We start from the raw sequence: 72,089 nt of genomic DNA on the forward strand, positions 1-72,089 counted from the left end.
GGTTGAGTTAGATTATGCACTAGAGAAAATTTAGGTTCCAGACAAAATAAATCTTTCTCCCTTTGGTCTCAAAGAGTAGGTGTGGTTCTAAAATATGGACAATGTGTTCTTACCCCTTCGTTCTGATCGGCTTTGTGCTTAACTCTAAATACCAGGTTATTCACATATAAGACAGCCTCTCAAAATCCAAAAAGTACCACTCTGGACTAAATGTGACTGTGATAAGAGCTTACAATCTAGGCCCCTGTTTTCTTATAAGCATTTTCTAAAGTAGACCACACAATAATTGCTCTTTTGTTTCTGGCTTATTTTGCTTCAACAAATGTCCCACAAGTTCATTCATTCACAATGTCACATGCCTCATAACTTCGTTCCTTTTGGTAGCAGCATAATATTTGGTTATACGAATACACCATTGTTCTCCAATCTACTTCTCAGTGAGGGTATCCTTCAGTCACGGGCATTCATTAGGCATCATGGATAATGCCCAAAGTCTATAGTCCATCAGCACTCTCAATTTTAGGTAATTTAATTGTTCTCAAGAAAAAGATAACCAATAACAGAGGGGCCAAGATGGCAGCTTAGTAAGGTGCGCACGTCTTAGTTCCTCTTCCAGAACAACTACTAAATAACAAGAAACAGTGCAGAACAGCTCCTGGAGCCATGATAGAGACCGGACACACAGGGTACACCAGTCTGGACTGGCTGGACCCGCTGCAAGACTCTGCTGTGGTGAGCTCCCCAAGCAGCGCGCGCTTCCCCGGGCCGTGGCGGCTGGCGGCCAGCGCCCCTCCCTCCCTCCTTCCCGGACTGGCTGGGAGTCTCGGATAAGCGAATTCCCCAAGCCACGGAGGCCGGCGACCGGCGCCCCTCCCCAACAGGCTGCTATTCAGAGGGAAAGGAAAGAGTCTCCAACAGTAGCAGGGGCTGAGTCCAACCAAACACCAATAGTGGCATTAATGGACAAATTCTGACTGCTAGAAGTAGGCCCCCAGCTCAGGCGAAACTGATCAAGGTGGAAGTCGCCTATTGGGCTAACTGAAAAAGAGGAAAGGGGGCAAAATAGAGCCTTCTGCAGCTGTTTCTACAGAGGATTGGTTGCCTCTGGGCTCAGCTCCAGGATTACACAAGTTACACCTGCCCCAAACGCAGAAACAGGCTGCTTTCAGGGCTCTCTACCACCTGACCCTTCCCCAGGGGAGGGGTGAAACACAACTCAGGTGGAATTCCTCTCTCAAGGAATTCAGATCCCAGGACTTCACAGTTTGAAGCCATTAAAACCAGCCTACAACCTTTCCTCTGTCTCCACCAAGCACATAGCAGGGAGAGCTTTCCAAAGGTAAAGGAGCCACAACATCTTTTGCTGGTAGGACCTGCAGACAGACAAGTGCCACATACTGGGCAGGATAAGAAAAACACAGCCCAGAGACTTCACAGGAAAGTCTTTCAACCTGCTGGGTCTCACACTCAGGGAAATCTGATTAAATGTCCAGACGCCAGCAAAAAATAACAAATCACACCAGGAAAATTGAAGATATGGCCCAGTCAAAGGAAAAAACCAATAGTTCAAATGAGATACAGGAGCTGAGACAACTAATTCTGAATATATGAACAGAAATGGAAAACCTCTTCAAAAACCAAATCAATAAATTGAGGGAGGACATGAAGAAGGCAAGGGATGAACAAAAGGAAAAAATGGAAAGTTTGAAAAAAAAATTACAGAACTTATGGAAATGAAAGATACAGGAACAGAGATAAAAAAAAAAAACAATGGAAACCTACAATGGTAGATTTCAAGAGACAGAGGTTAGAATTAGTGAACTGGAGGATGGAACATCTGAAATCCAAAAGAAAAAGAAACTATAGGGAAAAGAATGGAAAAATTTGAGCAGGGGCTCAGGGAATTGAATGATAATATGAAGCGCACAAATATACGTGTTGTGGATGTCCCAGAAGGAGAAGAGAAGGGAAAAGGAGGAGAAAAACTAATGGAAGAAATTATCACTGAAAATTTCCCAACTCTTATGAAAGACCTAAAATTACAGATCCAAGAAGTGCAGTGTACCCCAAAGAGAATAGATCCAAATAGGCGTTCTCCAAGACACTTACTAGTTAGAATGTCAGAGGTCAAAGAGAAAGAGAGGATCTTGAAAGCAGCAAGAGAAAAACAATCCATCACATACAAGGGAAACCCAATAAGACTATGTGTAGATTTCTCAGCAGAAACCATGGAGGCAAGAAGACAGTGGGATGATATATTTAAATTACTAAAAGAGAAAAACTGCCAACCAAGAATTCTATATCCAGCAAAATTGTTCTTCAAAAATGAGGGAGATCTCTCTCCGCCGGACCGCCGCGCGGCGCACGCGCCCCGCAGCAGCCGAGCCGCCCGACCTCCCTACCCCCTCTCTCTCTCCGCCGGACCGCCGCGCAGCGCACGCGCCCCGCAGCAGCCGAGCCGCCCGACCTCCCTACCCCCTCTCTCTCTCCGCCGGACCGCCGCGCGGCGCACGCGCCCCGCAGCAGCCGAGCCGCCCGACCTCCCTACCCCCTCTCTCTCTCCGCCGGACCGCCGCGCGGCGCACGCGCCCCGCAGCAGCCGAGCCGCCCGACCTCCCTACCCCCTCTCTCTCTCCGCCGGACCGCCGCGCGGCGCACGCGCCCCGCAGCAGCCGAGCCGCCCGACCTCCCTACCCCCTCTCTCTCTCCGCCGGACCGCCGCGCGGCGCACGCGCCCCGCAGCAGCCGAGCCGCCCGACCTCCCTACCCCCTCTCTCTCTCCGCCGGACCGCCGCGCGGCGCACGCGCCCCGCAGCAGCCGAGCCGCCCGACCTCCCTACCCCCTCTCTCTCTCCGCCGGACCGCCGCGCGGCGCACGCGCCCCGCAGCAGCCGAGCCGCCCGACCTCCCTACCCCCTCTCTCTCTCCGCCGGACCGCCGCGCGGCGCACGCGCCCCGCAGCAGCCGAGCCGCCCGACCTCCCTACCCCCTCTCTCTCTCCGCCGGACCGCCGCGCGGCGCACGCGCCCCGCAGCAGCCGAGCCGCCCGACCTCCCTACCCCCTCTCTCTCTCCGCCGGACCGCCGCGCGGCGCACGCGCCCCGCAGCAGCCGAGCCGCCCGACCTCCCTACCCCCCCTCCTCCCCCTCCTGCTCCGGCTGCTCTCCAACCAACACGGTGCCCTCTTCCCCCGCCTTCACCGTGCTCCTCCGCCACCAGCCTCGACAGCCTTGCCGCCCTCACCTTTCCTCCTCCAGAACAACTACTGGGGGAGTGGAGATAATACAGAGCAGCTCCCGGAGCCACGAGGGAAATCAAAGGGACAGCGTACCCCATCCTGGAACGGCTGACTATCTGGGAGAACCAGCTCCGGTGAGATCACCAAGGGGCACGGGCTTTCCTGGGTGGGACAGCAAGCGACCGGAGTCCCTCCCTTCCACCTTCCCAGGCCAGCTGGTAGAATTGGACAGGCGGTCCCCTTAGGCCGCGGCGGCTGGTGCCCCCACCACACGAGGCCCCCCGGAACAACTGAGATAGTTGGGTCGGAAATCCCCAGACTGCGGAGAACAGTGACCGGGGGATCCCTTCCAAACACGTGACTCCCCCGTCGGCTGGGAGCAGTGCACTCTCCCGGGCTGCGACAGCTGGCGCCCTCCCGCCACGCTTGGTGCCCCGGGCCGACTAGCTAGTTTGGCCGGACGCTCTCCTGTGCTGCGACAGCCGGCGACCCTCCCCGCGTTTGGAACCCCGGGCCGGCTGGCATTCTTCCGGGACGCTTCGGTTGCCGGGCCTCCCCTACGGCGAGAGTTTTCCAGAGTTGAGGGACCCACAGCAACTTTCGCTGGTGGAACCCACAGACAGGCGTGTGCCACGTGTGCCACCTACTGGGCAGGATAGGAAGAACAGAACCCAGAGACTGCGCAGAAAAATTTTTCAACCTGTGGGGTCGAACACCCGGGGAAATCTGACTAAATGCCCAGACGCCAGCAGAAGATAACGGATCACGCTCAGAAAATTGAACATATGGCCCAGTCAAACGAAGAAACCAATAGTTCAAATGAGATACAGGAGCTGAAACAACTAATGCTGAATATACGAACAGAAATGGAAAACCTCTTCAAAAACGAAATCGATAAATTGAGGGAGGACATGAAGAAGACATGGGCTGAACATAAAGAAGAAATAGAAAAACTGAAAAAACAAATCACAGAACTTATGGAAGTGAAAGATAAAGTAGAAAAGATGGAAAAAACAATGGATACCTACAATAACAGATTTAAAGAAACAGAAGATAGAATTAGTGATTTGGAGGATGAAACATCTGAACTCCAAAAAGAAACAGAAACTATCCGGAAAAGAATGGAAAAATTTGAACAAGGTATCAGGGAACTCAAGGACAATGTGAACCGTACAAATATACGTGTAGTGGGTATCCCAGAAGGAGAAGAGAAGGGAAAAGGAGGAGAAAAACTAATGGAAGAAATTATCACTGAAAATTTCCCAACTCTTATGAAAGACCTAAAATTACAGATCCAAGAAGTGCAGCGCACCCCAAAGAGATTAGACACAAATAGGCGTTCCCCAAGACACTTACTAGTTAGAATGTCAGAGGTCAAAGAGAAAGAGAGGATCTTGAAGGCAGCGAGAGAAAAACAATCCGTCACATACAAGGGAAACCCAATAAGACTATGTGTAGATTTCTCAGCAGAAACCATGGAAGCTAGAAGACAGTGGGATGATATATTTAAAATACTAAAAGAGAAAAACTGCCAGCCAAGACTCCTATATCCAGCAAAATTGTCCTTCAAAAATGAGGGAGAATTTAAAACATTCTCAGACAAAAAGTCACTAAGAGAATTTGTGACCAAGAGACCAGCTTTGCAAGAAATACTAAAGGAAGCACTAGAGTCAGATACAAAAAGACAGAAGAGAGAGACATGGAGAAAAGTGTAGAAAGAAGGAAAGACAGATATGATATATATAATACAAAAGGCAAAATGGTAGAGGAAAATATTATCCAAACAGTAATAACTCTAAATGTCAATGGACTGAATTCCCCAATTAAAAGACATAGACTGGCAGAATGGATTAAAAAACAGGATCCTTCTATATGCTGTCTACAGGAAACACATCTTAGACCCAAAGATAAATATAGGTTGAAAGTGAAAGGTTGGGAAAAGATATTTCATGCAAACAACAACCAGAAAAGAGCAGGAGTGGCTATACTAATATCCAACAAATTAGACTTCAAATGTAAAACAGTTAAAAGAGACAAAGAAGGACACTATATACTAATAAAAGGAACAATTAAACAAGAAGACATAACAATCATAAATATTTACGCACCGAACCAGAATGCCCCAAAATACGTGAGGAATACACTACAAACACTGAAAAGGGAAATAGACACATATACCATAATAGTTGGAGACTTCAATTCACCACTCTCATCAATGGACAGAACATCTACACAGAGGATCAATAAAGAAATAGAGAACCTGAATATTACTATAAATGAACTTGACTTAATAGACATTTATAGGACATTACATCCACAACAGCAGGATACACCTTTTTTTCAAGTGCTCATGGATCATTCTCAAAGATAGACCATATGCTGGGTCACAAAGCAAGTCTTAACAAATTTAAAAAGATTGAAATCATACACAACACTTTCTCGGATCATAAAGGAATGAAGTTGGAAATCAATAATAGGCGGAGTGCCAGAAAATTCATAAATACATGGAGGCTCAACAACACACTCTTAAACAACAAGTGGGTCAAAGAAGAAATTGCAAGAGAAATTAGTAAATACCTAGAGGCAAATGAAAATGAAGACACAACATATCAAAACTTATGGGATGCAGCAAAGGCAGTGCTAAGAGGGAAATTTATTGCCCTAAATGCCTTTATCAGAAAAGAAGAAAAGGCAAAAATGCAGGAATTAACTGTCCACTTGGAAGAACTGGAGAAAGAACAGCAAACTAATCCCAAAGCAAGCAAAAGGAAAGAAATAACAAAGATTAGAGCAGAAATAAATGAAATTGAAAACATGAAAACAATAGAGAAAATCAATAAGACCAGAAGTTGGTTCTATGAGAAAATCAACAAGATTGATGGGCCCTTAGCAAGATTGACAAAAAGAAGAAGAGAGAGGATGCAAATAAATAAGATTAGAAATGAAAGAGGAGACATAACTACTGACCTCACAGAAATAAAGGAGGTAATAACAGGATACTATGAACAACTTTACGCTAATAAATACAACAATTTAGAAGAAATGGACAGGTTCCTGGAAAGACATGAACAACCAACTTTGACTCAAGAAGAAATAGACGACCTCAACAAACCAATCACAAGTAAAGAGATTGAATTAGTTATTCAAAACCTCCCTAAAAAGAAAAGTCCAGGACCAGACGGCTTCACATGTGAATTCTATCAAACATTCCAGAAAGAATTAGTACCTACTCTCCTCAAACTCTTCAACATAATCGAAGTGGAGGGAAAACTACCTAATTCATTCTATGAAGCCAACATCACCCTCATACCAAAACCAGGCAAAGATATTACAAAAAAAGAAAACTACAGACCAATCTCTCTAATGAATACAGATGCAAAAATCCTCAATAAAATTCTAGCAAATCGTATCCAGCAACACATTAAAAGAATTATACATCATGACCAAGTAGGATTCATCCCAGGTATGCAAGGATGGTTCAACATAAGAAAATCAATTAATGTAATACACCATATCAACAAATCAAAGCAGAAAAATCACATGATCATCTCAATTGATGCAGAGAAGGCATTTGACAAGATTCAACATCCTTTCCTGCTGAAAACACTTCAAAAGATAGGAATACAAGGGAACTTCCTTAAAATGATAGAGGGAATATATGAAAAACCCACAGCTAATATCATCCTCAATGGGGAAAAATTGAAAACTTTCCCCCTAAGATCAGGAACAAGACAAGGATGCCCACTATCACCACTATTATTCAACATTGTGTTGGAAGTTCTAGCCAGAGCAATTAGGCAAGAAAAAGAAATACAAGGCATCAAAATTGGAAAGGAAGAAGTAAAACTATCACTGTTTGCAGACGATATGATACTATATGTAGAAAACCCAGAAAAATCCACAACAAAATTACTAGAGCTAATAAATGAGTACAGCAAAGTAGCAGGCTACAAGATCAACATTCAAAAATCTGTAGCTTTTCTATACACTAGTAATGAACAAGCTGAGGTAGAAATCAAGAAACGAATCCCATTTACAATCGCAACTAAAAGAATAAAATACCTAGGAATAAATTTAACCAAAGAGACAAAAAACCTATATAAAGAAAACTACAAAAAACTGTTAAAAGAAATCACAGAAGACCTAAATAGATGGAAGGGCGTACCGTGTTCATGGATTGGAAGACTAAATATAGTTAAGATGTCAATCCTACCTAAATTGATTTACAGATTCAATGCAATACCAATCAAAATCCCAACAACATATTTTTCAGAAATAGAAAAACCAATAAGCAAATTTATCTGGAAGGGCAGGGTACCCCGAATTGCTAAAAACATCTTGAGGAAAAAAAACGAAGCTGGAGGTCTCGCGATGCCTGACTTTAAGGCATATTATGAAGCCACAGTGGTCAAAACAGCATGGTATTGGCATAAAGATAGATATATCGACCAATGGAATCGAATAGAGTGCTCAGATATAGACCCTCTCATCTATGGACATTTGATCTTTGATAAGGCAGTCAAGCCAACTCACCTGGGACAGAACAGTCTCTTCAATAAATGGTGCCTAGAGAACTGGATATCCATAAGCAAAAGAATGAAAGAAGACCCATCTCTCACACCCTATACAAAAGTTAACTCAAAATGGATCAAAGATCTAAACATTAGGTCTAAGACCATAAAACAGTTAGAGGAAAATGTTGGGAGATATCTTATGGATCTTACAACTGGAGGTGGTTTTATGGACCTTAAACCTAAAGCAAGAACACTGAAGAAGGAAATAAATAAATGGGAGCTTCTCGAAATTAAACACTTTTGTGCATCAGAGAACTTCATCAAGAAAGTAGAAAGACAGCCTACACAATGGGAGACAATATTTGGAAATGACATATCAGATAAGGGTCTAGTATCCAGAATTTATAAAGAGATTATTCAACTCAACAACAAAAAGACAGCCAACCCAATTACAAAATGGGAAAAAGACTTGAACAGACACCTCTCAGAAGAGGAAATACGGATGGCCAAGAGGCACATGAAGAGATGCTCAATGTCCCTGGCCATTAGAGAAATGCAAATCAAAACCACAATGAGATATCATCTCACACCCACCAGAATGGCCATTATCAACAAAACAGAAAATGACAAGTGCTGGAGAGGATGCGGAGAAAGAGGCACACTTATTCACTGTTGGTGGGAATGTCAAAGGGTGCAACCACTGTGGAAGGCAGTTTGGCGGTTCCTCAAAAAGCTGAATATAGAATTGCCATACGACCCAGCAATACCATTGCTAGGTATCTACTCAAAGGACTTAAGGGCAAAGACACAAACGGACATTTGCACACCAATGTTTATAGCAGCGTTATTTACAATTGCAAAGAGATGGAAACAGCCAAAATCTCCATCAACAGAAGAGTGGCTAAACAAACTGTGGTATATACATACGATGGAATATTATGCAGCTTTAAGACAAGATAAACTTGTGAACCATGTAATAACATGGATGGACCTAGAGAATATTATGCTGAGTGAATCCAGCCAAAAACTAAAGGACAAATACTGTATGGTCCCACTGTTGTGAACGGACATTCGAGAACAAACTTGAAATATGTCATTGGTAACAGAGTTCAGCAGGAGTTAGAAACAGGGTAAGACAATGGGTAATTGAAGCTGAAGGGATACAGATTGTGCAACAGGACTAGATACAAAAACTCAAAAATGGACAGCACAATAATACCTAATTGTAAAGTAATCATGTTAAAATACTGAATGAAGCTGCATCTGAGCTATAGGGTTTTTTTTTGTTTTTGTTTGCTTGTTGGTTTGTTTGTTGTTGTTGTTTTTTACTATTACTACTACTTTTATTTCTTTTCTTTATATTGACATTTTATATCTTTTTCTGTTGTGTTGCTAGTTCCTCTAAACTGATGCAAATGTACTAAGAAACAATGATCATGCATCTATGTGATGATGTTAAGAATTACTGAGTGCATATGTAGAATGGTATGATTTCTAAATGTTGTGTTAATTTCTTTTTTTTCTTTCCGTTAATAAAAAAAAAAAAAAAAAAAAAAATGAGGGAGAAATTAAAACATTTTCAGACATAAAGTCACTGAGAGAATTTGTGACAAAGAGACCAGCTCTGCAAGAAATACTAAAGGGAGCATTAGAGTCAGATACAAAAAGACAGAAGAGAGAGGTGTGGAGAAGAGTGTAGAAAGAAGGAAAATTAGATATGATATATATAATACAAAAGGCAAAATGGTAGAGGAAAGTATTACCCAAACAGTAATAACACTAAATGTTAATGGACTGAATTCCCCAATCAAAAGACATAGACTGGCAGAATGGATTGAAAAACAGGATCCTTCTATATGCTGTCTACAGGAAACACATCTTAGACCCAAAGATAAACATAGGTTGAAAGTGAAAGGTTGGGAAAAGATATTTCATGCAAATAACAACCAGAAAAGAGCAGGAGTAGCTATACTAATATCCAACAAATTAGACTTCAAATGTAAAACAGTTAAAAGAGACAAAGAAGGATACTATCTACTAATAAAAGGAACAATCAAACAAGAAGACATAACAATCATAAATATTTACGCACTGAATCAGAATGCCCCAAAATACATGAGGAATACACTACAAATACTGAAAAGGGAAATAGACACATCTACCATAATAGTTGGAGACTTCAATTCATCACTCTCATCAATGGACAGAACATCTAGACAGAGGATCAATAAAGAAACAGAGAATTTGAATATTACAATAAATGATCTAGACTTAACAGACATTTATAGGACATTACACCCCACAACAGCAGGATACACCTTTTTCTCAACTGCTCATAGATCATTCTCAAAGATAGACCATATGCTGGGTCACAATGCAAGTCTCAACAAATTTAAAAAGACTGAAATCATACACAACACTTTCTCAGATCCATGAAGTTGGAAATCAATAATAGGCGGAGTGCCAGAAAATTCACAAATATGTGGAGGCTCAACAACACACTCTTAAACAACCAGTGGGTCAAGGAAGAAATTGCAAGAGAAATTAGTAAATATCTCGAGGCGAATGAAAATGAAAACACAACATATCAAAACTTATGGGACGCAGCAAAGGCAGTGCTAAGAGGGAAATTTATTGCCCTAAATGCCTATATCAAAAAAGAAGAGTTCCTGGAAGATGGCGGCTTAGTAAGACACGCGGATCTTAGTTTCTTCTCCAGGACACCTACTAGGGGAGTAGAAACGATACAGAAAGTGCCCAAAGCCACAACAGAGATAAAAAAGACAGCATACCCCATCCTGGAACGGCTGGCTGGCTGAGAGAAGCAGCTCGGGTGAGATCACCGAGGCGCGCGGGCCTTACCGGGCGGGGTGGCAAGCGGCCGGAGATACTCCCTTCCCCCTTCCCGGGCCAACTGGGAGAATTGGAGAGGCGGTCCCCTGAAACAAAGACGGCTGGCGCCCACACCACGCGCAGCCCCCGGACCAACTGAGAGAATTGGATCGGAAACCCCCAGGCCGCGGAGAACGGTGACGGGTGGGGGAGGCCCCTTCCAAACCCGTGACTCCCGGGGAACGTGCACTCTCTCGGGCGGGCCGCTGCCGCTGGCGCCCTCCCGCCACGCTTGTTGCCCAGGGCCGACTAGGAAATTCGGACGGGCTCTTTCCCTGGCTGCGGCGACCAGCAACCCTCCCTGCGTTCGGACCCCCGGCCGGCTCAAGCCGCTTCGGCTAGCGAACCCCCAGGATGGCGAGAGTTTTCTAAAGTTTAAGGTCCCACAGCACCTTTTACTGGTGGGACCCGCAGACAAACGTGTGCCATGAGCGCCACCTACTGGGCAGGATAAGAAAAACAGAACCCAGAGATTTCACAGAAAAATATTACAACCTTGCTGGGTCCAACACCAAGAGAAATCTGAATAAATGCCCAGACGCCAGCAGCAGAAGATAACTGTCCATGCTCAAAAGATTGAGAATATGGCTCAGTCAAAGGAACAAACCAATAGATCAAATGAGACACAAGAGCTGAGACAACTAATGCTGAATATACGAACAGAAATGGAAAACCTCTTCAAAAATGAAATCGATAAATTGAGGGAGGACATGAAGAGGACATGGGCTGAACATAAAGAAGAAATAGAAAAACTGAAAAAACAAATCGCAGAACTTATGGAAGTGAAGGATAGAGTAGCAAACATAGAAAAAATAATGGATAGCTACAATGATAGATTTAAAGAGACAGAAGATAGAATTAGTGATTTGGAGGATGGAACATCTGAATTCCAAAAAGAAACAGAAACTATCGGGAAAAGAATGGAAAAATTTGAACAGGGTATCAGGGAACTCAAGGACAATATGAACCGCACAAATATACGTGTTGTGGGTGTCCCAGAAGGAGAAGAGAAGGGAAAAGGAGGAGAAAAACTAATGGAAGAAAATATCACTGAAAATTTCCCAACTCTTATGAAAGACCTAAAATTACAGATCCAAGAAGTGCAGCACACCCCAAAGAGAGTAGACCCAAATAGGTGTTCTCCAAGACACTTACTAGTTAGAATGTCAGAGGTCAAAGAGAAAGAGAGGATCTTGAAAGCAGCAAGAGAAAAACAATCCATTACATACAAGGGAAACCCAATAAGACTTTGTGTAGATTTCTCAGCAGAAACCATGGAAGCTAGAAGACAGTGGGATGATATATTTAAAATACTAAAAGAGAAAAACTGCCAACCAAGACTCCTATATCCAGCAAAATTATCCTTCAAAAATGAGGGAGAAATTAAAACATTCTCAGACAAAAAGTCACTGAAAGAATTTGTGACCAAGAGACCAGCTCTGCAAGAAATACTAAAGGGAGCACTAGCGTCAGATACAAAAAGACAGAAGAGAGAGATATGGAAAAGAGTGTAGAAAGAAGGAAAATCAGATATGATATATATAATACAAAAGGCAAAATGTTAGAGGAAAATATTATCCAAACAGTAATAACACTAAATGTCAATGGACTGAATTCCCCAATCAAAAGACATAGATTGGCAGAATGGATTAAAAAACAGGATCCTTCTATATGCTGTCTACAGGAAACACATCTTAGACCCAAAGATAAACATAGGTTGAAAGTGAAAGGTTGGGAAAAGATATTTCATGCAAATAACAACCAGAAAAGAGCAGGAGTGGCTATACTAATATCCAACAAATTAGACTTCAAATGTAAAACAGTTAAAAGAGACAAAGAAGGACACTATATACTAATAAAAGGAACAATTAAACAAGAAGACATAACAATCATAAATATTTACGCACCGAATCAGAATGCCCCAAAATACGTGAGGAATATACTGCAAACACTGAAAAGGGAAATAGACTCATATACCATAATAGTTGGAGACTTCAACTCACCACTCTCATCAAGGGACAGAACATCTAGACAGAGGATCAACAAAGAAATAGAGAATCTGAATATTACTATAAATGAACTAGACTTAATAGACATTTATAGGACATTACATCCCACAACAGCAGGATACACCTTTTTCTCAAGTGCTCATGGATCATTCTCAAAGATAGACCATATGCTGGGTCACAAAGCAAGTCTTAACAAATTTAAAAAGATTGAAATCTTACACAACACTTTCTCAGACCATAAAGGAATGATGTTGGAAATCAATAATAGGCAGAGTGCCAGAAAATTCACAAATACGTGGAGGCTCAACAACACACTCCTAAACAACGACTGGGTCAAAGAAGAAATTGCAAGAGAAATTAGCAAATACCTCGAGGCGAATGAAAATGAAAACACAACATATCAAAACTTATGGGACGCAGCAAAGGCAGTGCTAAGAGGGAAATTTATTGCTCTAAATGCCTATATCAGAAAAGAAGAAAAGGCAAAAATTCAGGAATTAACTATCCATTTGGAAGAACTGGAGAAAGAACAGCAAGCTAACCCCAAAGCAAGCAAAAGGAAAGAAATAACAAAGATTAGAGCAGAAATAAATGAAATTGAAAACATGAAAACAATAGAGAAAATCAATAAGACCAGAAGTTGGTTCTATGAGAAAATCAACAAGATTGATGGGCCCTTAGCAAGATTGACAAAAAGAAGAAGAGAGAGGATGCAAATAAATAAGATCAGAAATGGAAGAGGAGACATAACTACTGACCTCACAGAAATAAAGGAGGTAATAACAGGATACTATGAACAACTTTACGCTAATAAATACAACAATTTAGAGGAAATGGACGGGTTCCTGGAAAGACATGAACAACCAACTTTGACTCAAGAAGACATAGATGACCTCAACAAACCAATCACAAGTAAAGAAATTGAATTAGTCATTCAAAAGCTTCCTAAAAAGAAAAGTCCAGGACCAGATGGCTTCACATGTGAATTCTACCAAACGTTCCAGAAAGAATTAGTACCAATTCTCTTCAAACTCTTCCAAAAAATCGAAGTGGAGGGAAAACTACCTAATTCATTCTATGAAGCCAACATCACCCTCATACCAAAACCAGGCAAAGATATTACAAAAAAAGAAAACTACAGACCAATCTCTCTAATGAATACAGATGCAAAAATCCTCAATAAAATTCTAGCAAATCGTATCCAACAGCACATTAAAAGAATTATACATCATGACCAAGTAGGATTCATCCCAGGTATGCAAGGATGGTTCAACATAAGAAAATCAATTAATGTAATACACCATATCAACAAATCAAAGCAGAAAAATCACATGATCATCTCAATTGATGCAGAGAAGGCATTCGACAAGATTCAACATCCTTTCCTGTTGAAAACACTTCAAAAGATAGGAATACAAGGGAACTTCCTTAAAATGATAGAGGGAATATATGAAAAACCCACAGCTAATATCATCCTCAATGGGGAAAAATTGAAAACTTTCCCCCTAAGATCAGGAACAAGACAAGGATGTCCACTATCACCACTATTATTCAACATTGTGTTGGAGGTTCTAGCCAGAGCAATTAGACAAGAAAAAGAAATACAAGGCATCAAAATTGGAAAGAAAGAAGTAAAACTATCACTGTTTGCAGACGATATGATACTATACGTCGAAAACCCGGAAAAATCCACAACAAAACTACTAGAGCTAATAAATGAGTACAGCAAAGTAGCAGGTTACAAGATCAACATTCAAAAATCTGTAGCATTTCTATACACTAGTAATGAACAAGCTGAGGGGGAAATCAAGAAACGAATCCCATTTACAATTGCAACTAAAAGAATAAAATACCTAGGAATAAATTTAACTAAAGAGACAAAAAACCTATATAAAGAAAACTACAAAAAACTGCTAAAAGAAATCACAGAAGACCTAAATAGATGGAAGGGCATACCGTGTTCATGGATTGGAAGACTAAATATAGTTAAGATGTCAATCCTACCTAAATTGATTTACAGATTCAATGCAATACCAATCAAAATCCCAACAACTTATTTTTCAGAAATAGAAAAACCAATAAGCAAATTTATCTGGAAGGGCAGGGTGCCCCGAATTGCTAAAAACATCTTGAGGAAAAAAAACGAAGCTGGAGGTCTCGCGCTGCCTGACTTTAAGGCATATTATGAAGCCACAGTGGTCAAAACAGCATGGTATTGGCATAAAGATAGATATATCGACCAATGGAATCGAATAGAGTGCTCAGATATAGACCCTCTCATCTATGGACATTTGATCTTTGATAAGGCAGTCAAGCCAACTCACCTGGGACAGAGCAGTCTCTTCAATAAATGGTGCCTAGAGAACTGGATATCCATATGCAAAAGAATGAAAGAAGACCCATCTCTCACACCCTATACAAAAGTTAACTCAAAATGGATCAAAGATCTAAACATTAGGTCTAAGACCATAAAACAGTTAGAGGAAAATGTTGGGAGATATCTTATGGATCTTACAACTGGAGGCGGTTTTATGGACCTTAAACCTAAAGCAAGAGCACTGAAGAGGGAAATAAATAAATGGGAACTCCTCAAAATTAAACACCTTTGTGCATCAAAGAAATTCATCAAGAAAGTAGAAAGACAGCCTTCACAATGGGAGACAATATTTGGAAATGATATATCAGATAAAGGTCTAGTATCCAGAATTTATAAAGAGATTGTTCATCTCAACAGCAAAAAGACAGCCAACCCAATTACAAAATGGGAAAAAGACTTGAACAGACACCTCTCAGAAGAGGAAATACGGATGGCCAAGAGGCACATGAAGAGATGCTCAATGTCCCTGGCCATTAGAGAAATGCAAATCAAAACCACAATGAGATATCATCTCACACCCACCAGAATGGCCATTATCAACAAAACAGAAAATGACAAGTGCTGGAGAGGATGCGGAGAAAGAGGCACACTTATCCACTGTTGGTGGGAATGTCAAAGGGTGCAACCACTGTGGAAGGCAGTTTGGCGGTTCCTCAAAAAGCTGAATATAGAATTGCCATACGACCCAGCAATACCATTGCTAGGTATCTACTCAAAGGACTTAAGGGCAAAGACACAAACGCACATTTGCACACCAATGTTTATAGCAGCATTATTTACAATTGCAAAGAGATGGAAACAGCCAAAATCTCCATCAACAGAAGAGTGGCTAAACAAACTGTGGTATATACATACGATGGAATATTATGCAGCTTTAAGACAAGATAAACTTATGAACCATGTAATAACATGGATGGACCTAGAGAATATTATGCTGAGTGAATCCAGCCAAAAACTAAAGGACAAATACTGTATGGTCCCACTGATGTGAACGGACATTCGAGAATAAACTTGAAATATGTCATTGGTAACAGAGTTCAGCAGGAGTTAGAAACAGGGTAAGACAATGGGTAATTGAAGCTGAAGGGATACAGACTGTGCAACAGGACTAGATACAAAAACTCAAAAATGGACAGCACAATAATACCTAATTGTAAAGTAATCATGTTAAAACACTGAATGAAGCTGCATCTGAGCTATAGGTTTTTGTTTTGTTTTGTGTTGTTTTGTTTTGATTTTACTATTATTACTTTTATTTTTTTCTCTATATTAACATTCTATATCTTTTTCGGTTATGTTGCTAGTTCTTCTAAACCAATGCAAATGTACTAAGAAATGATGATCATGCATCTATGTGATGATGTTAAGAATTAATGATTGCATGTGTAGAATGGTATGATCTCTAAATGTTGGGTTAATTTCTTTTTTTCCGTTAATTAAAAAAAAAAAAAAAGAGAAGGGATAATTGGAGATGAAGGGATACAGACTGTACAACGGGACTGGATATAAAAACTCAGAAATGGACAGCACAATACTACCCTATTGTAATGCAATTATGTTAAAACACTGAATGAAGCTGCATGTGAGGTATAGGTTTTTTGTTTTTGTTTTTTTTGTTTTTTTTCTTTCTATTATTGTTTTAATTCTTATTCTGTTGTCTTTTTATTTCTTTTTCTAAATCGATGCAAATGTACTAAGAAATGATGAATATGCAACTATGTGATGTTATTAAGAATTACTGATTGTACATGTAGATTGGAATGATTTCTAATTGTTTTGTTAATTCTTTTTTTAATTAATAAAAAAAAAGATAAAAAAAAAAAAAAAGAAGAAAGGGCAAAAATTCGGGAATTAAATGTCCACTTGGAAGAGCTGGAGAAAGAACAGCAAACTAATCCCAAAGCAAGCAAAAGGAAAGAAATAACAAAGATTAGAGCAGAAATAAATGAAATTGAGAACATGAAAACAATAGAGAAAATCAATAAGACCAGAAGTTGGTTCTATGAGAAAATCAACAAGATTGATGGGCCCTTAGCAAGATGGACAAAAAGAAGAAGAGGGAGAACGCAAATAAATAAGATCAGAAATGGAAGAGGAGACATAACCACTGACCTCACAGAAATAAAGGAGGTAATAACAGGATACTATGAACAACTTTATGATAATAAATACAACAATTTAGATGAAATGGACAAGTTCCTAGAAAGGCATGAACAACCAACTTTGACTCAAGAAGAAATATGTGACCCCAACAAATCAATCAAAAGTAAAGAAATTAAATCAGTCATTCAAAAGCTTCCCAAAAAGAAAAGTCCAGGACCAGACGGCTTCACATATGAATTCTACCAAACATTCCAGAAAGAATTAGTACCAATTCTCTTCAAACTCTTCCAAAAAATCGAAGTGGAGGGAAAACTACCTAATTCATTCTATGAAGCCAACATCACCCTCATACCAAAACCAGGCAAAGATATTACAAAAAAAGAAAACTACAGACCAATCTCTCTAATGAATATAGATACAAAAATCCTCAACAAAATTCTAGCAAATCGAATCCAGCAGCACATTAAAAGAATTATACATCATGACCAAGTAGGATTCATCCCAGGTATGCAAGGATGGTTCAACATAAGAAAATCAATTAATGTAATACACCATATCAACAAATCAAAGCAGAAAAATCACATGATCATCTCAATTGATGCAGAGAAGGCATTTGACAAGATTCAACATCCTTTCCTGTTGAAAACACTTCAAAGGATAGGAATACAAGGGAACCTCCTTAAAATAATAGAGGGAATATATGAAAAACCCACAGCTAATATCATCCTCAATGGGGAAAAACTGAAAACTTCCTCCCTAAGATCAGGAACAAGACAAGGATGTCCATTATCACCACTGTTATTCAACACCGTGTTGGAGGTTCTAGCCAGAGCAATTAGACAAGAAAAAGAAATACAAGGTATCAAAATTGGAAAGGAAGAAGTAAAACTATCACTGTTTGCAGATGATATGATACTATATGTCAAAAACCCTGAAAAATCCACAGCAAAACTACTAGAGCTAATAAATGAGTACAGCAAAGTAGCAGGTTACAAGATCAACATTCAAAAGTCTGTAGTGTTTCTATACACTAGCAATGAACAAGCTGAGGGGGAAATCAAGAAACGAATTCCATTTACAATTGCAACTAAAAGAATGAAATACCTAGGAATAAATTTAACAAAAGAGACAAAAGATCTATACAAAGAAAACTACAAGAAACTGCTAAAAGAAATCACAGAAGACCTAAATAGATGGAAGGGCATACTGTGTTCATGGATTGGAAGACTAAATATAGTTAAGATGTCAATCCTACCTAAATTGATTTACAGTTTCAATGCAATGCCAATCAAAATCCCAACAACTTATTTTTCAGAAATAGAAAAACCAATAAGCAAATTTATCTGGAAGGGCAGGGTGCCCCAAATTGCTAAAAGTATCTTGAGGAAAAAAAAACGAAGCTGGAGGTCTCACGCTGCCTGACTTCAAGGCATATTATGAAGCCACAGTGGTCAAAACAGCATGGTACTGGTATAAAGATAGGTATATTGACCAATGGAATTGAATAGAGTGCTCAGATATAGACCTTCTCATCTACGGACATTTGATCTTTGATTAGGCAGTCAAGCCAACTCACCTGGGACAGAACAGTCTCTTCAATAAATGGTGCCTAGAGAACTGGATATCCATATGCAAAAGAATGAAAGAATGAAAAGAATGTATCTCACACCATATACAAAAGTTAACCCAAAATTGATCAAAGATCTAAACATTAGGTCTAAGACCATAAAACAGTTAGAAGAAAATGTAGGGAGATATCTTATGAATCTTACAATTGGAGGCAGTTTTATGGACCTTAAACCTAAAGCAAGAGCACTGAAGAAATAAATAAATAAATGGGAGCTCCTCAAAATTAAACACCTTTGTGCATCAAAGAAATTCATCAAGAAAGTAGAAAAACAGCCTACACAATGGGACACAATATTTGGAAACGACATATCAGATAAAGGTCTAGTATCCAGAATTTATAAAGAGATTGTTCAACTCAACAACAAAAAGAGCCAATCCAATTACAAAATGGGAAAAAGACTTGAACAGACACCTCTCAGAAGAGGAAATACAAATGGCCAAAAGGCACATGAAGAGATGCTCAGTGTCCCTGGCCATTAGAGAAATGCAAATCAAAACCACAATTAGATATCATCTCACACCCACCAGAATGGCCATTATCAACAAAACAGAAAATGACAAGTGCTGGAGAGGATGCGGAGAAAGAGGCACACTTATCCACTGTTGGTGGGAATGTCAAATGGTGCAACCACTGTGGTAGGCAGTTTGGGGGTTCCTCAAAAAGCTGAATATAGAATTGCCATACGACCCGGCAATACCATTGCTAGGTATCTACTCAGAGGACTTAAGGGCAAAGACACAAATGGACATTCGCACACCAATGTTTATAGCAGTATTATTTACAATGGCAAAGAGATGGAAACAGCCAAAATGTCCATCAACAGAAGAGTGGCTAAACAAACTGTGGTATATACATACGATGGAATATTATGCAGCTTTAAGACAGAATAAACTTATGAAGCATGTAATAACATGGATGGACCTAGAGAACATTATGCTGAGTGAGACTAGCCAAAAACTAAAGGACAAATACCGTATGGTCCCACTGATGTGAACCGACATTAGAGAACAAACTTGGAATATGTCATTCGTAACAGAGACCATCAGGAGATAGAAATAGGGTAAGATAATGGGGAATTGGAGCTGAAGGGATACACACTGTGCAACAGGACTGGATACAGAAACTCAGAAATGGACAGCACACAATACTACCTAATTGTAATGTAATTATGTTAAAACACTGAATGAAGCTGCATCTGAGGTACAGTTTTTTTTATTTTTATTTTTTTCTCTCTATTATCATTTTATTTCTTTTTCTGTTGTCTTTCTATTTCTTTTTCTAAATCGATGCAAATGTACTAAGAAATGATGAATATGCATCTATGTGATGATATTAAGAATTACTGATTGTATATGTAGAATGGAATGATTTCTAAATGTTGTATTAGTTAATTTTTTAATTAATAATAATAAAAAAAGATAACCAATAAACACATCCTCACCAAATAAGAAATCTAACCTTCCCTTATCTCTTGTCCCACCCCCATTATTTACCCTTGGTGTTGCTGTGGTACTGCTGATGTTTTCCTGATAAACATAGCCCATAGCAAGCAATAGCAGTTGCCCCCCACCCTGAATTTAAACACTCTTTGTAGAAGAATCATACCTTTGGAGTAGTTCATGCAGGTACTCACTTATATTTGTAGTGTTAATCAGTGGGACACATACAACCCCTTTCAATGCTATTCACCTTCAATATGGTAATATTACTTATGGACCCACTAGTGAACCTCCTTCACTTCTATCTATTCCCTCACATTTAAGTTCAACCTTATTAGCTAACCCTTCACACATCTCTAGCTTCTATGTATCTTAAAATCCCCTATATTCTGTATTATAACCCTCCGATTTTACCTTTACCGTGGTCATAAATGTGGAGTCAAACAGTACCTATCCTTTTCTAACTGACTTATTTCATCCAGCATTATGTCTTCAAGGCTCATCCATTTTGTTGTGTGCTTCAGGATGTCATTTCATCTTACTGCTGCATAATATTCCATTGTATATGTATACCACATTTTGTTAATCCATTTGTCTGTTGATGGGCACTTGGGTTGTTTGCATTTTTTGGTGATTGTGCATAATGCTGCTATGAACATTGGTCTGCAAATATCTGTTTGTGTCACTGCTTTCAGGTCTTCTGGGTAGATATCAAGTAGTGACATTGCCTGGTCATAGGGCAACTCGATATTTAGTTTCCTAAGGAACTGCCAAACTGTCTTCCATAGCGGCTGTACCGTTATATATTCCCACTAGTTGTGTGTAAGTGTCCCAATTTCTCTGCATCCTCTCCAACATTTGTAGTTTCCTATTTGTTTAATAGCAGCCATTCTTATAGGTGTGAGGTGGTAGCTCATTGTAGTCTTGATCTGCATTTCCCTTATAGCTAATGAAAATGAACATCTTTTCATGTGCTTTTGAGCCGTCTGTATTTGCTCTTCAGAAAAATGCCTATTCATATCTTTAGCCTATTTTATAATTGGGTCGTTTGTTCTTTTGTGTTGAGGTGTATGATTTCTTTATGTATACAGGATATCAAACTTTTGTCTGATGTGTGATTTCCAAATATTTTCTCCAATTTAAATGGCTGCCTCTTCATCTTTTTGACCAAGTCTTTTGAAATACAAAAGCATTTGATTTTGAGGAGTTCACATTTATCTATTTTTTTCTTTTGTTGCTTGTGCTTGGGGTATAAGGTTTAGGAAGCTACCTTCTATTACTAGGTCTTGAAGATGGTTCCCTGCATTTTCTTCTAGAAGCTTTATGGCACTAATTCTTATATTTAAGTGTTTGATCCACTTTGAGTTAATTTTCGTATAGGGTGTAAGGTAAGGGTCCTCTTTCATACTTTTGGCTATTGATATCCAGTTCTCCCATGCCCATTATTGGAAAGTCTATTTCGTTGCAGTTCAGTGAACTTGGGGGCCTTGTCAAAAATAGTTGACCATAGATTTGATGGTCTATTTCTGCACTCTCAATTCAATTCCATTGGTTAATACTTCTGTCATTGTGCCAGTACCACACTGTTTTGACCACTGTGGCTTTATAATAAGTTTTAACATCAGGAAGTGTTAATCTTCCAACTTAATTCTTCTTTTTTAGGATGATTTTAGCTATTCAAGGTCTTTTTCTCTTCAAGTAAATTTGTGGTAGATTTCTCAGGATTTTCCAAGTATGGTAGAACTCCCAGTATAATGTTGAATAATAGTGGTGAAAAAGGCATCCTAGTCTCATTCCTGATCTTAGGGGGAAAGTTTTCAGTCTCTCTCCATTGATTTCAATGTTGGCTATCGGTTTTTCTTATATGCCCTTTATGATGTTGAGAAAGTTACCTTTGATTCCTATCTTTTGAAGTATTTTTATCAGAATTTATCAGAGGTATTGACAAAACTCAATATCCTTGTCAAATGCTTTTTCAACATCAATCGAGATGATTATGTGATTTTTCCCATTCTATTTGTTAATGTGCTTTATTACATTAATTGATTTTCTTGTGTTGAACTATCCTTATATTCCTGGTATAAAGTCCCACTAGGTTGTGGTATATAATTCTCTTAATGTGTTGTTGAATTTGCTAGTATTTTGTTGCATCTGTCTGCATCATGATATGCTTAGTCATCTTGTTGCCTTTGAGGCATGCAAATATCTTGATAGGGTTACTTTGGAAGTTGACTTCCTTCAGTTATCTAAAGCTTTACATTTTCAGTACAGGTGTGGAGCAAGATTGGGGAGTGGGATGGGGCACAACTGTGTGGTGATGGACTGTGGCACATATAGGCATGTGTCAGGGATACTACATTGGTGCCTGTGAGCATAGCGTGTGGGGCGCAGGGTTGTGGATGTGCAGGGTGGGTGCAGCTCACGCAGGCCTCGGAATGCAGGAGCAGGGTGTGGTATGGGACATAGTTGTAGGGCACGTCAGGAGGTGGATGGGTTTGCCGTGTGAATGCATGGGGCTCATGCTTGGACAGTATATGTGTGGACATATGAAACGTGAGCCCACAAGGAGAGGCAAACAAAGAAAACATCTGGCAAGACTTCTGAAAAAAAAATAATAATTTGGGTTGAAAGGTGGGAAAGTTGGACTTTCACAGAATTTCAAGCATCTGAACTCTGGGTGTGGGGTACAGGGCATAGAAATTGGGGCACAGAGAGAGCAGGGCACAGGTGTGTTCTTGTGCAGGCGGAGGGGTCCAGAGGGGCTGGGATGCAAATGTATGAGTGTGTAAGGGCTGGGCACAAGTCATGCAGGTTGTGGGATGTGGGTCAGGGTCGGGTGATGTTGGGTGGGCGAGGCCCTGGTGTGGGTGTGCAAGAGCCAGGTGGGTGGACCAGGGGTGCCCACTCATGCAGGGCAGAGGCTATGTGGCACAGATGCGCTCATGAACACCTTCCAGATGTGGGAGCAGGGTGCTTGTTCCAAGGAGTTGGAACCTGTGCACAGGGCAGGGGGAGGGTGCAGGAGTCAAGAAATCGGTACGGAGATGTGTGGGTGCCTAGTGGGGAGGATGCAGCTGTGAGTTTGAGTGGGTCTTAGGGGTATGGCCCTTGTTTGCGTGTGCACAGAGCTCAGGGGCAGCGTGGCAGTATTGTACCTGCATGGGCTTGGGGCAGTTGTGGGCCAGGTGCACAGGTCAGTGCTTGCCCAGAGCTGGGGATGTGTGGCGGGAGTGCACACATACATCCACATGTGGGGTCTGTGGAAGCTAGATACTTATGTTTGCATGTGCAGAGCAGGGAGGGGCAGGGTAGGGTTCTGTGACTGTTTGGGCTGGGGACAGGAGTGGCTTGGCTATGAAGGTGACCGTGTGCAGGATGCAAGGAAAGGGAGGTGAGGGTTGAGGGGCTGGGCATGAGTGTGCAGGTCTGAGGAGGGGTAGAGCAAGACTGCTCACTTGTATGGGAGAGATAGGCCAGGCTGGGGCAGGTGTGTGTGGGGTGGGGGTGTGCGGTGGGTCAGTGTATTAGCTAGGGTTCTCTACAGAAACAGGACAAGCAGGAAATATCCATAGATATAAAATTTATAAAAGTGTCTCATGTAACCATGGGAATGTAGAGTCCAAAATTTGTAGGGCAGATTGTGACGCTGACAACTTCTATGAAGGATCTGGACGAACTCCACAGGAGAGCCTCGCCAGCTGAATAGGAAGAGAGACTGTTTGTTCTGAATCCTTCTTAAAAGGCTTCCAGTGATTGGATTAAGCATCACTCATTGCAGAAGATACTCCCTTTGGCTGATTACAAATGCCATCAGCTGTAGATGCAGAGGATGTGATCATGATTTAATCCTATGAAATGTCCTCATAACAAAAAACAGGCCAGAACTAACCTGACCAGACAAACAGGCACCACCATCTGGCCAAGTTGACACATGAACCTGACCATGACAGTTGGAATGTGGTTGTTTGGGGTGCAGTGGGGGTGGCAGGTGATGGGCTTCAGGTGCGTTGGGTATGGGGGAAATCATGGGCTGTGGTTGCTTTATTTCCTAGTCCCCGACTCCTCATCCGTGCACTCCTAAAAGCTCCAGGCGTCCATTAAGAAAAGGGTGCACTAGGCTGTTTGAATGAGCTGGATGGTCTCTCCAGTTCTCTGTGACTCATTTCTTCAGCTTTTGCAACCAAAGCCTTCCTATGTGGTATAGAAGACCCTCCCAGGTCACTGACACCCTGGAATTGCTGTCCCAGTCATTTTTCTGTCATTTCTGCAGCTGCTCTTTGGACCAGGGGTCAACCTATTCTAGTATGCCATCTTCCTGGAATTCCTTAGCTTAACTCTCGAAATGCTTCTGGACGTTATGGTCAGAGTGTTCTTCCGATTGCACTAGTCCCCTTCCTCAATTGCAATAACCTTTTCTTCCTTTGCAACAATCTTAGAATAAATTCTCTCCTCACAAATCAGGATTTTTTTTTAATTTGATGGAGTTTATCCTTGAACAACTGCATATTGTTGACATTCTATAACATTTTTAGGCTATTTCAGTACCATAAGAAAGAATGTGCGCACTTCTTTGACTATCCTCACAGGTTAAATTTCTGAACAATGGGATTATATAGTTACACATTAAAAGCATTTATAAATCATATATGTATGTTACTCATTGCCGTCCAGAAAATTTCTATAAATTTATATTACAACTAGTGGTTTTAAGAGCTCATTTTCCCATTCCCTCCCCAATATCAGTCTTTGATTCTTTGTCTCTCTACTGAGGGGGAACAATGAGATTTGGGCTTCAATTCTCATGTCTGTTCTGAATATTAACAATAATCAGCAATAACAGCAATGAGAACCATACCTCTTGTGTGCTTACAGTGCAACTGGTTCTGTTCTTGCAGTTTTACAGGGATTACCTCACTTTCGCGGTTTTCATCCAACCTCATTGATGCCCCTAGCTCACTTTCCATTAAAAGCTCATGTCTGAATTTTGTTCCCTGATCTATTTTCATCTTTTCTCTAAGCCATTTTATCTAATACCATGATTTGTTTTGCATCTATATGCTAATATCTCCCGAATACGTATCTTCAGCCTTGACCACTGCCCTTAGCCTCTTCATGTTTCATGTGCAGATGGAACTTTTAATTATCTGACCCAAACCAACTTCTGTTCCAGAGTTTCTTTTAAAGCAAATGGCACCCCTCCCCACCAATAGTTCCAAAGCTTATCTTCTACTCCTCTCTTTCATCACACCATCCAAATATCGCTGCCTAATAGCTTTTTTCAAATATATTTTGCTATCCTTGTCCACGTAGCATCATCCTTTTCTTGAATTATCGAAAAAAGTTTCACACCTGTCTCCTTGCTTTCATCTTTATCTGCTAACAATCCATTCTCCATTCAGCATGGAAAAACAATAGTTACTTTAATATTTTAACTAAAATTATGTCGCTTCTTAAAACCCTCAGATGATGTGCTGGTTTGAATCTATTACGTATCCCAGAAAAAGCCTATGTTCTTTTAATCCATCCCTTTGGGTGCAGAGCTGTTGCAGGTGGGACTTTTTGCTTAGTTTGTTTCCATGGAGATGTGACCCAACCCATTCAAGGTGGGTCTTAATCCCCTTGTTGGAGTCCTTCATGAGAGAAGGAAAGGTGGACACATTTTGGAGAGAGCTCAGAGAAAGAAAACACCCCAGAAGAAGCAAGTAGGATCCGCCAGAACTGAGAGAGCAATTTTGAAGCCAAAATCCAGGATAGAAGGACCAACAGATGTCACCATGTGCTTCCCATGTGACAGAGGAACCTCAGATGTCAGCTACCTTTCCTCAGAGAAGAAATCTCCCTCCTTATATCTTAATTTGGACATTTTCATGGCCTTAGAACTGTAAATTTGTAACCTAATCAGTTCCCTTTGTAAAAACCAGTCCATTTCTAGTATATCGCATTAGGTAGCTTTAGCACGCCAAAACAGATGGCTTCCCACTTCACTTGGAATAAGAATCAAATTCCTTACTAAGGCCTATGAGGGTGTGTAAGATTTAGTGTGCCTCTGCCTCCTGGGTTACCACACATGTTCAGTAAGGTCCATTTTTGACTCCTGTGATCATTATTGTCTAAAGAGAACTTTCACATTATCAGGACTTTTATATGCTAAGTTCTTATTGCTGTATATTTCGGATAACTTTTTATTTCTTCTTTAATATCCATGGGTGATTTTTAATTATATTTTAAAAATATAAATTGTTAGGTTCTTTGCTTGTTTGTTCATTTGTCTTTGTTTGCTTAAGATTCTTATTTTAAGACTGCCTTATTATGTTGTTGCCAGAGGATGAGTATTAAAAGATTTCTACTTAGTTGAATGTACTTTGTTTTGTGATCTCAAGCTTGTGAGTGTGTGCATATGTATAGTGAACATTTTAATATGCCAGTTTATTTATTTATGGGTATATGTGAGGGTCTACTTCTAAGACAATTATGTTAGTCTCTTACTATACTCCCATGCCTGGATCACCTGTGAGGTCCTGCTTAGCACTCACACTTGATCAGTCTCAGAAATTCAAGTTAACACCCATAGGGCACCTCTTGAACAATGGGGTATAAAAGGACTTGATAAATAAATGCTCTTCTCTTCTGGAATATTCTGAGGTGCATCCTACTTAATACTTGAAAGGGTCCCAGTTGCCTACCATTTCCCTACATTCTTTCTTTGAATCCTCAGTGCCTCATTCCTGTTCCCGAATATCAATTTTCAAGGTAAACAACTGCACACAGTACCTTATCTCACTCTGCTGTTTGGGAAAACATAAGATAGGGCAGAAAAAAAATTAATAAATCCTCTCTATAGATTAATGCTATCAATGTGAATGATTTATATTTAATTTAGTGTTATTTATTTGAACAGAACATTTTATTACAATAATTGCTAACTTTTCATTATCATGGCTTTCATTTGCTTTGTATTTATTTATTCCTTTGTTTCCAAACTTTCTATTATTTTATTATGTTTTTTCTTATGAACAGTGTATAATTGGTTTTTACATATATGTGTGTGTGTATATATATATATATATATATATATATATATATATATATATATATAGTATACTGTATGGTTGGTCATATTTCATTCTCTTTCCATGTGAGTATCCTGTTATTGCAGCACCATTGTTCAATTTTTATTTGTTTGTTTGTTTGTTTTTTTGGGAAGTGCATGGACTGGGACTCGAACCTTGGTCTCCCACATGGCTGGCAAGAATTCTACCACTGAACTACCCTTGCACCCCCTATATGATCTTTGATATTGCAGTTTTCATAATACATCTATTTTGCCATATATTTGTACGTAAAATTCTCTACTGGACCAAGAATTAAATATTCTCTGTAATCTCCTTATCCTGAGCAAGAAAACTTTTATTTTCTCCCTTTACATCATCTGATCCCCTAGCACCACCAAGACAAAAGAGAAAACCTTATCCAATATCTATGTCTCAATTTTTGTGAAATATTCTGTAATTTTATTTCTAGATTGTTGATATTACAATAGTACTTTCATTTAATTATTTTGTAATACTTGAAACACAATAGTATTATTATTTTTAGGCTCATTACAAATTTAAATGTTATTGCTTATTGTTGAATCTTGTTTAGTTTCTCTCCTTTCTTGAGTAAATTATTCTGCATTAGTTTTTGTGCTGCTGGAATACTTTCTCTATTTTTGATGAGGTGGGTTTTGGTATGCTTTCTGAGTCTTTGCCTGACTGGAAATATTTAATTTAACTTCACAAATGAACAATAGTTGGCTGAGATCTATTTAAGTGGATAAAAACCTTTTTATCAGTATTCATAAATTTCTGGATTATCTTCTAACATCTAGAGTCATAGATTAGATTTTGAATCTAATTCAATCATATTCTATTATAATAACCTTTAATTTTCTGTGGGTTTGGTGGTAGAGGATTAAGGATTAGTAATCTTGTACTCAAGATAACCGAATACAATAACATGGGGAAGTCTCAAGGGTGGTCTAATTAATTCGTTCTGACCTTCTTTAAACAAGTTACTTTCATGGCATCCTCTCTGGCCTGGAGATACATTAAACTTTCCACTTAGCACCTAAGTATCTGGGAGATAAAAATGCAAATTTACATTACCATGTGCTAAAAGTTAGTGTTTCTATTTACATGTAACTGATTGACTCCTGAGCCTCCATTTTTTGTAGAGCAGTGGGTATATATTTCTTAAGTACCTACTATGTTCCAGGCACTGTTCTGAATATTGGATATTTATTAGTGACCAAAACCCAAACAAACAAAATCCCTGCCCTTATGATGCCTGTATTCCAGGAAAGGCAGACCATAAACCATAAATTAATAAATAAGTCAATTATCTAACCTGCTTATAGACCATAGATACACCAGTCTCTTTAAGTAATTCTTTGACATGGATGTTTGGGCAGATTTTTGCCCTTCACTACTTTTTTAAGATGATTTCTGGTTACATGAGGGAGAAAGCTTGCATAATGTCATGGCTGTTGGAAGGAAAATGGCTTGTTAGCTTGAACTGCCATCTTACTTTTTGGACCATTGCAGCAACATCTTAGTCTGCCTGGTCTCAGGGTACCCTGCTGACAAATAGTGGTTAAGCCTGTGGCTAATGAAATCATGGCTTTCTTGGCTACTGAATTGGCCCCACCTGGGCCTTTATTGGAGACTCCTGAGGTTTGAGGATTTGGTGCCAAGGTGAGTCCACTGTGATGGCCCCTTCTAGTAAATTCTACCTGACTCTGTATCTCCATTTCTAGGCCTGAGGGAACTCTGGAATGATTGGCCACACCATGAGGGAGTAGTGGTGGCTCAAGAGTGCTGTATCAGAACTTGAGCCCAGACAGGGGAGCCCATGATGGATGTATCTCATTACCTACCTTCTCGTCTTGATCCCTTTCCAACATCTACTCTGCATCAGAAGGAAAGGAAGTTTCCATTTCCACTTTCTGTCTGATTGGGACCTTGATCTCTGTCCTTTGTGTTTTCACTGGGGTACAATAGTAGAATGCTGGAGAAAATGATTTATGGGACAGAAGAGCAAAACTAATTATTTTAATCATACGGCCATAATATCACTTTCATCAAGCAAAATAACATCACTGGGAAAATATTCCAAATGCATAAAAAGTGATAATAGTGATATTAGTTAAATGACAAGGCAAGGTAATCATGCCAGAGATAACAAAAAACTGATGCAACTAAATGTTAAATGAGTGAATGTGAAAATGTTTCTATTTCAAAGAGGATTCTTGGGAACCAGGCCCCCTGCTGAAGAATGGTTAACAGTGGACCTTGAAGGATGGGAAAAATCTAGAGAAAGAAAGAAAAAGAAAACGCATCTCATAGAGAGAAACAAATAAAGTTAAATGTTTAGAAACAGAAGCATACAGTTTTGGATTTATATCAGACATGATCTAACCATGAAAACAGAACCACAAAAAAGAATTTAAAACATAGAAAATTTAATACAGAGAATAGTGTGTATAGGAAAAACTGATAAGCCAACCACAGGATAATGATTATCCCAGAGTTTAGCAACAGTGGAGGGAAACTAGTTTCTGGAGGGACAAAGGCGGCAGACAGTATTGCCAGCCCAAAGATAAGCGTCCCTGAGGAGGCTGGGCAAGTCTGTTCAGTGGAAGTGGATTTGTGGAAGAGAGCCTGAAGCAGAGTAGTAGGGGAAAATAAATCCTGGCGTCTTCTTTCCTCTTGATGCACAGGCTTCTGCAAGTGCCTTCCTTTAGCTGACCCAGCTGACATCAGAGTCTCAGTACTCCAGCCTGCAGAAGCAACCCTCTGCCTGAGAGAGCAGAGAACAAGGGAAAGGCAAGAAATAGATCTTGGGTCTTCAGGCAGGCAGATCTGAATCAGGCAGTAGGGTTCAGAGAGGGAAATGGTTCGTCTAACGTCTATCACTAGCTTGGGTAGGAAATAATTTTCTTTCTAAGTCAACTTGATGTCAATCTTGAGTCTACAAAACAGTTCATTATACAGTGAGTTTGGGCATGATTTAAACTTTCTAAATGTTAGTTTTCTCCTCTGTTAAATGGGAATAATAATACTTTCTCATGCTTCCTTTAAGTGTTGCTAGGCAGAAAAGCTGGGTGGTTGTGTATAAAATCACTTCTTGCATAACAAGTCTGGCAAGAATGCTTTTTATTAGATAAAGTTGATCACATCATTCCCATAAATAAACTGAATAATATGAGGTTAAATGAAGCAACATGATTAGCTTCCTGAGCTAGCAATACCTGAACAGTCTGTGGTATTACTGAGACTAAGATCATCAATATTGTATCATTTTATCTATACATTTATTCACAAAAGATTTATAATGAGAGAATAATTAGAGCTTTTTTTTTTTTTTGGCATGGGCAGGCTCCAGGAATCAAACCCAGGTCTCTGACGTGGCAGGTGAGAATTCTGCCACTAAGCCACCATTGCACTGCCCTATGGTATTCATTTTGAAATAGCTCTAATTCAATTTCTAAAATAGCCAATAAAAAAACCTTCCTAATTCATCTACCTTCATTAGTTTATCAATTTTTCAGTCATTAATTTAACAAATATTTCTTGAGCACCTACTATGTGCCAACCATACTAAACACTGGGAAAATGCAAAGAATAAAACAGGACAAGCAAGAAATACCAGCCTCCAAGGAGTGGGAGGAAAGATAATGAACAAGAAAAATAAGTAAAGCATGCACACATACTTAAATTAAAAGAAAAAAAATTACTGAATTGTAATTTATGTACGATAAAACTTACCCTTTAGAGTAACCACAGATTATATACTCTAAATTATATATTCACAGAGTTGTGAAACTGTTACCACAATCTAGTTTTAGAACATTTTTATCACCCCAAAAAGAATCCTCATGCCCATTTCAATCCGTCTTCACTCATTCCCAGCCTCAGGCTACCACTAGTCTGCTTTCTATATCTTAAGATTTGTCTTTTCTGGATATATCAGATAAATGAATTAATAAAACATGTAATTTTTTGCATCTTGTTTCTTTCCCTTATTAATGTTTCTGAGGTATATTCTTGTTGCAGCACATATCATTAGTTCTTTCCTTTCATGTCTGGATGGTTTTCCACTGCATGGGTATACCACGTTTTGTTTACCTGCTTTTCAGATGATGGACATTTTGAGTGTTTCGACTTATGGACTATTATGAACAATTGTGGTGTGAACATTCATATAAAGCTTTGTATATTCATTTTTCTGGGTGCAGAATTGCTGATTCACATAGCGAGTTTATATGGTGACGTTCTTTTTGTAAAACTGTTTTTCAGTGAAGCTGTATCATTTTGCATCCCTACCAGCAGTGAATGAGAATACTAGTATCTTCACATCCTCGGTGAAACTTGCTCTTGTCTGTCTTTTTTGATCATAGACAGTCCAGCGAGTGTTAAGTGGCAACTAATTAACGTTTTAATTTGCAGTTGATGACTAACGATGTTTAGCATCTTTTCAGCTGTGCATTGACCATTCATAACTTTCTTTGCTGAACCTTTCTTTTCAAACCTTTTGCCCATTTTTAAATTGGTATATTTGCCTTTTTAATATTGAATTGAATGGATTCTTTATACATTCTAGATTCAAATCTTCTATCAAATATATGACTTGCAAATATATTCTTCTTGTCTATTTTTTAAAGGTGTCTTGTGAAGTGCAAAACTTATACATTATAACAAAAGGCAATTTATCAAGTTTCTCTTTTGTGCTAATCTTTTGGTGTCATATCTAAGAAAATTGCTTAACCAAAAGTCAGAAATATTATTTTCAATGTTTGATTTAGTATTTTTATAATTTTACCTCATACATTTAGGTATATGATACATATTGAGTTAATTTTCTTATATAGTATGGGGTAAGTGTCTAAAATCATCTTTTTGCATGTAGAAATCCAAGTGTCTCAGTACCATTTGCTCAAGAGACTATAGAACTGCCTCAGCAACTTTGTAATAAAATAATTAACCACCACCATAAAGCTCCTAGAGCACATAAATGAATTCAGCAAAGAGCCAACAAACATCAATACTATCTGTTTACACAAGCAATGAACAATTGGAAGAAGAAATCAAGAAAAAAAATCCCATTTTACTAGCAACTAAAAAAAAAATCCAAATATCTAGGAGTAAATCTAGCCAGGTATAAAATCAAGTACTTGTACATGCAGAAAACTGCAAAGCATTGCTAAAGTAAATTAAAGAAGACCTAAATAAAAGGAAGGACATCCTATATTCTTGGATTGAAAGACTAGATATTGTTAAGATATCAATTATACTCAAATAATTTTACAGGTTTAACTGAATCTCAATCAAAATTTCAATGGCCTTCTTTGCAGAAATGGGAAAACCAATCTTATTTTAAAAACAAAAAATTAAAAGTGTTGGAGAGGATATGGAGAAATAAGAAGACTCGTTCATTGCTGGTGGCAATGTAAAATGGTGCAGCTACTGTGGCAGAAAGTTTTGGTGGTTTCCGGAAAGTTAAGTATAGAATTACCATATGACCCAGCAATACCAGTTCTAGGTATACACCAAAAGGAATTGAAAGCAAAGACTTAGATATTTACACACCAATATTCATAAAAGCATTGTTCATAATTATGAAAAGATGGAAGCAGCCTGTGTCTATCAACCTATGAATGGATAAAAAAATGTGGTATATACATAGAATGGAATATTATCCAGCCATAAAAAGTAATAAAGTTCTGATACATGCTTCAACATGGATGAACCTTGAGACATCACGTGGAGTGAAATAAGCCAGATGCAAAAGGACAGTTTTTGCATCTGTTTATGATCTCGTTAATATGAAATAGAATAAGAAATCTTATAGAGTCAGAATCTAAAATACAGGTTACCAGGGGATGTGGTGAGACAGAAACAGCAAGTTAAGGTTTAAAATGTACAAGGTTGCTATTTGGAATGATGGAAATATTTTGGTAATGGATAGTGGTTTTGGTAAAAAATGCAATATTGTGAAAATAATTAACAGCACTGAAATAACAATCTTAATGTGGTTAAAAGGGGAAAAGCTAGTTTGTATATATGGTAATAGAATAAATTTTCTTAAAAAAATCCATATAAACAGTGAATCCTCAATTAAACTGTGAGGTATAGTTAGTAGTACAATTACAAAAATGTGCTTTTGTTAATTGATACTAATGTACCATGCCAATGCAAGATGTCAATGATAGAGTAGTATATAGGAATCCTGTATTTTATGCATGCCTGTTCTGTAAACCTGCAAGTTCTCTAATAAAAATTAGGTAATTAATTACTGGCCCATGAAAAGATATATTTCTAGACTTTTATAATCTATTCTATGGACCTATTTGTCTATCCTTAATCCATTACCACACTGTCTTAATTAGTGTAGCACCATAGTAAATTTTGAAACCAGAATCCTCCAACTTTGTTCTTGTTACTCAAGATTATTTGGGCACTTCTGTGTCCTTTACCTCTCCATATAACTTTTAAAAGCAGCTTGTGAACTTTTCCCAAAATATGAATCAGCTTGAGGAAAACTCCTGCCTTAATATTGTCTTCTTATCCATGGACATGAACTATCTTTCCCTTTGTTTAGATCTTCTTTGATATTTCTCAATAGTGTTTTGTAATTTTCAGTGTACAAATCTTGCACTTTTGTTAAATGTATTCCTAAGTGTTTTGTTCTTTGTCACGCTATTGTGAAAGTAATTGTTGACTTCCTTCAGTTATCTTGTTGACTTAAAATCACTTTCAGATTGTTCATTGCTAGTATACAGAAGTAAATTTTTTTTGTATTACTGTTATTGTTTTCTATGAGCCTAATGAACTAATTTTTAGGGTTTTTTGGTGTGGATTTCTTAGAATTTTCTACATACAGGATCATATCATCTGTGAATAAAGACAGTTTTACAATTTTCCTTCTAGTCTAGATGCCTTCACTTCTATTGATTGACTAATGACCTTATTGTGCTGCTTAGAAATTCCAGAACACAATTAAAGAAATGGCAAGAATAGACAGCCTTGCCCTTGATCTTCAGACAGGTGCACACATGTATTATAGGACATAAGTGCTTTCCCCCTGTGTTATGGATTGAACTGTGTTCTCCCAAAAGACCTGTTAAAGTTCTAATCCCAGTGCCTCATAATGTCCCTGTGCTGGTCTGAAAAGAAGCATGCCCCCTAGAAAACCCATGTTTTAACCAAAATCCCATTTCATAAAGGTAGAATAATTCCCTATTCAATACTGTATATTTGTAACTGTAATCAGATCATCTCCCTGGATGATGTGATTTAGTCGGGAGTGGTTGTTAAACTGGATTAAGTGACGACATGTCTCCACCCATTTGGGTGGGTCTTGATTGGTTTATTGGAGTCCTATAAAAGAGGAAATATTTTGGAGAATGGGATATTCAGAGAGAGCAGAATGACATAGCCATGAGAAGCAGAGAGTCCACCAGCCAGTGACCTTTGGTGATGAAGAAGGAAAATGCCTCCTGGGGAGCTTCGTGAAACCGGAAGCCAGGAGAGAAAGCTAGCAGATGATGCCGTGTTCGTCACGTGCCCTTTCAGCTGAGAGAGAAACCCTGACTGTGCTTGCCATGTGCCTTCTCACTTGAGAGAGAAACCTTGAACTTCATCGGCCTTCTTGAACCAAGGTATCTTTCCCTGGATGCCTTTGATTGGACATTTCTATGGACTTGTTTTAATTGGGATATTTTCTTGGCCTTAGAACTGTAACCTAGCAACTTATTAAATTCTCCTTTTCAAATGCCATTCTGTTTCTGGTATTTTGCATTCAGGCAGCTAGCAAACTAGAACAGTCCCCTTATTTGCACTTAGGATAATTACAGATAGAGTAACTAAGTTCAAATGAGCTCATACTTTTGTAAAGTGGGCCTTTAATCCAATCTGACTGGTGTGCTAATAATAAGAAGAAATTTGGACAGAGACAAATAGAGGGGAGAGTGTCATGGATTACCTGCAAACACCAGAAGCTAGATCAAGCATGGCACAGATTCTTCCCTATGAATTCTCAAGGAAGCATATCTCTACAGACATATTGATTCTAGCCTTCAGAACTGTGAGGCAATAGTTTCTGTTTAAAGTGATCCAGTATTTGTTACTTTGTTACTGCAGCTCTACCAAACTAAGAAACCTTGTCTTATATAAATGGTTTGGGGAAAAGACAAACCTCATTTAAGTTGAAAAATCTGTTTGATTCCTTTCCTAGTTAATGTTTTCAAAATTGCTTTTAAGATCCGACAAGATTCATTTTTGTTTTGGGTTTCTCTGTCTAGTCCTGTTTAACCCAAGAGGAGTGAGTAAAATTCTATTGGATATCCCCAAACCAGTTCCAGGCTCTAAAAGGCATTTTAGTTCAAGCTTCATAATACAGTTGGAGAGAGCAGATCTCCATCATAGATTCCCTGCAGACACTTTAGGGAAATAGGAAGCAAGGTGACAGTGATCTCAAGATATTTCTCAGAGCCTTTGTGGACACATCAGCAGAGCTACCTTAACTAAAAGTGGCAAGGTAGGAAGAAGAAAGAAAAGGAAGGAACGGTACAAGTGTGCTTTAAACCATCATGTCTTCTATAATCCTGAAGGAAGCAATTTTTAGTCTATCCCACAGTAAGTGCTCAGTAAATGGTAGCTGCCGATATTAATATTATTACTATTATTCATTTTAATGTTATCATTAGTAATAGTATGTGTTCAGAATACACTTCGTTCTCTCCAAAGGGGTATGATCATTCCCATTTTTCTAATGAAAAAGCCCATTAGAATAAAAATCCATTATGAGTATAACTGGTGACAAAAATGTACAAATCTGTTGACAATTATGACTACCTGTCTCCTGTGTGCCATTCTCTGGCCATAGAAATGATTAGTGACCAGGGGTAATGCATGAAGTGCAGAGTCTGTGAAACCTCAGCTCAATAGGCTGGGGCGACCCCTCCTCCCCCCATCTCCAGCTTTATGATGACAAAGCTGTCATTAGTTAGGGGAGCTCTGAATCCCAAGTGCAAAGACCTTATGCTGTGCTAGAGAGATGGGAAATCACTCTTGTCAGCTGGAGGGAGGGAGGGCATGGGGAGCCAAGTGAGTGGGGGTGGGGTTTTGTCCTCCCTGATCTGTAGTCACCTTCCATGTAGGAAATTGCAGGATGCCTGCTTTGAGAATCATTGCACAGGCTTCCACTGCAATGACAAAGAGATCACCTGGAGATGAGAGCATTCTCTGCATGTGCACTCTCTTTAAATTCCTGCCAGGCAGCCGCAATTTATCCGAGGTGGGTTTGTGAAGTTGGATTCTGCCAGGGAGAGATTGGCACAAGAGAAATGGAGACAGCTAATTCTCAGGGGGTCGTCTTTGGCAAAATCCACTATTGAGGCCTCATGCTACTTGTGCTCATAGCTGCCGAGAACCAAGAGTGCCATCTGTAAACTGTGATTCATAAACACTCTGTCAGTCTGCCATCTACCCTGACATCATAAAATAACAAGAAGAGGCATTGTAATAAAGAGGAGAGGTTTGCAGCCTACCAATTAAATGCATTTAATTTATTTCTCTTACAGCTGAGGCTTTATTTATTAGTAAACAGCTGCATTTGTTACACTTTTTACTCAAAAAAGGCCAACTGGCACTTTGGATGATCCATTAATCCTAAATAATCATCTGGGTACTTCATAGTTCCTGGATCTGCAGAAATGTATGTATAAGAAGTTTATTTTAAAAACTAAAGCCTAACCTTGTCAGTCAGTTGGCAAGGGTGGAGCTCTGGGTGTCAGGCTGGGTGAGTTAATGTGACATGAAGTATGTGGATTTGAATGAGGTCTGGCGGAGTTTTTGGAAAGATTTTGCATGTGGCTTCATTTCTCTGTTTTCCCCAAGTACATGTGTATGTTAATTTTCTGCAATTGAGCGTTTCCTATGTTCTTGTCAAAGTCTAATTAGCTTGAGACTACCAGAGACAGATAGAGGGCTCCCTGTCTTTAATTGGGCCTGGGAAGAGGTGGGAGAAGAGGGAAAAGGTGTGTTCCTTCACCACCTGAACTCCCTGAGACCCTGCTAACTGGTGTGCGCTTTTGAGGTTAGTTCTATTTGGTAAACGGTGAAACCTGCGCACTTTCCCCCAGCCCCCCACACAAAGACTTCATTTTGTTTGAAAATGGTCATGGCACATTCAATAAAGATCCACTCCAAGCTAATTTTAGTTTGTTTCCTTAACATTTGAGTGAGGCAGGTTGTTGAGTATCTTTGTAAGGGATAAGATTTGCATCGAGCAAAAGCTATAAGTTTTGCTGGACCACATTTAAAGGGAATTCAGCCGTTTGAATATCAATCTAGATTCACTCATATTCACTAATTATAAAAAAGTGCTTGGTTCCATTGATTTTCCATCTCTATGAATTCACATTGAAATAGGTCATTGGGGGAAACATTTTCATCTGTAAAAGGGCTAGCTGTGTTATGTTTTCTTTTATTTCCTGAGAATTAATTGTTAAGTAAAATCCATTCTGAGAAGTATAAATGACTGACTTTGGCCTACTTTGAAATCAATTAAATTGGAAGCCCTCTATATTGTGACATTGCATTTATGATCTCTTGAATTATGTGTGCCACGTGATGGTCATATATTTTTCAAACCAATATTCTATTATGGTGCTTTGGAATTAACAAACATTGAAAACTGGTCAGACTCTAATTTTCTTTTTTGGTTTCATTTTTATTTTTCACAATGATAGTCATTGACTTAGGCTGGGCATTCTTTGTTAGTTGGATAACAGTCGAGATTGCAAATTCAATAAAGAAATAGGGAAAGAAGAGACAGTTGAAAGAATCGACATACTGTTTGCAAAGTTTCAAGTACTTCTCTTTTCTCCCCCTTTGCCGAAAAACGTTTACATATAGCCTTTTTCATAGCTATATTAATGAGATCTGATAAGTTACGTGCCAAAACCATGTCTAATAATAGATGGATAATTATCAACTAAACATATATGCTTATTTGTTAGAAAATAGCCACAAGTCAAGTGTGCTATGTTGTTTAACAATTTAGTTCAAAGCAATATAGCCCCATGGTTAAAAATACGAAGTATTGTGGGCAGATCAATTGGATCTGGATTCGTATTACATCCTGACTAGCTGTGAGACTTTGGGTAAGTTACCCAACCATTTTAAGGCTCAGTTTCTTTGTTTTTAAAATGTGACTAATCAAATCCCTAAAATATTAGAGGATTTGAGCAAGCTAATTCACACAAAGAAATTAACGCAGTGTCTGGCACACATAAGCTCTCAATAAATGTTAACTTTAAAAAGAAGTGAATCTCTATAGAAGAAATAACCACCTAGGTTCCCACATTTTTAGTAGTTTTAAATATTCGGATGAATGTTAATGTTTGCAGAGTGGTAGGTCACTGTACTCTTACTTAATAGGGTCTCACATACAGTAGTGGGCTGAAGCCATCAAATTGTGCACATCTCTTTCCAATGCCACGTTCAGTGAAGTCTGTGTTCAGTGACACCACACTAGTTGCTTGAAATCAGAGTGAGATTATTCACACCAAGGAAACCAGCAAATGCTACAACTCAGGGCTCTCCCATTCCCAAAGGATTGTTAAACATTTACCAGCTCAACTCTGTCTGTAAGGAACAAAGCCCAAATCCAGGAAATGACCCCCTTAAATAAAGCCATTGACTAAATCCATACAAGTGTCTTATTAAGGACAGATCTTGATATTCTTGTTCATAGCCTCATTACTCTCACTTGATGCATACAACTAACACATTTTATTATCTAATGCTTTATTTTACAGCACACTAGAAGCAGAAAATTAGAAAAGGCAAGGCAGTTGGCAAAAAGGAAGCTGACAGTCATCTTACGTGAATACTTAGAGACATTTACAGTCTAGTGTTGTTTGCTATAGGAAAAAAGAGCCCAGTTAACCTAAAATCTTCTTGCTGCAGTACTTAATAATTCCTGTGTTCACAGTGAATCATCAAGGAAAAAAACCAATAAATTGTATTTTAATCCTATTGTTTCATCTGATAGGTTAGTGTGAAACATATTTAGTCATAGTCTATAAGACAGATTATTTCCATGGAATGGGATTTGGGGGACATCAAATCCAGATTTCAAATATTTTAGGACAAATTGTCACATGGCCTTTAACAGAAGTCAAACAATTGAGAGAGAGAGCAGCTCTAGTAGAAAAGTATTGTCATTCTGTAATCCTGTCCTTCCAGAGCACAGCATGTAGAGGTCCTTGGATACTTTAGAATTCAGGCTTAAAGCCATTGAAAGGAAACAGCCCCCACATTTTCTAGGTTTAGGAATAAGAAGAGATACTTGTTTAAATCAATCAGTGAGGGGAGGGTCCAAGTTTAGTCCATTTCTCCTTCCAGTGAAGAAAAGAGATGGAGTTCTTGAGGTTAGATCAGGAGTTATATATAACTACCCCTGAGTAATAATGGCACTGAGGTTTGAATAACAGTTTATACCAAAGATTGATAATGCTAATAGCTAAAATTTATTCATCACTTGCTATATGCCAAGCAGTATGTCAGGCATTTAATCCTAAAAATTCTATGATAATTACCATTTTAAATCCAATTTCACAGGTGTGGAATCCAAGGTTTGGGAAGGTTAGAGCACTTCCCTAAGTTCACTCAGCTAGCAAGTGGCCAACAGTTCAGAGTGTCTTCAAAGTCAATGTTCCAAAACATGATGCTCAACTGTTTCCTAATATGCTACACTAGTGAAGTACAAAGTCTCAGAAAGTGAATTGGTAAAATTGACCCACCTGGAGGGACCAGAGATAACTCCCAAACATAAGGTACAGGACTAGGGCACAGAGCTAACAAGAGAAGCATGAGCTAGGATGGTTGATATCAAATGAGAAAGAAGGGAATGTGACTTGCATCTATGGGCCGGAAGAACTAAGAAACATGCAAATATGAACTTGAATCCGGATTTAGGTAGGTAGTTTTTGGTGACATTTCTGAAAGATGTTAAGTGAGTTTCCTAAGACCACTTAACCAGTTAGCAGTCTAAGTCCAGCTGTCCATCAATGAATTAGCATAGAGTACCCTTGAAATTAACATCGTAACATTAAAGACCTTTGGCACCAAAAAGACTTACTTTATAAGAAAAACTAATTATTGTGAGCCTTATGAAGTCGAACAATTGCAATGATCCTTTACTTTATTTGAAATAAAGATTCAAATGTATATCACTAAATAGCTTGAAATTTTGATCATAGAAATCAATGTTTAGGACACTTTTGCTTGATTTATTGAGTTATACTTATAGTACCTGTCCTCCAAACCAAAGAAGAGTAGAGGCCAAACTACCCTTAATCACTGCCAACCTATCATCCTATTCTTACTATCGAATCATGAAATAACTTGCTAGGGGAACAAATTGAATCCCTCTACATATTCAGCAGCACTGAAAGTGTTGTTGGCTGTAAACATTTTCTTTCTCTCAAAAAGCCTCCCTTTAATGTTCTGTATGTTGTTTGGTGACCAACCTATAAGCATCGGTAAAACAAATAGTGTTCGTCTGCTATTTTGTCTACTCCTCTCCCCCACCCCATCCTTTAACAGAGAAACCATTTTGTCCTCATCTACTACCTTTTAGATTTGATGGGGCAGATGTGAGTATGTTTTATAAAATCAAGCAGATTATCCCCCCCTTCTCATTTCACCATTCAGTGATAATCATTTAGTCCCTGAAAGCCCATGGTGCCAGCAATATTGGTCCAATAAATGAAGCTGCGCTCCCTAAACAGATGGGAATGATGTTTCTTTGCCACTGGGTGAAATTGCTTTAAAAGTATCAGCAGCAAACATAGGGGAAAAAAGCTGAACCAATTGCTGCTGGAAGTCTGGCCACATGTAATTCTCGCTGCTTAAAAATCCAATATTACATTTGCTTCATTACAGTACTTTGTCTATCAGCTCCTTTGAGTCTATTAACTTAATTGTTCTTTATTAACAAATGGGTCATTCTTTCTGGCAGCAGAGCAAAGCTCAAATGCCAGTTAAACACTTTGATAAATGCAACACCCCCTTTCTCTCAGCTCCTTTTCTGAACATGCTGTGAATGCACACGCACACACACACAGGAGGCTTAATCAAATGTACTTATACAAAAGGATTATATCAAAAAATGGTTCTTAAAGGTAGCAAGTGGGGAGGAAAGTGCTTGTCTTTACAAGTAAATCCTATCATAATTGCATACCATATTTCTTTTACGAATGTGTGCCATGCCTCTGGTAAAAATGTTCTTACTCTGTAAAATAAGCTAATGTTTGAGCTTGAAGGAACAATGACAATAATCTTTTGGCAAAACTGTTGTAAGGAAAATTCTCCTTTAAAATCATGTGCACTTTTGCTCCTTTTCTTTACCAGTAATCCTTATCACTATTGTTATTATTCATCTTTCATAATTTTCTTTTTAAAAAGGGAGGTTCCTATTGTCTTCATGTATCTTGGTCTCTCTTTTTCTTCTCTCCCAGCCCCCAAACACACTTATCCTTTTTTTTTTCTTAGGTGACATTATGCTATTCACCAAACCTGTAACTTTAATAGAGGGTGACAGGGTGACCTTGACGACAGATGTTCTTATGGCAACAGATGGCACTGGCAAACCCGAGAAGCTGTTGTATGCCGTCTCCGTGCCACCTGTGCCTGGTCAGATTGAGCCCATCAATTATCCAGGCCTGCCCCATTCCCTGCACAGCAGTCAGATGTATTGGCCTGGAAGGTTTGCTGTGTGCATGACAATAGCCAAGGGGCCAGTGAGGAAGCAGTCAGGTGAGAGGGTCCCCTGCCTCCATTCTTCTCCCATCCCCCCCACAACTCCCCACCCTCACTCACTCAGTGTCTCCCATATTTAATGACTTCAGTGAGTCAAAGGGATTAAAATGGTTTTATCAGTGAGAGTTCACCAAATGGCTACTAAAAATAGCCACCCATAAGGTTGGTGCAAGTGAAAACAAGCCAGTACTGCTACTGTTTTATACATAGCTGTATATTTTTATTATCTGGAGAGTTGCCACATTAGAAAATCATTCAGGGACTATATATGCAATGTATAATATGGTTTTTATTTATCAAATTTTCAATTTGGCTTTTCTTTTCACATCTTGGTCCCATCCTTCCTTTTGCTCTCTCTCACATTTATTTAGTTTCTCTGCGTCCTGGTTGAAGGAAGTAAAGTTGACTGGAGAGAGGAAATATTAATAAGTAATAATAATGATAGTCATTATGATTTTTTAATCTTTTGTTATATGAAACAGATACTTTTCTAGGGACTTTACAGTCATAATTCATAAGCTTCTTAACAAACTTATAGTAGATAGAATTATTCTCATTTTATGGACGAGGAAACTGAGGCTCTGAGAGGTTTAGTAACATGCCCAAGGTCATACAATCAGCAAACAAGAGATCCAGGATGTGGACACAAGGCAGGTGGACTTTCCACTATGGAATATTGCTTCTAGTCACCAGGAAAATCTGTGATTTGCTTGGCTATGAAAGAATAATATTGGGGGACGATTTGTGTCCCAACTCACTTTCTTAACCCAGGCATCTGGCTCGCCTCCTGCATTCCCAGCTACTATGGTAATTATATAATTTATTAATAAAGCAGTGTGTGATCTCCAACACATAGGTCAAACATAACTGTAACCTTTTATTATTTTTCATTTGTATGACAGGGTAGTTAAAGTTGGAACAGTTTGGCCTCTTTCTACTCGAAGAAAGCTAGAGTATTGTATGAAATCATCAGTAGTCCTTCCTCCAGATGGTGGTGTCATTTCTAAGAAATAGCATATGCTAGCTATTATGATACTTAAATGTAATGGTTTTATGTCTCTCCAGTGGGCAAAGAAACTGTACAACAGGTTTTAGTCTAGGAATTTTTTAATGGTACTTTAACCTTCCGAAATAGAGTATTTCCACAAAGAAATTCAATTGATAGAGCATGGTTTAATAATAAAGGAATGTACATTTCTGCCTTTTTTTTCTGTACAATAATAGGACAGCATCTGGATTTACTACCCTCCAAGTCTGCTATTTTACATAATGTTACTGAATTGGGAACTATTACATGCTTTTTTGATTTTAGAAAAATTGCCTTAAAAGTTATTTACACTCATTTTATAACAAAGAGGGCAATATAACTAACTTTATTCTTAGTGTGATTAGCTATGAGTCATTTCCTAAGAAATGAGTTTAATTAACCAGGGAAAGAAAGCTGTAATAAATCATGAACATGAACTATTTCTAAGTGAGGTTAAAAACATCTTATTTAAAACTACCATCACACAAGTCACAAACCTAAATTATATATTAAGAAGAGAAATTGTTATGATTTTGAAAATTCCTGACAAAACGGATGAAAGAAAGGAGGATATGTATAGCAGGGGAAATAACTTAAACTAGTTGAAATATTTTAAGAAACTGGTTGTGAAGTCAGGATACCACTATGCTAATTAAAAACTACCTGTTAGCTGTGTGATTTGGAGAAATTCCCTAAAATTATCTCTGCTGTTTCTCTTTCCTTGCAAACTGAAGAGATTGAACTTAGTCATTCTTTTTCAGAAGTTTAGGCAACCATTAATGCCATTGCCAAATATTTCCAAGCTTCCCCCATTCCAGCCATAAGGTGAATTTACAGTTCCTCACCACTGAAGTTAAGGGTAGACATGTGATTTGCTTCAGTCAACTAAATGTGAGAGCTGTCACCTCCAGGCAGAAGCTTTAAGATCAAGGGCATGATTTGTCCCATCCTTTCCCATGGCTGTTATAGTCATAGAAGGGAGTATCTAGATGAAGTCTTAATCAATATGGATCTTACAGTGCTCAGAATAAGCAAAGTTGCCCTACAAATCCATCCTCTATGTGTGGTGTGAAGAAGAAAGAAACTTTTGTTGAGTTAAGGCATTGAGACTTTTTTCCTTACTATGACATAACCTAGCCCATCCCTTTATCATAGAGGGTTGGGTATCAGATTCATCCAAAGGACTTTCCAGCATATACAGCTAGTGCTCATTCCAGAATTACTTAATCAGATTCTTTGGTGTGAATTTCAGATTTGTGTGTTTGTAAAAAGTATCTCTAGAGATTGTGCTATATACCGTTGCTAGTAGAACTCATGTGTCCACACTTTGCGTGAGTAGACACATGATTGATGAAATAGCTATGCTATACACTTTTAACTGCATATCACCCTAATGGATAATTATAATAAAATCTTATCATAGCATATTATATTTCAGGTTACACAAGCACTTTTGTACTGTTCATTTTATTTGGCCATTAAAACATTAGCATATTATAATGTGTAGACTTTCTGGCTATAACATTTATTAATGTATTAAAGATTTGACCCCCTGCTCTGACATGCAAGTAGATGCACCTTGCTTCTTTACTCCCTATTGTGTATTCCTTCAAAAAGTGCTTAGTTGAAGATGATGATCTTCCCAAGAATGGAAGGCCGTTGTCCTGAAGGAATCTCAGAAAAGCTGCATTATCCTGCTTGTGAATTTGTCTTTCTCTCCACGGACAACTAAACCTTCCTTGCTAGGACCACACTATCCGAAATAATTTGATTTATGTTGGAAAATAGTTACTATTTCTGACTTTTTCTAATACTTATTTTGAGGACTTTAATATTTTTTTACTCCTAAGTTGTATGTGCAAAATTGCGATTTTGAAGACCAAACTATTGGGAAAATAGTATTAACTTGTTTGACCTTAAATCCACATTGAAGTTCCCCAAATTGAATACTGGCTTGCAAACAGAAAAACCAATTTCATCCAAACTACTAAACTAAAACACATTGACTGGACCTTTATATTTGAGAAACTCTTATATGGTTATTACTATTTATGTGTGAAGATCATGTACACTCATACACATGTTGTAAATATAAGTAATTACCAAGGCATAACCATTTCCTGCCTTTAATCATCCCATTAAAGGCATAGATTTTGGAGTGGATCTCTAGTTGGAATCTTGACTCCTTCACTTGCTAGCTGTTTTACTATTGAAGAAGAGATTCAACTTCCTTGATTCTCATTTTCCTCAGTTTACAAATGGACATAATATTAGGACCTACCTTATAAAAGTATGTTATTAGGATGAAATAAGATAATCCATTAGACTGTTACAGAAAGAGAGAGCCAAGGAGATGGAGAATGAGAGAAGAAAAAGATAGATACAGAGAGAGGAGAGAGAGAGAGAGAGAGAGAGAGAGAGAGAGAGAGAGAGAGAGAGAGAGAGGGAGAGAGAGAGAGAGGGAGAGGGAGGGAGAGAAGGAGAGAAAGGAAGGAAGAAAGAAAGAAAGAAGAGGGGGTGAGGGATAGGGGGAGGAAGGAGGGAAGGAAGGAACATATATTTGAAAATTTAGTGGGGTCAAATAATTTGGGGAAAGAATGGTTAAAATAGGTTAATGAGCTTCCATACTGAGCGACTTCGTAGACAGTCTAAAACCTGTGATGGTAGCATCGGGGCGCAGACTCTGAGGACTGTGGGAAGGCTTTCCAGAGGAGATTATGCTTGAAGTAAATCTTTGAAGAAAACATAGTGAGACCTGGGTGGGAGTCGAACAAGAGTGGGACTGGGAGGAGAGCCTACGTAAAGGGAAAGACATTCCAGGAGGTGGTAACTGGTATGATGTATGTGGGGAGCTCTAATATATGAGCTAGTGAGGGCAAGGGCCAGGAGAGTGGAGGAGTTGCAAGGACTAGGTTTTAAAGAACCTTGTTATGTTATGGATTTGAAAGTTTTATCTTTTTGGCAATAGGGGACTGTCTCAGTCAGGACCCCAGGAGGAAGTAGAAAGCACCTTCAAACATGTAATTGAAGAAAATATAACTATTAACAAATAGTCAAAAAGGTGGACTATTTACAAAGGTGTGGGTAGGGTTAAAGGGAAACCAACAAGGTGGGGTAAACCAACCATACTGTGATTAACAGAGAGGGGAGAAATACCATATTGTGATTCAAAGGGCAAGCTGTAGAAGGCCTTACAAGAACCTGGAGAGATTTCAGCTCAGGCTGTAGGTGAAGAAGGTAATTCACCAGGAGTTGTGGCCTTCTGGAGAGGATTGCAGCACTGCCAATCTACCCACTGGCAAAGACCAAGCAAGGAAAGTAAACAATTTACCTTTCTCTCAGTCTTCAGTGACAGTGGGGAAAGATTTGCAAGGGCAAACACAGAATGTCCAGCATAGAGAGCAAGAAAGCAAAATGTTCTGTTCTGAATTTTAGATATCACCCTAGCAACTATATGTAAAGTGGCTTGGAGGAGAATGAAGCTTTAGAATAGAAGACCTATTCTCTTATCCATGCAAGGGAAAGACTGAGCTGGGGAAGGGCTATTAGGGGACAGAGTGAGAAGGACAGATTTATGAGAACATTTGGGCTTCAAAATTGTTGGGACTTGATGACTATCTGTGGCTGGTGAAGAGAAGTGACTCAAGGATTATGCCCAGGTTTTCAGCTTGGATGAGTACAAAGTGATGTGAACAACTCTCATAAGTGAATGCAACAAAAGAAGTGCAGGTGTGGGGGTTTGAGGAATTCAGTTTTGAACGCGTAGAGTCTGTGAGCCCCGAGAAATGTTCATGTGGGTATTTGAAATAGCTATTGGATACAGGATTGTAACATGAAGTGTGAATAACTAGGACAAGAGATGAAGATTTTCAAGTTAATGCAACACGTGGTGGCCAGAACTATGGACGTGGATGAGGGTTCCAGGGTCAGCAAGTAAAGTAATACAGGGAGTGAGCCACTGAGAACACTGACTTAATATTTAAATTTGACTGCATTGCTCTTCAGAACCTGGGCATGCTCTCAGGCTCTTCAGAACTGATCACCAAAATTCCAGCAAAAGCTTCTCATTGAAGTAATTATATTGGCCTGTTCCGGGAACAAAAAGTCAATTTTCTGTGCCTCCGTCCCTGTCAGGATCTCCTGGTAGGAACAGAATATATCTTTATTTTAGATTTATTGCCTTGGGTGCACGGGTGCTTCAGTGGTTAGAATGCCAACCTTCAATGTGGGAGACCCAGGTTCGATTCCCGGACCATGCACGCAAAAGAAAAAAAAAAAAGACTTTAAGGTTTAAGAACTGATGATTTTGAATGGCCCAGTCTGCCTAAATGAGACAAATATTAGTTAAAATGTGCCCTCTTTATTGGTGGGGTCCTAAGATTTGTTGGATCCTTTCACATCAATCTTAAAAGAACACTTCCAATTTGGCAAAGTAGAGTTTTAAGCCCCACTGGAAGATAAGCCATCCAGTTCCACTTCCCCTTCATTCCACTCTTCATCTCCCCCCCCTCTTACCTCACCTCTGCCCCATCTTCTGTCTGGATAGTTTTTCCATGGAACACATGAAAGCAATTATGGCAACAGCAAGCTATAAACTGGGAAACCCATGCATGGCTTATTCAGAATCTTCCTTCACATGAAGAAAATAAGCACGCTGTCATGGACATAATCATAGATAGATAGATTGCAGAAAGATAGATACTGATGTATATATAGAGAGATATATATCACAGGTATGTTGTATATATATCTATAAATGTATATGCATATGCATGTGTTTGCATGTGTATGTATGTGTTTGTGCATACAAGTTAGTATTTGGATATACAGATATGCATGTGTTCATATGTATACAAATGTGGATATATGTTTACATTTATGCAAGTGTGTTCTGTGTGCAAAGGTGTGGGTGCCTACACCATGTAAATGTGTGTGTTGACTCCCAAGAGAAGGAGAAAAGGAGAAAACCATTCCTGTCCTCCTATGATAAATGGAAGACAGCAAAGGGTTAAAGCAATCACTTTGGAAACCATTTTCCAAAAAAGCTGCACCCTAAATTAATTTTGGCTGGTAATCTATATCGGGTTAAATAACTCCTCATTATTCTGTAACACAGCTGAGGCATCTCCAAATGTTTATCTTGTTTTGTAACCGGTACCTTCTGGTATATTCTAGTGCCAGCACTCCCGGCTCCTGCTATATTTCATTCTCACTATTTTTGGACTAGAGCTGCTGGTTCCAGGTGATTTAATAAATTGCTTTTTTTTTTTTGGTGTTCCTTTTAACTTACCCATCTGCTCAACACATGCGTAACTTGCAATCTGTCGGCAGTTTGCAGAAAGACAAACTGTCAGAGCTGCATGCGTTTGACAACTTTGTTCCCAATTAGATTAGTGGTAATTTTAACAGATTTCAGGGCAATGGAGAAAGAGATGGCATGTTATTAAAGCATCAATTCTGACAGACCCGAGCACATATGATTTCAATGTAAATTATTTTAAATGCTTTAATTAAAACTAGAGAAAGATTTACCCTTTTAAGCGGTAAATGATAGCAAGACAAATTTAAAAGGAAAGAGAGTAACTGAGTTTTCTAAATGGTTTATGTTATTCAAGGCAGTCCAGCAGTCAAGGCGACTGTAATCTATGGTGGTAATGTGGGGCCTGAGTTAATTATTCATCGCTTCCTCTCTGTAGCAGATGTGATTCAATACACGAGGTACAGTATTCAGAGCCTGGAACACTCTCTGTGAAAATCTCAGTTCAGGCTTCTTTTGGAGCCATCAGGAAATTGCCAGAATCTGTTTAACACGTTAAATATATTCATAAGAGAAAAAAATCTTTTTTTTTTTTGGCTCTTTGTTTTTATATGTTTCAATGCAGCTGCTTCTCTCCTCCAGTCAACCCAGCATCCCGAGCCTCCATATTCCCACTCCATTCCCTGTCTAATACCCCTGAAGCATATGCACAGATGTACATGGTGACCAGATTAGGCAAAACAGGGAATTCTCTACCTCAGGTCACTGTACAGGCTTGTGCTTAACAGAAAATGCCCCATCTATAATTTAAACGTATGCAATAGTCATAATTCATGAGTACAGAGCGTCATTGACAGAATGTCTGGCATTCTGGGAGGGAGCTCCATGGAATCAAGGACACACATAGGTAGGTAGATTTCCCTGATGAATTTGACAGTGTATTTGATTTATTCAGCCATAAATCTAACCATTGGTTTAATGCTTTCCATTTGTTCTTAGACAACACTGGGCATTTTATTATTGAAATCACCAATGCATTAATTAAGGTTTAATATTCCCTGAACATAATTGCATAAAATTCTTTTATGTGCACATTTCTTAGTCACTTGGGAAGGGTTCACTATTTTATATATGGGCCTATTGAGTTGAGAGCTGTCTGCTTTTTTTAGAATTATTAAAATGACTTGAAGAGGAAGGTTATCACTATCCTACATGACGGTTTCCTTAATTTTTAAAATTATTTTTAAAATAATGCCTTATGTCTTTAAGGGCATCCTTTTGACAGAGATTATTACTGCACTTGAATTAGTTAACAATGATGCTGAGTTAATTCCGGGTTAAATTTCCAAGGTAAATTTTGGACTTTATCTTATTTCTTTGTTAACATTACACATAAATGACTCATGCGTTTATATTTTCTGGAGAAGAAAGTAGCGCAATAGATTTGGAGGAATATTTTTAAATGTGTGGTGAACAAGTCAGAGATGGCATTACTGGAATGACAGAAGATGCTAGAAATGCTGAGTCGAATTCAACAAACTGTAAGCTTCTCTCCCTTCATTCCAGAGGACATCCTGTTAAGCCTTCACATGAACCTTTCTTTGCATTTCAGACTCTTTTCCACATAAGAGAGCTCTTTTTCCCTTCTTGTTTCAGTTTTAAGATTTCTTTTTGTAAACCGAAGAAAGAACATAAACTTTGAAATTTACCAGACTCTGCTAGGGATTTATCACTACCACCTACTAAATAAATGACCTCCAAAAACCTCTTCTGTCTTTGTGAGCCTCAGATTTTCCATCTGTGGATATAATAGTAAATTATTCCATTTCAGAAATCTTTTGAAAATTAAGGAAGATAATACATGTTGAGTGCCTGGTATACAGTTGGTGTAAAGTGCAAAATTCCTTCCATCCTTTCCCTCTCCATCTACGAATGATTTTACACATTTCTGTGTTTACCTGTTGGCTTTTCCTTGTGGGTAAGGAAATGCAGAGAGGAATGGAAAACTTTGAAGATAATGGGAATTCACTCTACTTTTTCAAGGTGAGAATCACAGCATCACTATTATAAGCATCATGTAGCATATTGAATATTTCCATGAAAAACCATATCTGGCCGCACATAGTAGGAAAATATAAATGTTTTAAGTAAGTGCCTTTGATAAACCAATTTTAACTTTATTCAAAAAAAAGGTGAAAAATACCTCAGGTCATACTCTTATTGTCATTTTCACCATCCTATGAAAATAAATAAAATCTTATCCCTCTGTGAAAAAAGGTCAGTTTTAGCGTGGGATTTTCCTTGATTCTAAGACACCCATTTTTTTCTCATTTTCTCAGTATCTCTGTATTAGATGTATCTTATAATTGTGATAGCATGCCATTGTTTCATTTGATGCATTTTTCCATCTTTCTTAGTGGTACATAAATTAAGGGCTTATCTTACAATTATCATTAACTTAATTTCAATGAAATACACTGTTTTGTATGTATATATGTTTCAAGTCATTTTAGTTCACCAGGCACCAAACTAGACACTAGACATAAATGAAGAAAGCATGTACACATTCACACTTGTATATAGACTAGATAGATAGGCAGACAGATAGATGGAAAAATAGATAGATGGAGAAATAAAAGAAAAAGAGACAGACCAAACAACAAATATCTTAAATACAGCAGTACTTATACTCTACAGTATGGAACACAGATGATGGGGCAATTAATTATTGGAGAAAGGTGAAATTTTTTAATGAGGGAGATTGGGAAGAGATGTCATAAAGGGATTTTCAAGTGGGCACATTGTGATTAGGGGAGTGGAGTGTTGAAGGAGAGAGAGAGAGAGGTTAGGGTGTTTTCCAAAATGAAGAAAATTATTGGGCAAAGAAAAGAAACCACATAGCCTGTTTGGAGAACCTTAAGTGCTTTAACATTCAGCGAAATAGAGGCTGGGCCACAGTGCCTCAGCAGGCAGAGTTCTCACTTACCATGCTGGAGACCTGGGTTTGATTCTCGGTGCCTGCTTATGCAAAAAGAAAAAAAGAAAAAGAAATTCAATGAAGTAGAGAGAAGCAAATGTGGATAGAAACTAGCCAGCAGAGAACTTTGTATATTATGAGAAAAATAGAGAAAAGTCTGTGAAATTTATAATATAGTGGATTAGTTAGGAGGCTCTCAGGTTATATAATAGAATACCCAAATAAACTGGTTTAAACAATGTGAGGATTCACCTCACGTAACAAGTGAGAATGCAAGCAGTTCTGGGGTTCACTGAATCAGCTAGTCAACAGCATCAGGTTTTGAGTTAGGGTCTCTTTGATGCTCTTGGATTTCACCACAGAATACATGACGTCTACTCAGACCAAATCGCCGCTGTCCACGAGGTGCAATGAAAAGACAAGTGCACCACTTTTTACTGTGGAAAACCTCTGCCAAAAGCCTCCCAGTAGACTCCCACTTGCATATTGTTGGCTAAGGTGGGTCACATGCCCTCCCCAAAGAGATGACCTCAGAAATAGTTACTAGTATATTTGGCTTAGGAAGTGGCCACATACCTTGAGTGCATTGCTGCCCAACGTGAACAAATTGGGGTTTAAACACAAAAAAAAAGGAAGAGCAAAATTGGCTGAGTGGTATCTGCCAAATTTCAAACCTATTGAAATTCAGAATATTATAATAAATTAAGATTTTGCTCTTCATCGAGGTAGAGTTTAAAAGTTCATTTTTTTCTTCAGTCATTCTATCAATAGATATTGACTAATTACTAGACAAATTTCAGGCATTATGGTAAGAGTAGACAATGACAAATAAATAAGGAAAAGGTATTAAGTGGAAGATGCAGAGACCTATATTTACAATGAAATAGAGAACATAAGGCAGGCATGAGGCTATAGCACCATAATGAAAGTGGCAAGTGCCATAAAAAAAGATGTAGTTGTTTGTTGGAACTGTTTTGTGAAAATCTGATTGTATGCAACTCTTTACAGCTCTGCATTTATTGCCATCATGTTGGTAGTTCGAAATTGGCCATAGTGGAAGAATTTACACCATGGAATTTGGCAAAAGCTACAAATCAGAGCTTTTTTTTTCCCCCTCACAGAGCCAATCATTAAATATTTACCAGCAGAGTATACAGTTCTAAGAGCTTATTTTTTAGGAGGCAAAGATCAAATTTTAAACTTATCATCTTATCAAACTAACTGAATTACCAAACAAACAAGTGAACAAAGTCAAATTTTGTTTTCAGTTTGAATTGAGTTGTTGACATTAAACATTTAGATTTTTTTTTTTTTTTTTTTAAGATTTCTCTCTTGCTGTTCTGTCTCCGTACCTTTGAGGGCTTGTTGAGCGGTACAAATTAAGAAGACAGGAAGTCATGAAAATGTGTAGGAAAATCTTTACAAGAAAGAATATTCTCTCTAGGTTTCCTACCCTATTTGGCAAAACAGGTGTCCAGGGTTTCATAAAGCATATTGCTGAAGAGATGTCTTCCAACTCTTCAGCTGCCTCTATATTTACTCTGTCTTCTACACACAATCTCAAATTGTGAAGCAATTCCATATGGCAATATCTCTACTAAGCTTTTCACAAATAGCGCTTAACACTATCTGCAGTCAAGAAAGGCCTATCCTCTTAGAGTCTGGAGGGCCTTGAAGGTCTCGTCACCTACCATCCATCTGTAGATAGACCCACTCTTATGCCATCTTCCTGGAGAAAACAGAGAAGGTCCTCAGGTTTTTAAAACCTGCTGTAAAATCCATAGCTTGCCTTTATTAACCTGTGTGTATGATTAACAAGCCTACGTAGCTATGAAATTCTTCCTTAGATCAACTAAAATCTCACATTTCAGAATTCAATCTCTTATTTACTGCCCTGTGGGGATTAGAAAACAGATGGTGACCATCCTTAGTGTAAGAGACATTTAGACAGATGGATCTTCTTTTTCTGAAATTTTTTGGACAAATTAAATTTTAAAAATTTAATTGATTTCTATTTGGGATATTCCCTGTGTAAAAGCCAATCTGTTTGAGAAGTGAGGAGTCCTTTTGTAGAGTGATTGATTATCCCCTCATTTTAACATCAGTGTTCAGATATTGGGTTTTCCTGAAGCAAGCCCTGTCTCTATGCTTGTAGGCACATCATAAATCATTTTTTACTGGCTGAATAATCTCTGTACTTTTGAACCTTCTTCATAGATATGACTTTTTTTTTCTATTTTAACATTTGCCTTTCTAGATGCAAACCCAATTGTTAAATTTGTTAAAAATTTTAACTGATTTGATATATTGTTAGTGAACGAAAAGCAAATAGAAGTAAATGATTTTGCAAAGGACTTGACTATTTCCTTAACCTTACTTGTTGGGTGAAATCGATTATAGCACCCCAGTTTGCTTACAAAAGAAATAATATTATCTAACAATTCACCATCCTTTGTGCTTTTTATTTATATCATCTGAGTGGATTCTCACAAAAATCCCGTGGGATGAAAAAGAAAAGCTTTATCAATTGCATTTTGCAGATAAAGAAATTAATACAGATCCATAGAGACTCATTCAAGATCACAGAGAAAACTAAAGGCATAGCCAGATTTAGGTCACTAATATTTTTGTTCGATGAATTACTTATCAGGAAGTATTTTTAGGAGTTAATTTATTTTTATAGAAAGCCTATGGAATTATTATCATTGCCATTTTACAGATGAGGAAACTGGGGCTTAGAAAAGTAAAATAGTACTGCTGTATTATATAGCTAATGTATAAGAAACCAACATTCGAATCCCAGTGTGTCTGGTCTACACTATGGGATCAATAGGTACAGTGTGACTGAGGACTCCAACAGTTCTAACAACAGTTTCCTGATTTCCAGATCACACCAAGGATCATGCATTTCTGGAGTCAACAGTTGCTGTGACAGCTCCCTGATACCTGAATGAAAGATAAGGTGATGAGTTCTTGCACTCATCAGTTGACCCAATGGACACTTGGGTGGCAATCTGGGTCAGTATCAGAGATGACAATTCTCATGGAAGGCTGATTTTGTGGTGGTTTTGGGGAAGTCATTCCTGGAAGCCTAACTCTTCAAAAATTTTATAAGCCCCAAATTCTGGGTACTGAATGACTTCTACTCAGCATAGTTAAAGTAGCCTCTGTTATCTGCAACTGAACTCTAGACATGATCAAATCCAATGCTCATGTAACATGTACATCTAGGCAATTCCTTCAGAAAGCTTTTATTTTACTAGAAAGTTTTTATTTTATGCCCTTGTCTCAACCAATTTGAATATGAAAGGAAGATTTCCACATTGCTCTACAGATTTGAATCTAACAATGCATACAAGGTGGATGGTTAAAGGACTATCCCAAGGGGCCATTCCAGGAAGGAGGATCCGTGAGGCCACGTTGAAGAGAAAGACTAACTTAAGGATGGCTGAATGCAGCAGCTTTAGTGGTTGAAAAGGCAGGAATTATTTGGAGAGAGGAGCTGAGGCTATAGCCAGAAATACGACAACTTGGAATTGATCTATGCAGTGAAATAAGTGTGGAAATGAGAAAAACAGGGGAAAAAAATGGAAGCCAGGAGATGAGGGGTGAGGAATGAACCAAGGCAATTGCTTAGAAATCAGTCAGAGAAGATAATAAGATGGCATAGTAAAATTAGTATATACTTCAGACATGCATTCAAAGATTAATGCTGAGCCAATCACCAGCATTATTAATGGAATAATGCATTATTTTTGTTTAATGTTTATTGAGCATCTATTATTGAACAAGCTATTAGGTGCTGGGGAAAAAGCAGTGGAAAAGGCAGACTCAGTCATTGCCCCACTGGACTAATGACATATATATCTATCTTATTCAGTATGGTTAAATTAGTTACTAAACTCTCATGATCTTTTTAGCACATGCTGATCAGCCACTCCACTGTTTCCATGCCCTGAATTTGCTATCTTGAACCACACTTCATTTGTCTTTCACTTGTGTCTTCAATACACAGAGTTTAAGATGAACTCTGCTTTTCTCTCCTATCATGTTGTTCAAGTTGCACTGTGAAGTTGATGTTAGAATTATCTCTAGACTAATAAGCAGATTCAAAATCCAGTCAGCATGAATGAATTGAGCAGAGATGGGCTAAACTCCTTCAACTATCTTCTAACTTCCTAATTTGAAAAGCAGAAATGACAAATAAAATATAATTAGGAAACTTAAAACATATGACTGAGTTTGGGGTTATCAGATTGGGAGTTTAGATGTTAAGGTTTTCATGAGGTTACAGGACTCCATGCACAGTGAGAAGTTGGAAGTAGGCTCCCTGCTATGTGCAAGTAAACGATTGTTCCATTTGAAGAGTTGTATCAAGAAAATTTCCACTTACCACTCCAGGTGTACTGGAAACTTTTCACCTCTTTCTTTGACTTGTGTGAGCAAAAAAAAAAATCACTTATTAAATTTCAAAACTGGAGGTTATTGCTGTGTGAGTGGAAAGGTCCATGTCTAAATTTGCAACATTCATGCTAGGCAAAATCCTTTATAAGAAATAATAGTGAAGAAAAGTAAAAATACCTGAGAAACCCAGAGAACTAGGTAGAAGCAAGTGGGAATTAACTCATAGTTATGTTTCCACAATCCAGAGCATGCTTAGAAATACCAAGCAAGACAATTGTCACTAAAAATTAGTCTATGGCTTATGTAAATGGTAAAGGAAATGAGGAAATGTGCAACATAAGAGAGAATAAGTAGATTCAATAAATGGGAAAAAATCTAAACCAAGGATCTGGAAATAGAATAAATTGAAAGGGATCTTAACTTAATATTTTAGTAATGTTAACATACATTAAGAAGTAATTATGTTAACAACAGGGGAAATTGTTTGAAGAGTATACAGGACTTCTCTGTACTATCTCTGAAAACTTAAACCTATTCTAATGTTTAAAGTTTTATTTTAAAAATGAGAGAGCAGAGTCCCTAATACAAGAATAAAGTGTTATGAAATAAAATTACAAGTAGACAAGAAAAGCAAAATTAAAATCCAGGTGCAAAAAATAAAGTATTAAAATAAAAAATAAAATTTGTTGAACTGTGAATTAATCAGTAGAGAAGATTAGGCAATCTGAAGACAAACCTGAAAAAATTATCCAAAAGGTTTCAAAAATAAAAGAAAAATGCAGAAGATACAAAAGTAATATTAAGAAACATGGAAAGAAGAGAGAGAAGCTAAAACATAAAACAATTAGTAAAAATTCCAGAAAAACAGAATAAAAAGACTGGGAAAGAAGATACAGGGAAAGACAATAACTGAAAGTTTTCTATAGCTTAAGAAATACATGAACCTTCAATTTGAAAGAATATGCCATTATCTAAGAAGGATAAGTAAAAACAAATCAATATTCACATCTTGCCTGAGAGTAAAACTACAATATATCAAGAAATAAGAGTGGAAAAAAGAAGAGACAGATTGCTCATAACAATAATATTTTTACTCCACAATAATAAATGCTAAAGATAATAGATTTAGTGCTGAGGAAAACCAATGAAAAGTGACAATTCTATACTCAACTAACAATCATTCAAGACAGTGTGAAATAAAGATGTTTAGAAATAGAAAGTCTAAAACTGTCATCTACATATCTTTATGTTAAGAAGTACTAAAAGATGCACTTCAGCAAGCAGTTAGATGGTAAAAGAAACATGAATTACAAAGGTGATCAAAATAAATCCCTTAAAAAAAGAAAGAAAACCCTAAAACATGGCAAATTTAAATAAAATTAATTTTAAGAAATAAAAGATGAATAAAAGGAGAAATTTTAAAAAACAGGCAAAAATAAAATGCTGAGCATAACATGTAAAATGAGAGAGGGGGATTTCAATAGATGTTTACTCTTGAGTTCCTTGTCATATTTGGGAGTATGTGGCTGTAGAGACCACTAGTTGCCTCTCATCTACATTTTTTTTTTTCTTTTTTATCAATGAAAAATGCCCTCAGGTTGGCAATGTAAGGATTTAAAATTTCATATTTCCAAGCAGTCCCTTGACACTTGGTATGTTACTATAAGTTAATATACTATCAATGAGAAATAAATATTGCGTATGAGACAGTCATGAAATTGTCTCTTAAGGGAATACAATTCAGCCAGGCAGGAAATCACATTTACCTTTACTCCCCCCTCTTTATTTCCTTATTTCTGGGCATGTGGATATGATAACTCGAGTTCCAGCAGCCATATCAGACAATAAGCTGCTCCTAAAGGATGAAATTACCCCTTAGGAAGATGGAACAGCAAAATAGAAATGTTGTGGGTACCCACAACCATGAAGTAGCCTCGTTAGACCTGTGGTGTCCATCTCTGAAAGTGTATTATGTGATAGATAAATTAACCCATATGTTGTTCAAGCTATTTCTATTTTGGATTTGCTGTTACGTGCACCCATAAATTAAGAAGAAGAAAGAAACATAGATTGTCTTTAGAATTTTAAATAAGCCTGTTTACAGGGAATGACTAAAATAGTATAAATAATAGGCAAAACTTCTGAATGAGAAAATTTGATAAAAAGCTTGGAGCTTTTTCATTTAAAGAAAAATTAGGGAAAGAAAAAGTGACTCTTAGGTCAAATATGCATGTAAGGATTTCTATAAAATTGTGCCATGAAATGTGAGCACGGAAAAACAATAATTTAAATCATGCTATTATTTTATATGATATATAAGTTTAAAATGTGTATAATTAAATTCATAAATTAAATATGCTGTGCTGCCAATAAAAACACAACAAAGCCAAGTCAGCCTCACTTGTTATTATAGTTCAAGACCCTGCTCATTTCTCTTCTGAACTCATTCTTTTTCCATTACCATCTGAGGGCTTGACCTCTTTACTTATGTTCATACTGTATTTTTACTTACCTTTAAACTTGGTGATTAATCTGAGTTCCTGTGGACTGACTCTTGGCACTTTAAAGACTCAGGTTTTCAGTCGCATTTGTGAATCACTCACTCAGAGAACTATAATTTTATAGTCATTTCAGGGAATTATGATTTTCTATTTGTTCTTATAATTCAAGCTCAGCCACTATCACTCAAGACAATTGGACTTGGAAATAAGTATTTAGTCTCTATTGGATCATCAGGTGCTAAGAAATCAAGCTTTGGAATCAGAGTAATTTAAGTTTGAAACCAAAATGAGACATAAAGCAGATATTAAAAGATTAAAGATAAAGTTGTCCAAAGAAAAATAGACAAAACTCAATAACAGATGTTTTAGTTTCCTAGGCTGCTCAAAGCAAATACCATGGAATGGGTTGGGTTAAACAATGGGACTTTGTTTGCTTAGATTAAGGCCAGGAAAACATTCAAATCAAGGCAGCATCAAGGCGACGCTTTCTTCCTGAAGACTTGCTGCCAGCAATCCTCAGCAGCTCTGTCACATGGCAAGGTACATAGAGGCATCTTCTTATCACTCCTTTATCTTCCAGGTTTCATTAATTTCAGCTTCTTGCTTCTGTGGCTTTTTCTCTTTCTCTCTGAATTTCATTCTCTTATGAAGGACTCCAGTAATACAATTAAGATCCATCCTGATTGAGGTGGGACCCACCTTAAATGAAGTAACTTCATGAAAAGTCCTATTTGCAATGAGTTCACACCCACAAGAATGGATTAACTTTACGAACATGTCTTCCTGAAGTACATGTAGTTATAAACCATCGTAGTCCACCCTCTTTACCCCAAAAGATTTGGTCTTTCTATATGCAAAACAAGTTCATTCCATTACAATATCCCAAAAGCCTTATGAAAATTGGTTATGGGTGTCTTCTATCCTGGAGTGCAATTCCCCTTTGTTTGTGGACCTGTGAAATCTAAAAAACAAGTTATCTGTTTCCAGTGGAAGGACATGTATAGGATAAACATTCCTATTGCAACAGGAGAAATTGGAAGGAAAACAGGGGTCATGGGTCCCCTCAAATTCTGAAAACCAGCAGAGCATGCTCTATTAGATTTTAATATTTGACAATCATCCATGGAGCAATGTTTCATCCTCCAGGCCTGATGAAGAAGGACCCCCACCCCTTTCAAATGCTTGTGCAGTGGTCATGCTCTCCCCAAACACTGGGGTGAAGTCTCTACCCTTCCAGAGCATTGGGGCTGTGGCAAGACTATCTGCAATTCATGGGCATGGGCATCACTTTTCCTGAACAACCAGGTGGAAAGCCAGCCCTTCCCAAGAACCAGGGAGACTCACCCATTCCACAGTCCTAGGTGAGCCTGCTCTTTTGGTAGAGACATGTTCAGTTCAGAACTCAGCTTCCATGCTTCTGCCTTTGAAGTCATTTTTCATTCAATCTTTCCCTTTTAATCCAGGCTGGTAATGGTTCTGTTCATGCAGATTTTGCAAAAATCGTCAGTTTGCATGTAGTACACAGGGATCCAAACCAGTAGAAAAAAAGAACTTTCCACAAATCTTTTCTGAATAACTGCATTTCCAATCCTGACTTCCCTTCAAATGATTGACTGGTTCCATGTTCAGTTATGTCTTCAGTGGAGCAGACTCATTTTCCAGAAGCTCAATTATTTGTTTATTTGGGCCCAGGAGTTCAAGTCTCAGCTTATGCCTTTCCCATTTCATTTCACTGTAAGTTGCAAGAAGAAACCAGGCTTCAATTTCTACTTAACTTTGAAATCTGCTCAGCTAAATGTCCAAGCTCATCACTCTTAAGTTCTGCCTTCCATATGACATCAGAAGTCAACTTTACCAGGTTATCTGCCACTTTATAACAAGCATCACCTTTTCTCCAGTTTCCAATAACACATTCATCATTTCCGTCTAAGCCCTCAACATCCACACCTTTAGCATCCATATTTTTGCCAACATTCTCTTCAAAGCATCTAGGTCTTTTCTACCAAGCACCTCACGATACTTCCAGCTTTTACTCACTACCCAATTCCAAAATCATTTCCACATTTTTGATATTCACAATAGCAGCATCCCACTTTCCTGATACCAAAATCTGTTTTAGTTTCTTAGACTGCTCGAAGCAAAGACCATGGCATGGAGTGGGTTAAACAATGAGAATTTTGGTCATGGTTTTGAGAACAGAAAAATGTCCAAATTAAGGCATCATCAGAGCAATGCTTTCTTCCTGAAAGCTGGTTACCAGAGATCCTTGACTCCTCTGCCACATGGCAAAACAGATGGTGATGTCTGTTTGTCTCTCCCTTTTCTTCCATGTTTTGTTGATTTCAGCTTCTTGCCTCTGTGGTTTTCTCTCTGTCTGGATTTCATTTTCTTATAAAGGATTCCAGTAATGGGATCAAGACCTATCCTGATTAAGGTGGAACACACCTTACCTGAAGTGACCTCTTGAGAAGTCCTACTTTCAATGGGTTCTGTTCTAGTTTGCTAGCTGCCAGAATGCAATATACCAGAAACGGAATGGCTTTTAAAAAGGGGAATTTAATATGTTGCTAGTTTGCAGTTCTAAGGCCGAGAAAATGTGCCAATTAAAACAAATCTATAGAAATGTCCAATCAAAGGCATGCAGGGAAAGACACCTTGGTTCAAGAAGGCCGATGAAGTTCAGGGTTTATCTCTCAAGTGGAAGGGCACATGGTAAACACAGTCAGAGTTTCTCTCTCATCTGGAAAGGCACATGGTGAACACGGTTAGGGTGCCTCTCTCATCTGAAAGGCACATGGCAAACACAGTGTCATCTGCTAGCTTCTTCTCCTGGCCTCCTGTTTCATGAAGCTCCCCGGGAGGCATTTTCCTTCTTCATCTCCAAAGGTCATTGGCTGGTGGACTCTGCTTCTCATGGCTATGTCATTCTGTTCTGCTCTCTCTGAAATCTCTTTTTCTCCGAAATGTTTCTTCTTTTATAGGACTCCAGAAACTTATCAAGACCCACCCAAATGGGTGGAGACATGTCGTCACCTAATCCAGTTTAACAGCCACTCTTGATTAAATCACACCTCCAGGGACTGATTAGAGTTTCAAACATACAATATTGAATAGGTATTATTCTGCCTTTACAAAATGGGATTTTGATTAAAACATGGCTTTTCTAGGGTCCATACATCCTTTCAAGCCAGCACAAGTTCACACCCAAAAGGATGGCTTAACTTTGAGAACATGTTTTTCCGAGGTACATAGAGCTCCAAACCATCATAACCATTAATTACAAATGAAAGCCTACAAAGGGCTAAAACACATATTAATATATGTTCAATCTCACTAGAGATTTTAAAATATAAAAATTAAAACAAGTAGATTGTCTTTTCTCCTCTTACCGTGACAATGGTTAAAAAGATTGCTAATATTTTGCGTTTGCAAGGCACAAAATTGTGACAAATAGAACTAGCTTTTTGTGGCAGGTAATTCTTTCATCCTATATAAACAGCTGGACTGTGTTTCCCTATCTGAACATAGAGGCTGTCATTTGATTATATTCTGGGTAAGGTCAAATAGCAGACAGGATGCATGACACTTCACTTCAGATCCATACCATCCCCTTCTCTCCCAAATCCCTCCCGTCTTAGACATATTCATCAGTTCTCTTCTTTCCCTAACTGCTTGACATCAAGGGTGACTTTGGAAGTCATAAATGAAGGTTGGCAGCCTCAGTCAATCTGGGTCTCTCGATGACTGCATGGACCCACACAATGGACTCCACCACCAAATAGAATTGACGTGAGTAATAAATACCAGTCCCTTTTGTTCAGCCAAAAATACATGATATTTTGTCAGTTTAAAAAGCTATAATTGCATGGAGAAATGTATACATGGTGATGGGAATATGAATTTATACTAAATATCTGGGGAGTAATCTTGCAATATTCATTAAAATTTTAAATGTGCAAATGTACCCTATGACCCAGGAACTTCGCACCTTAAGGAAATAATCAGATAAATGCAAAAGTTATATATACAAGCATATTCACTGAGACATTTTTTATAGCAGCAAAAAAAAAAAAGAAAAAAAGGACTTAAATACCATTGAAAATTGGCTAAAATGTTACTATAAGTACATAATTGATGTTTTTTCAATCATTGTCTTAGTTTGCCAGAGCTTTTATGACAAATACCACACAGTGGATTTGCTTAAAAAAACAAGAATTTATTGGCTCACAGTTTTAGTGGCCAGGAGTCCCAAAGAAGTCCAACAAGGCTTTCTCTCTGAAAAAGAGCCTAAAGCTTTCTGGTGATGGCTTGCCTCAATCCTTGGGAATTCTTAACTCTGCCTCTGTCACATGGCTGTGTGCTTAGTTTCCTGTGGCTTCTCTGACGTCTGGCTTCTCTTTATCTCGGTTAAGATCCACCCTAATTCAGTTGGCACACCTATATAGGATCTTCTACAGTCCTATTCATAAATGAGTCAACACTCTGCCCTGCTTTAATAGATTCAAAGATACTGATTACATATGCATTCACATTCACAGAAACATGGATTAAAATTTGGATATATCTTTTGTGGGGTGCATGATTCAATTCCCAACATTCATTTACTTCGCAAAAGTTTGGTATATGCTATGTGACATCCCACCCCCACCCCAACTCCCCATGATGTACACTAGGGAACATAACAGTGAATAAAATAAAATTCCCCCCTTTTGAAGCATAGAGTATAGGAGATTGTACAGACATTTACAGTGTAATTTTAAAATTTGAATTATAGTAAGTTGTAATAAAGAAAAAGTACAGGATGCTATGAAAACATAAAATAAGAAATAGGTAACTCTTCTTCTGGTCAGAGAAAGCTTCCTATATCTTCAAATATGTCTTAAAACAAGGAAAAGATAAATAAAATATGGTCTCTGACTACTCAACAAGATGCCCTAACTTCTGTCCACCAAAAAATTTTAATTTAATTGAATAAATAAATTTTTAAGATAGAGATCTTTATTATTAATAATTAGTGATTGCATTTACTTAACCATACATATTAATATGCTCTATTATACAAAATAATAAATTACATGAAAAGTATTGCTTTTCCACTTTTATTCATGGAATAACAAATTAGACTGACTTGACAATGAAGCCTGGTTCTATCATTTAAGAGTGCTATGACCTTACATGCTTCCTTACTTGTAAAGTGGTGATAAAAATAGCTACCACTTCATATCATTGTGTGGGATTCAGTTTAAAAAATAAATATTTATGGAAGTTACCTTGTTTCTTAGTTTCGTAGGACTACCACAACAAAGAACAAACTGGGTGCATTAAAACAGCAGAAATTTGTTGTCACACAGTCTGGAGACCAGAAAACTGAAACCAAAGTACTGGTAGGATCACGCTTCTTCTGAAGAATATAGCATTCTAGCAATGACTTACAGGTGATGCATGATATTCTTTGACTTTCTGCATAACTCAATGTCTGCTCAATGTTAGATTCAATATCTGGCCTGACTCTGTGCCCCCCTTCCACCCATCTCCCTCTGTCTATCCATCTCTCTCCCCCCGCCCCCTCTCTCCAGACCTACCCTTCTTATAAGGATACCAGTCATGTTGGATCAGAATTCACCCTAACACATTTGACCTCATCTTAGCTAACAATATTTTCAAAGATCTTAATTGAAAATAGTCACATTCATGGAACTAAGGGTTAAAACTTGAATATATATCCTTTGAGCAGACATAATTCAACCTATAACATCTGACATATAGTAAGGCTATATAAGAGTCAGCTATTATTATTAGTTTCTATCTATGCATCCTAAACTCTGTTTTATCAATAGACACATACATGAAATCATCTAAGTCATTTGAGATTCTTTTTATAGCTCTTTAAGATGCTGTCACTGCAATTTTTATTCCAAGCAATAAATACCCATTTGCATAACATTCAGCTAGTTTTAGTTCATTTATCCTGCAAGGTTACATTCATTATCTGCAAAATGAAGTGATTTACTGTGGTGCTTTTGCTCCTCTTTCCCCTTCTCCCTTCCTGGCTCCCTCCTCCACTTACTTTTTCTCGTAATGCATGTTTATTTTTATAAACTAAGACCTGGGCATTGTATCTAGAGGCAAATATTACTTCCTGTAGAATTAATGAAGTAGACACTTCCTGCTTCATTCCTCTTTGCTTTTCTACTCCTCACATCATATACCTCCCCAACTGGTCCCCCAGATTAACTTCCCAAACTAGCTCACAATTTTGAATTCATTGATTTTCTTACTTACTAATAATGGTAATGTTTTGTGTTTTCTTCACTTTTTTCAACTTCAGACGTTATTTATACTGTAGATAACATTTACTTTTATTTAGCCTACCTCACCCATTCTCTGCTTTCCCTGTTTACTTTTTCTTAAGTTGAGTAGATTTCTATAGTTTTTAAAGTAAATAGTCAATATTTATGTGACCATACAATTATTGCTCATAGTTAAGCCACTTAGAGTATTATAATTATATTTCCTATATTACACAAATTAAATTTTTCTTGGAGTAATTGGTTGACATCAATTTGTATTTCCTTGCTTTTTTTTCAATTACAAGTTCAGAAATAAAATATGTATTTCAATATAAGTGCATGAAGTAATTGCTATATCAGTTTGTCAACCAAATGCTCCAAACTGATATTGTTCTCTAGGCTCATAGCCCACATTATCCAAAATTCTCCTCATCTCTCTTCAACGTTAGATTTTTTTGAAGCTACATTCTTGGTGAAATGGTGGACTAGATTAAATTAATCCACTTTCCTAGGGAAAAACTAATGTATGCCAGAATTATAATTGCTCTGAAGCAACTATAAAATCAAAGTCAAAGCAATTTCCTAATGCACACTACATGATTCCTATAGATAAAACATGAGTTCAACATTAAAGATTACAAAACCCTAAGGAAACAATCTACCTTAGTGAAAGTTATAGGCACACATGGATTTGATGCACACTCTGTAAAAGGGGATGAAAGTTGTGCTTTTTGTGTCCTACCTGAGGAATTTTCACCTACTCCAGGAGGACAAAGACTGTATCTGATTCTTCCTATAGAAAGTTTATAGTTTTAACTTGGACATTTAAGACTACAAATTTGACTTAATTTTTGGCATAATGTGGGGTAGAGATAATGGCTCATTGTGGTTCATATAGATTTCTGGTTGCCCAAGTACCATTTGTTGAAATACCTTGATATCTTTGTTAAAATTAATCGATCATTTATATTAAACTGTGTGTGTGTGCACATGCATAGATCTATACCTGTATTCTTTGTTCTATTCCTTGATCTATGTACCTTTCCGCTAATATTATACCAATTCAATTTCTGTAGCTTTGTAGCAAGTTTTGAAATCACAGTATATATCATACAACTTACTTTTTTTTCTAATAATGATTATGGTTATTTTCTATTCTCCACATTTTCATATACTTTTTAGAATCATCTTGTCAATTTATGCAAAAAGACTTCTGGTATTTTAATTGAGATTTCTTTGCATCTGCATATTAGATTATTTGTGAGAAAACTGATATCTTACCAATATTGAATCTTCCAATAAAAGAACATAGAATGTATTAATACATTTATTTAGTTCTTTTAAATTTTCTTTCAATTATGTTTTATAGTTTCATCTTCAAGTCTTACACAATTTTTATTAATTCTTATCCCTAAGTATTTAAATTTTTGGAAGCTATTGTAAATGGAATTTTAAAATTTCATTTTATAATTGCTTGTTGCTGGTATATAGATGTACAATTAATTTTTGTACATTGATTTTGTATCTTATTGATAAATTCATTTATTAGTGCTATAATGTTTTGTAGATTGCTGAGGATTTTCTAAATAAGTGGTAATGGTGTACTGGATGTGTTTTTAAATTTTATATTAAAACTCATGTGAATAGAAAAGACAAATAAAATGTTATATGAGGTACAGCTAAAATCCTTTGTCATTAGCTACAAAGCTAAGAAGACTCTGAAAGGTGGAAAGAAGAAGACAGACAGGCTAAGGGTCTTGGGACTCAAAAATGAAAGATAATAAGTTCTCTGGCTTTTTTTTTTTGTCTCATATATCCCAGACTTAGAGCTGGAGGCACCAGCAATTTAGAAACAATAATGGTTACAAACGAAAGGAGTCCCAAGAAATGCATGCTGCTTCTAGGCAGAAAATGGACAGCTTAGTGACATAGACTCTTTGACAATGATCACTCTCTAGCAAAAAGCTACAGAAAAGTTTGTAACCCATCTCTATACCTATAAGCAGAGGCCAAGATGGAGCACAAATTTGCTATCTCACCAGGTTATAATGAAGAGTTCGAACCCCTCATTTTGGTTAGTGGTCTGAGAGTCCCAAATTGGAAGCTTTGGTTTTCATCTCCATTGAGCAAAAAAGAGCCTTGCCTTCACAATTGTAGTGGGTATCATCGGGGGAGCCTGTAATTCTGAATACACCCATCAGTGACAAAACATCCTTCCTCTTGACTGTGAGGGTATGCCAGAGTATATCTAGTGGAGAGTCAGGAATTTTACCAACTCCCATAGCTAAAACCATCACCCTCTGATGTCAGTGGAAAACACATCGGGATCAACAACAGCAATCCTACCACTCACAGCTAGGGTGTAATTATTGGAGGTATAGTGGGGAGCCATAATTCTCACCAGTAAGTAGAAGACACTCCCTTAATTGGGTGTCAATAGAAGCCAGGTGGAGAACGTGGACCTGTACTCCACATGATAGTAATGCAGTATCTCCCTGCATTGCTGCCAGAGCTGTGTCAGAAGAAGCCAGAAGAAAAAAGAAGATATAAATAATATAAGAAATCTCATAACATAATATCTAAAACGGACATATTTAAACTGGAAATCATCCACCCTAGCAAGAATTAGGAAATCTCCAACTTGAGTGGAAAAAAAAAAGAAAGGATGCCAGTAAAGAGATGACAGTGTTGATATCATTATGTTATAAAGATTTTAAAGCAAACATCATATACCTGCTTCAATGAAAACTTAAAACACACTTGAAGAAAACTAAAAATAGAAAAATTTCAGCAAAGAAATACAAAGTTTCAACAAATAAAAAGCAGATATAAATCAGAATGAATGGAAATTTTAAAACTGAAAATTACTATATTCAAAGTTAAAAGCTCAATGGAGGGGTTAATAGCAGAACAGAGGGGAAAGAGAGCAGAAATAAGGATCAGTGAATTTGAAGATATAACAGTAAATTAGCCCATCTGAACAACAGAGAAAACTAAATTGAAAAAATGAATAGAGCCTAAGTCACCTATGGAACAAGAAAAAATATAACATTTGTGCTGTTGGTGTCTCAGAAGGAGGAAAGAAAAAGAGCAAAGCTAAATAAAGTACTCAAAGAAATAATGACTGATATTATTGACAAGAGACATAAAACTGTAGATTCAAGAAGCTGAGCAAACAGCACACAAGATAAATGCAAAGGGATCCACACCAAGATACATCATAGTGGGATTCATGAAAACTGAGGGCAAATTTAAAATCTTGAAAGAAATATCTTGCTTATAGAGGTAAAGCAATTTGAATGATAGAAGAGATCATGGATCAGGAACAACAGATGCCAGAAGTAAATAGCACAATATTTTTCAAAAGCTAAAAGAAAAGAAATATCAAGAACCAGAATCGTATATTCAACCAAAAAATAAGCTTCAGGAATTAGAGATAAGTCAACACATTCTCAGATGAAGAAAAACTAAGAATTTGTCACCAACCAAAGTAATGATGAAAATAACCTCTCTGAGTAGAGAAGAAATGGTAAGATAAGGAATCTTGGAGCATCAGGGTAGAAGAAAGAACAAAAGAAAGAGCAAAAATCCTCAAAAATACAATATATTTTCTCTCTCCTCTTGAGTTTTCTAAATTATTTTTAACAGTTGAAGCAAAAATTTTAAGACTGATTGATGTGGTTCTAAATGTAGGTAGGGGAAACATTTCAGATAATTATATTGGAGGAGGATAAAGGGAAATAGATGTAAGGTTAATTGCAAAATGTTAACATGAGTAGACTGGGATAAATATCTGATGCAAAACTAGAGCAACCATTTAAAAAAGTTATACACAGAGATACTCTCAAGAACAATGTAGATAAATTGAAATAAAATTCTAAAGACCTGTTCTAGTAACTCATAGGAAGATAGAAAAAGAAAATATAGAAACAAGAAAACAGAGAGGAACAGAGGTCAGAAAACAAAATAACTGGAAGGGTTAAAGTCCTATTATATTAATAATTACATTAGATGTAAATGGTCCAAATATACCAATTAAATGATTGGGATTTTAAAAAACAAATCCAACTGTATGTGACTACAAAGAATTTACTTCAAATTTAGCAATTTAGGTCATTCGAAGGAAAAAAAATAGAAAAAGATATACCATGCAAACATTAACCAAAATAAAGCAGACTTTGGGGCAAAGAAAATGAAGAGACAGAGAATAATAAAGGGAAAAGGACCAATCCACCAAGAAGGCATAGCAATCCTAAATGTGTATACAACAAGTAATGTCTCTGAAAAAATAATTATTCACCATGACTAACATTAAGTTTACACCTGGGATGAAAGGCTGGTTTAATACTTGAAAATCAACCAGTGTAATCTACCAAATTAACAAGCTAAATAGGAAAATCACATGATTATATCAATTGATGCAGAAAAACATTTGACAAAATTCAACATCGCTTCATGAAAAATAAATTCAGAAAATTAGAACTAGAGGGCAAATTTCCCCAACTTTAAAAGGGGAATATCCTAAAAACTTAGAGGTAACATTACGCTTAATGGTAGCATTTCACTGTTTTTCCCATAAGGTCAAGAATAAGGCTATTATATTCTCTCTCATCTCACATCTACACAGAAAGTCCTAGGGATCCACAGGTAAACATCTAGAATTAAGAAGTGAGTTCACTGAGGTCACAGGATACAAGATAAATATGGAAAAATCCATTATGCTTTTATATACTAGCAATAAACATGTTGCAACATAATAAAAATAACAATACTGTCTTAGTTTGCAGGGCTGTTATAAATAATACCACAGTCTTGTTAGCTTAAACAACAGAAATTTGTGTCTTACAGTTTCATAAACTAGAAGTCCAAAATCAAGGTATCAGTGAGCATGCCATGCTTTCTCCAAACTCTGTAATCTTCTTGTGGTGACTTTCCAACTATTCATAAGTCAATCTTTGCCTTCATCATGTGGTGATATGTCTCTTTTTTGTCTTCTCCTCAATTGTCTGTTTATAAGATTCTGCTTATAGGATCTCTAGTCATAATGGATCAAGGCCCCACCCTGATTCAGTTCAGCCTTATTTTAATAAGATTTTTAAAGATTCTATTTACAAATGAGTGCATTTGCACAGAACCAGGGGTTAGAACTTGAATATGTATTTATAAGTGACATGATTTAAAACTAAAATGTACATTGTTCAAAAAAATAAAACACTTAGGTGCAAATCTATCAGAGCATGTGAAGAATTTGAATGCTCAAATCTAAAAATGCTAGTTAAAAAATTTTTAAAAGATCTAAATAAATCAACATACTATGTTCATGAATTGGAAGACTTAACCTAGTAAAAATGTCAATATTCCCTATATTGACATATGTGTTTAATGCTATTACTATTCTTTAAAAGATTTTTTTTTAGATATAGACAAGATTATTCAAGAATTTTTATGGAAAGGCAAAGGAATTGTAATTACTAAAATAATTTGAAAATGAAGAATAAAATGAGAGGGACTAGTTTACTCCATTTCAAGACATTATATAGCTACAATAATCACCACTGTGTGATATTGGCAGAGGAATAAATGCATGATAAATACTATGAGAAAAGAGAATCCATAAATAGACCCATACAAATATGATGCACTGATTTTTTTTTACAATGGTGCAAAGGCAATTCAGTGGAGGAAGGATAGTTTTTTCACAAAATAATGTGGGGTAATTGGAGATCCACAGGCAAAACAAAACAAAAAACAGTGAACATCAATGTAAGCCTTATACCTTCTACAAAATATCTCAAAATTGATTAGTACTTAAATGTAAAACATAGAACTATAAGTAAAATGCAAAACTAGAAGAAAATTTTGGGAAAATATTTACATGGCCTTGGATTTGGTGATGAGTTTTTAAAAGAAACACCAAAAATACTGTGAAAGAAGAAATTGAGAAGTCAGACTTTTGCTCTGCAAAAGATGGATAAGAATGGAAAGACAAGCCATAGAGGAAATATTCTTTAAACACATCTGATAATCCAAAATATACAAATAAGTTTTATAAATCAACAATAAGAAAACGATGCAATTATAACGTGGACAAAAAAATCTGAAAAGACACCTCTCCCAAAAAAGGATGTTCAACATCATTTGTCACTAAAATGGTGAAAATTAAAAGAAAAATAAGATAGACTATACAAATCCAAGAAACTGTTGATAACAATCGGTGGCAAGAATGAGGACCAACATGAACTCTCAGTCATTGCTGATTGGAATGCAAAATTTTAAAGCCACTTTAAAGATAGTTTGGCAGTTTCATTGAAAGTTAAACAGATTTACCATATGATCCAGCAATCATGGACTCTAGGTATTTACACTACTAATTTTAGGAAATCATGTCTACACAAATTCCTGCATGTGAATATTTATAGTAGTGTTATTCATAGTTGCCCAAAACTGAAGCAACCAAGATGGTCTTCAATAGGTGAGTATGGCAAACAAACTAGTACATCCTACTGATCAGTGATAAGAAGGAATGAACAATCAAGTCATGTAAAACATAGATAAACTTTAAGTCCATATTCCTTGGTAAAATAAATCAGTCTGAGAAGGCCACACACTGAGCGATTCCATTTATATGATAATGTAGAAGAAGCAAACTTTGAGATGGTGATAGATCAGTGGTTGCCAGGGATTGTGGGTAAGCATGCTATAGGTGAAGAACAGGTTTTTTACAGGTCAGTGAAAGTAGATTATATGGTACGGTAATGGTGGATATATGTCACTATGCATTTTTCAAAACCCATAGAATGGCACAAAGAATGAACCTTAATGTATGAAAAATTTAAGAATTCACTTTGGTTATCAGTGTATCAAGGTATGGAACTCAGCCTGTGGAAAAAAAAGAATGTATTACAAGCATATAAAACAACCTTACTGAAGGGAGTGGGAGGGTGCTGACATAAAAGGCTTTGGAAATGAGGCAAAGGGAACTCTACATAAACACTGTAATCTAGTTGATAAAGTTGTTTCCAATAACCTTATGAGTTAGAAATTTCGATGTCACTATATATATGTATCCTGGAAATGAATAATCAAGTAAATGGAAGGTGGATGGTATGAGCCAGGCTGCTAACTTTTGGAGTAGTAGATTACAGGTAAGCAAAGTAGAAGACTAGAATGGTTCAGGTGGTAATGAATTAGATTTAGAGACATCAATATGAATTCATTTAGTTTAAAATAGATATTGAATGTTAAATATAGAAATATTTATGTATTTATGTGTACATCTATTTACACATGTATTTCCTTGCTCCATCAGCTGAGAGGGTTAGGAACAAAGAATCCCCAGTAACAACAAGCACAGTTAGCACACAGACCTAGGTTTATAATACCATCTCTGGTGAAAGCAACCATGGCTTCTTGGAGAAATGGATGACTCTACAAGAAGGGCTGGAAATATACAAGATGGTCCTGAGGCATCATGTAGGGTCATAAACACACAATGATGGGAGTATGTCAAAGGGGCACAGAAGTTAACTGAAAGAGTTCCCAATGGCCAAAACTGAAAC

The sequence above is a fragment of the Tamandua tetradactyla genome, chromosome 2 (genome assembly GCF_023851605.1).
Source record: "Tamandua tetradactyla isolate mTamTet1 chromosome 2, mTamTet1.pri, whole genome shotgun sequence".
In the NCBI taxonomy this organism is placed as follows: Eukaryota; Metazoa; Chordata; class Mammalia; order Pilosa; family Myrmecophagidae; genus Tamandua; species Tamandua tetradactyla.